Here is a 72089-nt window from a genome sequence, read left to right on the forward strand (position 1 = left end):
CTTATCGTCTAGGCTTACTACAACCAATTAAACACTCAGTTCTAAAGTAGGCTTTCACCTCTTTGGGTCAGCAGTGGCCTCCACTGGTTTCCATTGAATGAGTTGTTGGCCATGGGGACCCACTCAATTGTGTGTGAAGTCGGCTTCTTATTGATTCATGTATTTCAGCTTCTGGTTGTTGGTAATTCTTTGGTTTTATAGAACACACAGACAAAATTCCAAATGACCTATGCCAATGGGGAACCCCCATGTTTCTGCAAGTGGTGACTCTGATGTAGGATTTAGGACCTGCAGCCAGGAAGGTTCCTTTTCTGGGGTAGAGTAGGCTGGGCGGTAAGAGACAGGGCTTTCTCACTTGTTAGCATTATAGCTGCTGCAGGTGTACACATGCCGTCGTGGAACATAAAAAGCCAAGGCCCCAGCCCTGAAGAGTTTACAACCTAAGTCAGACATAAAGCAAATGGCAGCAGGCCGTAAAAATCCCATTTGTGTAGATATGACTGGCGCAGAGGCCTAGAGGCTGCATTGTCAAGGGAAAGTTTCAGGAGAGATTTACAGGCCAGGGGACAATATTTGGTGGGTAAGAAAGTGGGATGCTGCTCAGAGAGGTCTAGAGAGTAGCTGAGAAGGCGTAAGTCAGGGCAGGAATGAGCTCAGGCGATAGACCCAGAATTCAAAAGAAGGTGCTGGATGTGACTTGATGTGACAACCAAATAAATTATTCATCAGCACCTCCACTATAAGATGTTCATCTTTCAAAATGTGATTTCCCCAAAATGACTCTGCCAAAATGCCTGACCGTGGGGACTCCAGCCTGTTTGCCCTAGTTTCATTTGTCCTGCTGAAACATTATATGATACTGGAAAAGAAATTAGCACTCTGACTTTCTTTCTTCCTTGTTACCAGGACCACCAAAACTTCTATTGATGATCTAGCATCCAAAACAATGAAACAAACATGCTTGGTCCCTCGAGGAGCTAACGGCTGAAGACCCCATGTCTGTTGGAACAATCAACACATCACTTGATTAATATTATAAAACATTCTTCACATGTGCATTGATGCAGTATTTATTTATTTATGTATTTATTTTGATACAGGGTCTCAATCTGTCACCCAGGCTGGAGTGTGGTGGCACGAACATGGCTCAGTGCAACCTCAACCTCCCAGGCTCAAGTGAACCTCCCACGTAAGCCTCTCGAGTAGCTGGGACTACAGGCACATGTCACCACACCCGGCTAATTAATTTTTTTTCTTTTTTTTTGTAGAGAGGGGGTTTTGCCAGGTTGTCCTGGGCTCGAGTGATCCTCCTGCCTTGGCCTCCCAAAGTGTGAGAATTACAGGTGTAAGCCATATGGCCCAGCCCGGTCATTATTTTTGAGTCATTGGAGTTACTGGCCGAGAAGAATGTTGAGCGGTCTGTAATGAGGAAGTAAGACAGAGATGCAACATAAGGAAAATTCCATCTCTACATGCGCCTCCTGTGCAAGGTGCTCAGGACAGGAGGAGTGTTGGACGTTTTGTGGAGCTGGCAGACTTCCTCTGAGAACACCCTACACCCAAGATGGAGAAAACAGCTCCCTGTGTTTGGAGAGCCTCTGAGGTTAACGCCGCCTCACTCACACCAGACCCCCTGGCCCCACCAATCAGGGGACTGTATTGAGCATTGACAATATCTGTTACATTTTCTTCTCATAATGAAAGCAGCAGAAACCCATCTTAGAAGAGGTGAAAATTAAGGGGGAAAACCAACTAAATCCCAGCACTCAGGAATAAGGACCGTTAACATTTAAGCACATCACCATTCTATGGATGCTTCTGTATTTTTTTTGAGCTGATATACTATCAGTGTTGAAATTCCTTTCACCATCTGGTTTTTAATGACTGCAATTAAAAAAAAAAAAAAAAAATTACCAAAAAAAAAAAAAAAAAGCAAACCTCTCCCATGGTCTTCAGATACCTTTGACTCCCTTTGACTCCCTCCGTGTTCATGAAGGGCAGTTTTCTTCGGGTGTCTGGAGTGCCCTGGCTGGGAAGTCTCAGCACCGTCCCCTGCTGGAGGCTGACCCTGTATCTCTTAGCATCTGTGCCTTCCAAGCTGGCTGCTGTGGGGACTCACAGGTCCCTATGTGTAAGGCCAGCCCCACCTTTGTATCCTGGGCTGAATGACAATAAGATGTGAAGGCTGTGGGATGGAAATTCTGTGCGGGCCAGTGGAAGACACGCCTCTTTGCCCTTCCCTTCCTTCTCTGCTTCTTCCTCTCCTCTCCAGACTTGGGACCACCCTCTCTTGACAAGTCTGGGGCTAAATTGAGAAGTGAGGCTTGAGGGCAGTGGGGGCTGCAGAAACCCTGACCTTGGGGTCTAAGAGTGGAGATAAGGCAGGTTTCTTCCAGGACTGCAGGTTAGCATGGTAGGAGGCCTAGAGAGGCACTTTTGAAAAATCTTTCCATAAGAAAAAAATTCTTGAAACGTCTCCACTTTTTCTTAAGAGTTTATTACTGCCTGTCCCTTTTTGGGGTGATATATTTTCACTTCTGTTGAATTCTGTGGCTATGGATTTTTTTTTTCTGAGTTAAAAGAATTTCTTTGTTTCTGTTCTCTACAATTTTGTTCTGTCTTTGGATATCTTTAGTCTTGGCTGAGCTTCATGTTTGGTGAAATCTTTATAGACGCTTCAGGCCTCCATTTTCTTCAAAATTTCAATATTTGGAGAACACCTGACTCCGTGTTTACACCTAATGCTTAAGTTTGCTTTCCTATCTGTGCAAGAATGGGCTAAACAATCAACACCCCATTGTCTCACATCTCAGAGATTTTATTCCAATTAAATGCATCTTAGCCATACCTTCAACTTGTTGAAATTTATTTCTCTGAAATGTATTTTCCTTTTCTTTACTAATGTCTTTCAAATTGTGAATTTAATTTTCTCTTGATTACCTCTAACATGATTTGCATACTGGCAACTAATTTTTTTGAAAAACAAATAGACAAAGGATCAAATCTAAAGAGTTCTCTCTCTTTTCTCATAAGAAACTGTTCACCAAACTACTTCAAGAAACTGTTTGACAATCTGTGGTTCCGCATTTGGTGTTTCATTTCTGTTAGTCGACCTTATTTTTACCAACAATCTTCTTCTATAAAGGGCAAGGTAGTAAACATTTCAGTCTTTTTGGGTTGTATGATTTCTGTCACAATGATTCACTTCTGCCACCTTAATATGAAGTAGCCATGAACAGTATGTAAATGAATGAGGGTATCTGTGTTCCAATAAAACTTTATTTATAAAACCAGGCAGTAGGCCAGATTTGGCCCATATGCCTAGCATGCTGACCCATCTTCAAACCAATAGATGTTCATATGAATAACCAGAGAAAGTATTTTACTTTATTCTGGTCTTATTGAGGTGTACAGAGTCCTAAAACATTAGAAACAACCAAACTCCATCATTGTAGAAGTGCTTTACCTGAGCATGAATTACCCACGCTGGCGTGGGTTGTAAGTGATGCAGCTGGACTCCAGCCTGCGTCTCATCTCAAGTAACTTAGTGAACTCAGTCTGCCATGTGTCTCTATTTGTAATAATTTTAGGAGTAGCTAAGAATCATGAACTTATTATAGATTCTATTATAACTCCTACTTTTTCTCTTATCTTTTCCAGTTTTTTCTGTTCCAGTAACTTCTTTCCATTTTTCAGGTGTTGAAGGAAGTGATACTTTGCTTTGCTTTATAATATTAATAGTAATTATTTAATAATAACAATATCTACTAGGTTTGCTGTGAGCTCTCATTTTGTTTCAGGCATTAACCTGTACAACTTGGCTCTAATTCTTATAATGATTCTAAAAGTAGGCAAAATTAGTTTTTCTTTTTTCCCCAAATAGGAATACTGACATTCAGAGAACTTGGTTTCTATCCTGAAATCACACAGCTTTGTACGTGGCAACTTCCACACGTGCTTTTTTCCATACCTATTGTTTTAAAATTCTTGAAGGAATAGGCTACTTTTTCAGTCCTATCGGTCATATCGCCATCTCTCACTTTCCAGTTGAAGTTAGAGCCTGAGTTCAGCCCCTCAGTTCCTATTCCCTGTTTTTCAGGTCTATAAAACCAAGCCACGGAATACAGCCTATCTACAAATACTGAAGTGATGCTGTTGCCGTGGATATTTATGGAAAATAGACATTAGATGACAAAAGGACACGTAAGCAGCTGCTGAGTGGCGAGCCTTAATGGAACAGCTGCAAACAGGGTGGAGTGAAAGAATCCCTCCCGGGACTGTTGAAGAACAGCTTCCCATGGAATGCAGCATGATTGGGCACTGCTGGGACCAGCCAGGCACAGAGCAATCAGAACTGGGTGGTTCTTTCAGTGCAGAAGAAGCCAGCAGACATGAATCTAAGAGATAGAAATGTCAAAAGTTACAAGCAGTACAAATAGTGGCTGTAGTTGTAGACCAAGGGAAGGTCTTGACTTGCGTTAATGTGGAAAGAATTCCGAGCACCAAATTCGCAGACATGGATTCATCCAAACTAAGCTAACACAGAACAATAGCAGCCACAGAAAAACACCTTCAGGTGCATCCTTATTGATCAGGAAGGACTGTGGTATTAACACTCTGGAATTACTGAGTGGCGTTAGACTTCCTTGTTCCCCAAAGATTTACCTTTCAGCTGAGGAGGCAGGGCATATATCCAAGCTCCTTAGAATTCTATAGCTGTATTTCCAGAAAGATGGCTCTCCTCTTATGCCTTTGCCTATGTGTCTGTTTCTAATCTCAATAAAGGGTTTTCTTTCTTTCTTTTTTTTTTTTAAATTTCTATTTATTTATTTATTTATTTTGAGATGGAGTTTTGCTCTTGTTGCCCAGGCTGGAGTGTCATGGTGCAATCTCTGCTCACTGCAACCTCCGCCTCCCAGGTTCAAGCAATTCTCCTGCCTCAGCCTCCCTAGCAGCTGGGATTACAGACGCCCGCCATGACGCCTAGCTAATTTTTGCATTTTTGGTAGACACCATGTTGGTCAGGCTGGTCTTGAACTCCTGACCTTAGGTGATCCACCTGCCTCGGGCTTACCAAAGTGCTGGGATTACAGGCGTGAGCCACTACACCCGGCTTTTCTTTTTTTTTTTTTTTTTGCCAGAATTAAAGTTTGGGAATTTCTCTGGATGTTGGATTTCTTTGTCAGTTGGACCCTTTTGCTCCATGCCAGACAAAGACGGTCCTTGACTTTATCCAGTCTGTCTTTGAAGAGCATTTCCATCTCTTTGTGATAGATCTCACAGTGGGTAAGAAAACCGTGAGTGAAGGAGAGTTGGAACTGTGAATTTTGTCAATGCTGAGTCACTCTGTTTGCATCATAGAACACAGTGGGTGGCTAATAATTGCAACGTGAAAGAAGAAAACCTAACATATTAGACAGGCAATGTGCATACCTGACCCAAAGCTCCCACGACGGCCTCCTTTGGGGGAGGCATTGACGTGGCGCCTCGGCCCAGCTGGGTTTCACTGGCGTTAGTTTGAGCCTCTCAGGAAAGACTTTCAACCCCTCAAATCAGTTATCGCTTCAGTCCATGTGCTGTTAAAATCCCTTTTATGTTGGCAAAAAAATCTCTGCTTGAGTAAACAGTTACATCACTAATTGCTAAATATGACATTATCAGATTGTTTTGACTTCCTGGGGGTAAGGGTAAAGGAAAAAAGTTAATTATAATTACTTTTGTCTCTAACTAATGGAAAGCAGTGTTAACATCTGTGTGCTGCCTGCTAGAAGGTTGGCAGTAATCCCCCCGTATTAACCAGAGTAGAATAGAATGACCTGATGTGTGGATGGCATTGCTGTACCTGAATTTTCCCAGCAGCTAACAAAATAGGTCTCTTTCACTAAAGACTAATTTTCACATTAAAAAAAAAAAACTTTATTATGGGCCTAGTGCAGTTGAATTGCCTGACACAGTAGGGAAGCTATACTTAGACTGGTAATATCAAGCCCTGAGCAAATGCCTCAGGTGATGATCAAGCTCAGTGGTAACTCAGACCCCGGATAATTCTCTTCCAAGAAAATTCCACCAGGTGGCACAAAACGTCTCAGAGTGCCACTGAGCATGCTCTCTCTCTGGACCACAGGGAAGTGGGAAAAAGATAAAGAACTGCCAAGGTGATCTCATCATAGGTCACCACGGTGCTTTCCAAATGCACATGTCCCTCCTCACCCTCAAGTGCTTCTTAAAGACAAAACATGTCTATGTGACAGTGTAAGCTTTCTCTATACATAGAGTGAAATTTATCCTTTGAATAATGGAAAGGACTAGTTGGAAAAGGTAAATAAAGCAGTGTGGGAAGACGGGAAAGAAGAGGAAGGGAGACTTACAGATGCCAATTCACCAAACTCAAAGGCAGGTTTATTCACCCGGCGGCGGCCAATTCTCGTGCCGTGGCCTGAGGCTTTAGAAATCTTAATACAAAATGTTTCTGTGAGTTTAAATGCAGGATTATTCACACAAGTTGTAAATGTTCTGACGTGTTGAGAAGCAGTAGTGATTATAAAGATTTGTAAATTTTAACTGAAGCCAAAATGGCCGATAATCAAAAACTAGGGTAAGATTTTATTTATAGTGGAATGAAATAAATTGAGATGGTTTTATTTGCTTTTTATTCTGCTACCACTTCTTAAAATCTAGTCTAATGTTTGCCCAGCATTGGGAGTAAATATGTAGTAGAATGGGGTGTCAATTACATAATTGGATATACATTGCTATAACATGCAATCCCATGAGATTCCTAGCCTGGAGGGCCATGGAAGAGTGGTTTGTCTCTAGAACTACAGAGATGGGCCTCGGAGTGACCTATGGGGCTTTTTCAGTTTGCTCCTGCCAGTCCCCAACCCCAGAAGCACTGACTGGATATGTCTATGGAAGGACCAGGCTTATGTATCTTCAAAAACTTCCCAGATGATTTTCGTGTGTCTTTTAATTAAGAGACTTAGACTGCAGCATTTAGTTTCCTTTTGTGATAAACAAGCATGGGTGCCCAAGAGCTCCATTCTAATAGGCCTTTACCAAGAGCCAGAGAAAATTAATACCCGCGCATTGGTCTTGGAAGTAACTGAGTGAGTGTCTCTTTCTGTACAACTCTTTGCTCCTGTTCTGAAGAAGGAAGACAGCAGAATCATAGGAAGTTCCAGGCATCCTTTAGTCTCACCTGTCTCTAAAGATAATCAGGGAATAAGATACATGTGCACATGTAAATCTAACATAAAAATTGCTCTTAAACTGGACCCTGAAAATGCGAATTTGAATATTTTGGGTGACAAGGAAACGAGAGCAAAGATGCAGGTACAGAAAATTAAATTATGCTGAGAAATCAATACTTTGTTCATTTTAACTGAAATGTGGGTGATATGAAGAACTTAAAATGAATCAGGTCTTAAATTTTAGACTAAGATTTTTGAATTGTATTGGGTGTGAAGCCAACAATGTTTCCAATAAAAAATATAACATAATTAGTTGTATGTATTAGAAGTTTAGATATGGCAGCTGTCTATAAAATGATTTTGAATGAGAAGAGCCTGAATTAAAACTTACCTTTTATTGAGTCCTTTCTGGTGCTAGGCTTAGCAATAGGTACCAATTTATGTTCAGTATTTTACTTAAAACGTATAATAACCTTGTAAAGTAGGTATTATCCTTCCTATTTTTAACCACAAAATTGAGGCTTAGAGAGTTTCTCTATCCTAATTTGCAATTTAATGGGGGTGGAACAGGGATTAGAAGCCAGTTCTTTCTGACTTCAAGATCCGTAAGCATGATGATTATATTGCGTCATCTTGAAATGCATGTAAGGAGACAGTACAAAGGCGATGAACTATAATAGAAAATAATTTCATGAGAAAACGTGATTCCTAGGAAAGTTTAACAGACATATTTTCTGTATGAATTAAGTGACAGAAATTATATTGGGAGCAAAAATCAAAGAGTTTTTTTTTTGAGACGGAGTCTCACTCTGTCGCCCTGTCTGGAGTATAGTGGCATGATATCAGCTCACTGCAGCCTCCACCTGCTGGGTTCAAGTGATTCTTTTCCCTCAGTCTCCCAAGTAGCTGGACTATAGGCACATATCACCACACAAGGCTAATTTTTGTATTTTAATAGAGACAGGGTTTCACCATGTTGGCCAGGCTGGTCTCAAACTCCTGACCTCAAGTGATCTGCCTGCCTCAGCCTCCCAACGTGCTGGGATTACAGGTGTGAGCCATCACACCCAGGCAAAAATCAAAGAAATTTTTAAAAATCCAGACTTACATAGGACCAACATTACAAGTAATTTGTCTAGCGCATCTCCTGGCATTGGGTAAAAGCTGTTATACAAACACACTCAAGGACCTTCCATGTTCTTATGCATCGGTTTGGTCTGGTATTTTGGCTCCTGTTTCTCTTGAACTCCTGAGCTACACAAGTTATGTTTGGAGAAAGTCTCACTATAATCACCTCTCAATTAAATAATATCATTTAATCTAAGCTCTAATAATACTTGACAAAGGTACTAAAGAAGAAAAGCTATTGCATTTACATTTACCTAATACCTCATTTTGAAATTAATGGATATTCAAGTCATTAATTAGGGAGACACTATGTTGTTACAGAAAGAGATTCTGACCTCTGGTAGAACATACTGGCCTTGGTTTCCTCATCTGTAGGAAGGGGCTGATCAAATTTATTTCACTGGGTTTTTCATAGGGATAAATGAGAAAATATACAGTGGAGATATGCCTGGCATTTGTCAGTATTTGGTCAAGTGTTAGTTTCCTTCTACCTTCACATTTTCTTGTATTGAACACACATTTCACTCTTCTCTCCATATGTTCTTTCAGCGTCTAGAGGTAGGAGCATGGTAGATGTGTGGCATTTTTGTCTTGTTACCTTCACGATTGGTTCATCAGTTCATTCGTTCAGTGACATATACTGGCTAGCTCCTTCATGCAAGGCACTGGGGCTCAGAGATGAAAGGCAGGTCCAGAGGCCGAGCTAGGCACGTGCTTTCTGTGTCATGGTAAGAGAGCAGTGAGCCATGGCAAGTGCTGAAGGATGACCTGGCACTATGCACAGGCTCCTGGAAGACACTGTGTGAAAGGGGACATCTGATTTGGGTTTCAAAGAATGTATATGACTTCTTCAGAAGAGAAGAAAGAGGCAGAAAATGATATTCCAAATAAAGAAACATTAATTCTTGAAAAAGAACACACATCTTTCCATGAGAAGGGGAACTCTGATACACGTTTTGACGCTGACATCCCATGACTCCTCTTTTTCCTGAGTTCCTTCTCAGACTAGCATTGGGCCAACTAAGAAACTCTTGCCATTTAATTAAAGCTCCAGAAACTAACTTCAGTTTACCAGTCTGGCCAACTGCTATAGATAGCAGCACTTTCTACTCTGCTTTTTTAAAGCAGAGTAATAAAACGCTTTTAGATAGCCAAGAAAACTTCTCTACTTTAACTTTGCTGTTTTTCTTTCGATTTTTCCACCACTGCTCCTGACCCCCACCCAACTCCTACTCAGAAGGAACCTGTTGCAAGATGACCCAAATACCGGAATAGTAATTGAGGTTATATGACCAGTTTCGGTTTTACCATTGCTTTATTTTGTTTCACTTGATTATGTCATGTTGAACGCATTACTGGAAAACCCTTAACTTAAAGCAGGAACAAGAGTTCTCGTGCTCCCACCTCTGAATGATGGAGTGATGAATTGTTTTAAACTCTAAGAGGAGTGTGATGAGTTATGCTAATCTCATACCATTGTTACTGACCACTTCAGTTAAGTGAAATAGCTATTGGATACTTGATGGAGGTAAGAGTGGGAGTTGTACAGAAAGCTCTAGAGTCAATGCCCTTTTTCTTTGCTTTTCAGATATCATTAGATTATTTTATAGTTCTTTTATGTGTTACAGATAGTCTGTTTCTTTATTTCAATGTTTGGGTAAGTATTTTTGCACTTTAGAATCTACAAATAAATTCCAGGGGTGTTCCCTTGGGTGTCTTGTAAAATTGCTGTCGCCGTGTTTCTGATACTACTGAGATAGTATTCAATGTTACCTTCAGGAACAGTGCTGTACAACGTGCCCTATTTTTATTCACTACTAGGTAGCGAGCTTTTCTAGAGTAGAGTTTGTGTCTTAATCATTCTCACAAGCTCCAAAACAGTTCCGTGCACATGGCGTACATTTATAAAATTCTCAAGGTTCTAAAAATGGAATTCTCTAAAAGTGTGTAGCCTTCATGACTAGGAAAATGCTGCTGCCTCTATTGCCAATTCGGCTCTAGCAAGAAAGAGTTGGGCAGGCTTCTGTCAGTATTTGTATAGGGTTGGTCTATACAGTCAAAGCTGAGCAGATGATTGTATAAATTATCTGGGGAGTTTGGATCCAGCTAAAGAACATTCAAGCAAACAGAAGGTCCATGTAACTTGTCTTGGTACAGTTGGATTCTTAGTGCTTCTAGATTAGAAACATGATGTTTTCTTCCCCAGTGTGCACACGGACACACGCACATAGACTCACATAGTTAGAAAGTGGACAATGAATTCACCTTCTCTTCCTGGTATCTATTACCTCCATGATCCTGCTCATTCCCGGGATAATTCCTTCAGTATAGTTTTTAAAGGGTCTTAAATCTTGTTAAAAGTACAACATGCAGGTCTAAAAGAATATATAACACAGCACCTATCAGCTCATGTATGGTGATAATTTTAAGACTGTCTGGCAGGAAACAGAACATCCAAGGTTGTCCTATTTCCAAAGGATAAGGTGTTACAGCCCTGGTGTGGGTCTTCAGGCCTGGAAAGTCTGTCAATGTATTTAGAACTCTTCAAATGGTTAATTACGAAGGTAATTTCATCCAGAGAGAGAACATAAATGAATTGACATCTCTGAAAAACCATCCAAGACATGGATACATTCATTACTGATTCCTCTCTACTGACATGGTTTATTCCGTTTTTAAGTATAAATAGTAATAAAACACATACTGTGTGGGCTGGATTTTTGGGATTCCTTTTCTCTGTCCAATGCCTGAATCCTATTTCATAAGTTGTGATGTTGTACAAAGACAATCTCCTCTTTAGAAGGAGAAAATTATAGCTGGTGACTTTCCCAGCCTCCCCTGTCCCTGAGGGTCCAATGTGTAACCTACTCACTGCCAATCAAACTCTCTGATGCCAGACATTGACTCAAGCACTAGAGACGCTAGACAAAGGGCACCAGGAGAGGGGGTGCAAGGTCACGCCACCTGCACAAAGACCTGTCCAGGCTCATGACTGTGGCTTGCTGGTGCAGTACTGCCAACTGGAGCAATAGAGACTATTAATTAATACAGCCAGGCAGCTTACCTGGGGAAGTGCTTCTTAAAACTTAGCCTTGAGCCTCCTTCTCTAGTCTCCCCAATGTTTCTCTATGTCGCCTAATATCCTTTCAATGTATTTCCTTCTGTTTATGTTAATCTCTTGCTTGCCACTAAGAATCCTAGCTCATCTTCTGTGCCTAGACACTGCAAGAAACCCAGACATTTGGAAAACCCCTCTTGGCCCTTTAGGACTTGACACTCTGGTCATGAAGATAAGACAAGTTTACTGTTAGTGTGATGGTGAATCTGATTATTCCACCAGTAACACTTCTCCGTGCCTGGAGAGAAAACTGCTTGCAGTGGGTCCTCAATGAGGTAGGAAATTCTCCAATTTATCCTTTTAGGTTGGCAAGTTTGGCTCATTACCCAGAAAAGAGACACCCTGCATAAGCTGCACCTTGCAGGAGCGAATGGCCAGGAAGAAAGGTAGAAGGAAATCTCACCTTTTGTCTGAATGTATTTGCAGGAGAATGAAATCTGCAGCTGAGTTAGCGTGAAGAGCTTGCCTCCGCGTGGGCCTGCGTGGAGTTTATACAGATGGTGCTCCCAGTAGGATTGAACATCCCAGGGAACTTGTGAACCATATGGAGGAGAAAGTTCTCAGTTGAGAGTTCCGCTCCATTATTTCCCATTGGAAGTAGTGCATTGTGATCAAGCTTGAATTATCAGATGCAAGGCAACGGGTATCACAATGTCATATTTGCTAGAGTTTGGAAGCACTTATTCTTAGCTTAATGACCATAAAGAACACTTGGTTGTTGCATATTCTGAGTTGTGTCACCAGGCACTTCCAAAGGCTCGGGCGTGCAATTGTGCAGAGAGCCCTGCTCGCAGCAGCACTCTAGAAATAAGGTTGCCTTGTAGTCTCATATGTGTCTGGGCTTCTGAACGCTGTTTCCTCCTGAACCTGGCTTTGTGATGGAACATTAAACTTCAGGGAGGGGGGGCACAGTGTCCTTGTCTTGCCAGCGCTGGGTTGTGGCAGGCACATGCCACCCTGCGTGACCTCCACTGGCATCTGTGTGAGGCCCTCTGCATGCCTTTGGGTGACTTTATAAACCAATAACAGACAGGACAAAAGACAGAAAATGGGGTGCAGGGAAAGATAGTGAGGGCAGCAATGCTGCTGTTGCATACACTGGGGCACCTGGCGTCTATGTCACCACCCACAAGATACAGGCTCAGGACCCATCTCCATGGAGAGCGGCAGCCTCCAAATTCCCCCCAAATATCCTGTGTGTGTCTTAGAAAGGCAGACCACTGGCCAGGCATGGTGGCTCACGCCTGTAATCCCGGCACTTTGAGAGGCCAATCACTAGGTCAGGAGTTCGAGACCAGCCTGACCAACGTGGTGAAATCCCGTCCCTACTAAAAATACAAAAATTAGCTGAGTGTGGTGGCACATGCCCATAATCCCAGCTACTTGGGAGGCTCAGGCAGGAGAATCGCTTGAACCCAGGAAGCGGAGGTTGCATTGAGCTGAGATTGCACCATTGCACTCCAGTCTGGGAGACAGAGCGAGACTCCATCTCAAAAACAACAGCAACAACAACAATAACAAAAGAAAGGTGGACTACTAGGGTCTGAGAGGGTGGCTTCTCCTGGTGATGTGTTTTGTTTGTGTCGACCCTTGAGCTGAGAGTTCAGAGCTGAGAAGGACAGGATGCTCTGCAGCACAGCACAGCACACCAGCTGGCCTGGGCTGAGCAACCAACAAAAGCTGACAAACTCACCTGCCATGTGGATGAGTGACTTCCAAAGCCTTTCATGCCAAAGAGTGGAGGCTCTGCCAGCAGAGCACCTGGGGCTGATTCTTCTCCCCTGAGTACCCATCCTGGAGAAAGTAACATGGGTCTGCAAAGGTTGAGAGAAAGGGCAGAGGCTGACCATGCTCCTGCCTCTTCTGGGACTGAGATGTGGTTTCCTCTCCTAGCTGGACCCACTGGTTCTGAGAGTCTGCCCTCTCTAGGGTGCATCTCACTGTGGTTGAAAAGCTCAAGAACTGGTAAGAAACAGAACTGATTGAGGGCAAGGCCAGTCTGCCAAAGAAGGAGAGAGGGTCAGGCCTTCCCTGAAGAGAGCATGCGTGATTTCTGGTGTCTGGGTAACAAGTAGGCTAGCAGATTGCTAATACAAACAGGAAAATTAAAGGGTGTTTGGGTTTGAGAAAAAAGCGTAACAGAAATGACCGAGGTGCAACCTCTTTACACTTTAGGAAGCCTTGTGAAATGAAACAAACCCTGTTGGCTCAGGAAGTCAGCTGAGTGTGGAAGGCTTGCCAATTGTTCAGTGTGTATACATGGTGAGCCATTCTCTGTGCTCCTTTACTTTTTTTTTTTTTTTTTTTTTTGAGACAGAGTCTCACCCTGTCACCCAGGCTGGAGTGCAGTGGCACAATCTCGGCTCACTGCAACCTCCGCCTCCTGGGTTCAAGCAATTCCCATGCATTGGCCTTTGGAGTAGCTGGGATTACAGGCACATGCCACCACATCCAGCTAACTTTTTTGTATTTTTTGGTAGAGATGGAGTTTCACTGTGTTGGCCAGGCTGGTCTCTAACTTCTGACCTCAAGTGACCCGCCTGCCTTGGCCTCCCACAGTGCTAGGATTACAGGCCTGAGCCACGGTGCCCGGCCTCTTTTACTTTTTAATAAAGCCTTTGTGGAGGGCCCAGCCTGTCTCATCTGCACTGAGGCAAACAAGGGTTTTCAGCCCTTGGCTTCTGAATGCTAGGGTAGAATATTCCAGAACACATCTGAGGCCAGCACAGCGCTCACAGCAAGAAGAAGGATGAAGATGAAAGGCAGAAGGTAGGGTCAAGAGGGCTTCTTTCCGTTTGGGGTTAGGGTCTTACTCTAACCAGAAAAGCAAATATTTCCACAGCATTTGACTTTTGGAATTTCTTGAAGGTTGACAGCAGCAGATGCCTTGGCTCTTAGCTAGATTCCCCCACAAAACCACACAAAACCAGATTATAGAACTAGAAAAGAGAAGTATGTGTATAAGGGATAAAAATATTTTAAACCCTTTGTGAAGGCATTAGACAAAATAAGCATTATTAGTAGGATGTCTTCATGCAGATCCAACCCAATCCAGATATGAGACTTTAGATCCCGCTTGCAAATACTCTTGCTGAGTCTAGACCAGACATAGATGACATATTCTTACCCAGTTATAAAGAAATTACCCCCACAGCTTTAGGCCAAAGTATTGGATATTTGAGATTCTGAAATGATCACCCTGTAAATGATCATAACATGGGTCATTAAAAACAGATTATTGGATTAAGATTTGAATTACTTTAGAATACCTTACTTTTTCTTGGCGTATGTAGTTTTTTTTTCTTCGCCTTATTTTTTGCCTTCTCTGAGTGATAATTGAATGCATGTTGTGACTACAAATTGTAATTTTGCTGTCAGAGATAGTATTTTAATCTCAGGTGTTTATTAGAAAATTTCTCTGCACTAACTGAATTTATCTAAGAAGATGGACTGGAATCAAACAAATTGACTTGGAACAAAATTAAGATTATGTCTTCATGTGGCATGGAGCCTGCTCTATGGGCTACTACAATGAGCTTTGTTTGCCACAAATGTTATATTTTTATATGTAGGAATTTAATAATAATTAAGGTAAACACACATGTATTAATGTTCATATTAGCTGCTCTCCATAAGGAGAGATGGTCTGACATCCAGTAGGTTAGAGATGTATGTAACTGGGACAAAGGAAATTGGGGCTGAGTCATTCCTCAATGAATTTGATTAATGTAAATAATTTACCTGGATGCTTCCACTGCTACACCCTACTTATTCCTTAAAATATAGGATGTGTTTTCCTTAAATAGATTTTCCTCCAAGCTCTCTTAATCACAGGAGACTCTACACAGAGCAGGCAGCCGGTGGAAGGCAGACAGGAGCTGAGCCTGGGGGAGGAGCCCCAATCCAAATCCATCACTTGCTCCTGCATGAACTTGGATGTGCTCCATTTCTCTGGGCTTCAGTTTCCTCATTCTAAAAAATTCAGAGATTGGACCAAGCCCATTTTACAATTCTTCTGATCTAATTTTCCATGCATTGTCTCCATTTGTTGTTTCTATGAAGAGGAATTTCCTAAGAGAAAGAATGTTTATCTATTCCTCTTGAAGGGAAGGTGATATATCTTTAGTCCACATTGGCTGGAAAGTAATCTGCATCATTTCTCAAAAAGTTAAACATGTCTTTACCACATGATCCAGCAATCCCTTCCCTGGTATTTACCCAAGAGACATGAAAATGTATGTTCTCACAAAACGGCTCTACTCAAATGTTTACAGCTGCTGTATTCATAATTTCACCAAGCAAGAAACCACCCAAATGCCTTTCAGCTGGTGCATGGACAAACAAACTGTGGTATAACCATACGAAGGAATAGCACTCAGCTATGAAAAGGAAGACATCACAGCACATGCGGCATGGATGGATCGCTAGTGAATCACGGGCTAAGTGAAAAAAGCCAGTTTCAAAAGCCTGTGTGCTGGAGGATTGTATTTATACAACATTCTGGAAAACGCAAAGCGATAGGGACAGAAAACAGATCCCTGGCTGTTGGGGCTGGGAGCGGGAGGAGCTATGACTCTCCAGGTGAGGGTACAGAAATGTTCTAGAATGTCCTGATTGTGGTAGTGGATATAGGTCTATGCATTTGTTAACACTCATACATTTATACACTAAAGAAGTGAGTTTTACTCTGCAAATTATGCTTCTGCTTTTGTTTTGTTTTGTTTTGAAAAAAGAGCAGCATCAGTCTAGGATCTATTATTGAACTATCCTTTTCCTTAGAGAACTCAAACCCCCAAATTTTTAAATATTGTTTTAAAACTAACACCGATGTACAAGCAGCTGGGTTTTTTTTTCTATTTTCTTCTCATGGTGGTGCACAGATTGCAAATGGAAGTCCAAGTTTCTAGGCAATGGATTAAAGTGTTTTGGAATGATGTTGGCCTGACCCAGTGCAAATGTTGTCCACAAATGCATCCCTGCCTTTGAGGATCCTGAATGTTTCTTTCTGCTCCCAGGAAGCAGTTCTCATTTGCACTGACTTCCAGCAACTTCCTCCAGGCGAGCCCCCAGCAGCAGTCACCTGAAGTCGTGTGCCTGCAGGCGCAGGTATGGTTCAGGGCAGGTCTCTCTTGAGTTCTTTTGTGCTTCAAGACATAAGGACAGACAGAATCTGACTTTTAATGCACCTGGCTTTTAAGCCAGATATTGTGCAGCTGGAGGGCTTCTGGTGTTTTAAACCCAGGGATAGTAGGTACTTGTGCTAAAATAATATTTTACACAAATAAGGAATTCCCATTGGATGTTCTGAATTCTATCCCATGCCATGAGCACTGTTGAAAACAGTGGCAAATTCCTATGCTTCTACAAGGTAGATCTCAGAGTAGCATTTATCTAGTTATTAGACCATGGTGTGGTAACACTTGAAACTCTGTCAAGTTGATAAAATATATTTTACAGCTGGTAACTTCATGCTATGAGCAAGGTCCTTATATGTTGTCAAATGCACATAATGGCTACACACGTGCATATGTAATATTCATTAGAGAGATTTCGAAGTCATCTAGAGACTATGAGCGTGCTGCATTGTCCTTTCTAGTAGTAGAGATAACTTTGTACCTATTCTCTTGTCTCCTATGTAAGTACATACAAACATGCATGGCTTAGCAACAGCAGTATGTTCTGAGAAATGTACTGTCAGATGATTCTGTTGTTGTGTAAGCGTCCTAGAGTGCCTTTATATAGGCCTAGATGATATAGCCTACTGTATACCCAGGCTATATAGCGTAGCCTATTTCTCCTAGGCTACAAACCTGTGTAGCATATTACTCTACTGAATACTGTGAGGAACTGTAACACAATGGTAAGTATTTCTGTATCTAAATATATCAAAACAGAATAGGTAGAATAAAAATATGGTATACAAGATAAAAAAAAAATAGTGGCCCTGTATAGAATACTTACCGTGAATGGAGCCTGCAAGAGTAGCAGCTCTCGGGGTGAGTCAGTGAGTGAGTGGTGAGTGAATGTGAAGGCCTAGGACATTACTCTACACTACTGTCAACTTTATAAACACTGGATGCTTAGGCAATACTAACATACACAAACATTTTCTCCAATGATACATTAATATTAGATTGCTGTAACATTTTTATTTTATAGCCTTTTTTTTTTAACTTTTTGAGTCTTTTATAATAATACTTAAAACACAAAATCCACATTAGCCTAGGCCAGCACAGGATCAGGATGATCAATATCGCTGCCTTCCACTTCCACATCTTGTCCCATGGGAAGGTCTTCAGGGCCAGTAACATGCCTGGAGCTTTCATTTCCTGTGATAACAGTGCTTTCTTCTAGAAAACCTCATGAAAGACTTCCTGAAATTGTTTTAAGTCAGCTTAAAAAAAAAAAAGTAGAAGGAGTACACCCCAAAATAAAGATTAAAAATATAATATGCTAAACACATAAACCAATAACATAGTAGTTTATGATTGTTGTCAAGTACAGGCATACCTCATTTTATTGTGCTTCATGGATATTGGGTTTTTTACAAATTGGAGGTTTGTGTCAACCCTGTGTGGAGCAAGTCTATTGGTTTCATTTTTTCAACAGCACATGTTTACTTCATGCCTCTGTGTCGTATTTGGTAATTCTCAAAATATTTCAGACATTTCCATCATTATTATATCTGTTGTGGTTAACTGTGATCAGTGATCTTTGATGTCACTACTACAATTGTCTTAGAGTACCACAAACCGGGCCCGTAAAAGATGGTGAACTTAATGGATAAGTGTTGCGTGTGTTCTGACTGCTCCATTCACTGGCCCACCCTCTCCTTGGACCTTCCTATTCCCCAAGATGCAACAAGATTGAATTTAGGCCGATTAATGCCTCTATCATGACCTCCAAGGGTTCAAATAAGAGGAAAGGTTGCACAACTCTCACTTTAAAATAAAAGCTAGGAATGATGACGCTTGGTGAGGAAAGCATGTGGAAAGCTGAGAGAGGCTGAAACCCAGGCCTCAGGTGCATACAAATAAAAAGTTCTTGTAATGCTAGCTACCCTGGAGGCTGAGGCGGGACAATTGCTTGAATCTGGGAGGTGGTGGTTGCAATGGGCAGAGGTCACGCCTCTGCACTCCAGCCTGGGCAACAGAGCAAGACTCTCTCTGAAAAAAAGAAAAAAGTTCTTGAAGGAAAGCAAAAGTGCTATTCCAGTGAACACATGAATGCTAAGAAAGCAAAACAGCCTTACTACGGATATGGAGGAAGTCTGAGTGATCTGGATAGAAGATCAAACCAGTCACAACATTCCCTTAAGCCAAAGCCTAATCCAGAGCAAGGCCCTAACTCTCTTCGATTCTGTGAAGCCTGAGAGAGGTGAGGAAGCTGCAGAAGAAACGTTGGAAACCAGCAGAGGTTGGTTCATGAGGTCGATGGAGAAAAGCCACCTCCATAACATAAAAATGCAAGATGAAGCAGCAAGTGCTGATGGAGAAGCTGCAGCAAGTTCTCCAGAAGATCTCACTAAGAACATTGACAAAGGTCATTCCACTAAACAATAGCTTTTTCAATGTAGACAAAACAGCTTTGTATTGAAAGAAGATGTCATGTAGGACTTTCATAGCCAGAGAGGAGAAGTCAGTGTCGGCTTCAAAGTTTCAAAGGATAGGATGACTCTTTTATTAGGAGATAATGCAGCTGGTGACCTTAAGTTGAAGCCAATGGTCGTTTATCATTTTGAAAATCCTAGAACCCTTCAGAATGATGCTAAATCTATCCTTCCTGTGCTCTAGAAATGGGTTAACAAAGCCTGGATGACAGCACATCTGTTTACACTAGAGTTTAGTTTATACTGTACAGTATAGTGAATATTTTAAGCCCATTGTTGAGATTTACTGCTCATTGGCAGTGCACCTGGTCACCCAAGAGCTCCGATGGAGATGTACAAGATGAATGTTGTTTTCATGCCTGCTAGCACAACATTCGGTCTTCAGCCCATAGATCAAGGAGTAATTTTGGCTTTTAGGTCTTACTATTTAAGAAATGCACTTTGTAAGGCTATAGCTGCCACAGAGAGTGATTCCTCTGATGGATCTGGGCAAAGTAAACAGAAAACCTTCTGGAAAGGATTCACCATCCTAGACATCATTAGGAACATTCATGATTTGTAGGAGGAGGTTAAAATATCAACATTAACAGGAGTTTGGAAGAGGTTGATTCCACCTCTCATGAATGACTTTGAGACATTCAAGACTTCAGTAGAGGAAGTCACTGCAGATGTGGTGGAGAACAAGAATTAGAAGTGGAGCCTGAAGATGTGGCTGAATTGCTGCAATCTCTTGATAAAACCTGAATGGATGAAGAGTTGCTTCTTATAGATGAGCAAGGAAAGTGGTTTCTTGAGATGGAATCCACTCCTTATGAGAATGCTGTGAGCATTTTTGAAATGACAATGAAGGGTTTATGACAGGACATAAACTTAGATGACAAAGTAGCCGCAGGGTTTGAGAGGATTGACTCCAATTTTGAAAGAAGTTCTACTGTGGGTAAAATGCTATCAAACAACATTGCACGCCACAGAGAAGTCTTTCATGAAAGGAAGGGTTGATTGACGTGGCAAACTTAACTGTTGTCTTATTTAAGACATTTCCACAGCCACCCTGACCTTCAACAACCACTATCCTGATCAGTCAGCAGCCATCAATATTGAGGTAAGACCCTTTACCAGCAAAAGGATTATGATTTGCTAAAAGCTCAGATGATTGCTAGCAATTTTTAGCAAGAAAACATTTTAAATTAAGGCATGTATATTTTTTAGACATAATGCTATTGCACACTTAATAGACTACAGTATAGTTTAAACTTAACTTTTATATGCACTGAGAAATTAAAAAATTTGTGGTATTTGCTTTATTGTAGTGGTACGGAACCAAGCCCACAATATCTCCAAGGTGTGCCTGCGTTATGCACTGTGCATAATTATATGTGCTATACTTTTATACGACTGACAGTACAGTGGGTTTGTTCACAGAAGCATCTGCACAGACACAGGATAACTGTATTTTTAACTAGCTGGGTCAGAAGGGAGTTGCAATCTGTTGTCATGTAATACCCAAATTCATGCGATTTTGCCTCAGACTCATTGACTCACAGGACTGAAATGTTTGAAGATCAGAGTCCAAATACTCACTTCTAGCAAAATGCACACCAATTGGTTGTCTAGGCTGGCTACACTATGTCTGGATATGTTTAGTGAGAATAAGTTGGTAATTTCCAGAGACAAATTATTTCTTCTTTTCATAGGTTAGCCTAATATAAATTTTGTCCTGATTGAATGTTCAAAGCACCAGTTTCAAAACAGTCAGATTAACCTGGAGCAGAGGTTCGCTAAAATTGCAATACAGTCTACATGTATTTAACTATCAAGTAATTTAAATGAGTTTCGAGCAGACTGAAATATCAGTCTAAAATATTCAGATTTTTAGCAATCCATTCTAATGAAGAGTGACTTTCTAAAATTGTTTGTTTTTAAGACAACCTTCCCAAGGCTTTCTACCAATAAAGGGCTAACAAACAGAAAAAGCTCAAAGTAAACCTGGCAAGGCTATCAAAGAACAAGAGAGAGCACTGGGTGCCGGCCTGGAGAGTGGGGACCCCACCTGAGCCCCGCCTCTCTCAAGCTGGCTGGTCGGCCCTTCACTCAGTGGGATGAGCAGTGGGCACAGTCCACCCTGGAGTGAGGATAAGTGTCTCATGAGAAAGGGCCTCTTCCTTCCAAGAGCCTCATGGCTAGAGAACTTTCATTAAAGGAAACTCCACACACCCAAGCGAAGCAATGCATAGACTGAGTGTATAAAGAAAAGAGTGTATAGGAAATGAAGGTTGTCATTTCCGATGGCAGCCATTGGCCTCCAGACAGCACGTCTTTCTTCCCAAGATCCAGCTCTACTCGCAAGCCCACTGGACCCCACACTTGTGGCCCCCATCTGGCATAGGAGGAAGCCTATTTGCCACCAAGGTATAGACAGAGCTGTTTCCTAAACTGGGCAAAGTAAAACTCGAGGAGAAATCCAGCCCCCTCACTTTTTCAGCTAAGAATGATTTTACAGATGAACATTTGCAATTGATTTGATGATTAAAAACATTAACTTTGAACCTCGACTAAATGAATGTTATGCTGCAAAAGAAAGACAGTTTTTTCATGAGCAGTAGAGCTAAAACATTGTACTCAATCCTTGTTTTGTATTTTTAATTTCATCAAAAATCTGTGGAAATGTGTTTTTTCTTTTGTTATATAAATACCAGGATAATGTCTACAACGTTGCCATTTGGCCTGCAAAATCTGAAATATTTACTCTGCCCTTTACAGAACAAAGCTTATGGACCCCCGGTCTAAGCGGCATCTGGTCACTCAGCAATATAAGGATCAGTTGACCAGACGCAGAGGAGATTAGTTAGAAGGGAATGAGATGGAGCAAAACAGTGGATGCCTTAATTGCTTATAACAAAAGCATAAGTGAATGCCATTACTGCGATTGGAATTTATCCAGGATGTTAGGATCAACTCAAAATGCCACGAGCTCTTTCATGTCCCTGAGTGCTCCGTTCTTTACTTTTATATCCTTTCCAAAAGACAGAGCTCCTCCATGCCAGGTTATTGGCTGGATATGACAATAGTAAATCTCCCGTGACACTTCCAGCAGTATAAGAAGACAGTTCTCAGAAATGACCGATAATTGACCCTGTGCGACCTGCCTGAGCGTGTGAGGTCTCACTGGCTCTAACATTAAGTATAGAATTATTTCCCAATAGATACTTTGCATGCAGTGCTGTTCAACTATTCAGAAAATGAACAAAATAGAGTCAAGGAAGAGAATAGACTCCTTTTTATCTCCCAGTGATAAATGAAATTTAGTTTTGACCAGTTGATGGGAAAATTACCTCTTATTTCTAAAATCAATGATGACATAATTAGATTTAGCAAATGGATTTTTTTTAAAAGTGGGGAGAAAAAGCCCTTTAAAGTCCCCAGGTCTATTTTCTATAGTTAGCCTAGGAGAATTCCCTGATCTGAATTTTCCAGGGTTTTGTTCGGTTTTATAAAAGAGTTTAACTTTGTTTTATCAGTATTGCTGCATAACAAATCACCATAAAATAAATGACCATTTAAAGCAATGGTGATTCGGTATTTCTCATGCATCCTTGGGTTGACTGGTTCTCGTGGCTTCAGTCAGCTGGTGGCTGGGCTGGGGCTGGGTGGTTGAGCAGGGTTGCTGTCACACTAGTGGAGCCTTAGCAGTGTAGGCCTGGGAGGCTGAGCCTCTCTCCTTATACATGGGATGTTATTGTAGCTTCCACCCAGTGTGCGAGAGGCTTTTCAAGAGCAGAGGCTGCAGGATCTCTTGGAAGCAGAGGTTGGGAGTCACTCGGTGTCATTTCTGCTACATTGTGTTGGTCAAAGCTGGTCACAAGGGCAGCAAAGAATCAAGGGGTAGATGAATAGATTCTACATTCTACTGAGAGGAGCTTCAAATAACTTGTGGCCATTTATAACCTTTCACACTTTTATTCTAATTCACTATCATCACGGATCCTGAGATAGTAGGTAATACTCTATAAAAAAGCCTGACAGTTCCTTGAAGGTCTTGCACGATGCTAATGCAAGCAACTAAGTGGCTTTAGCAGGAAAAGCATCAGAAATAAGACAGAAAACACCATCTTCTATTTAACAAAATTATGGAACAGATTCATTTAGAATTCTATATGCAATTTGCTCCATTTGCTCAACTTGCTGTGGAAAGAGTTTTATATTGGAAGGCCAAAGTCTCCCCTTCCCAGATCTGCTATTTGCTAGCTGTGCAATACTGGGTTAATTAACTAAACCCTCTTGCCTTTGTTTTTCTCTTCTCTGAAACAGGAATGAGACTAGTGCCTAAGTCATAGAGCTCCTGGAGGACAAAGGGAGGCAATAGATATATTGTGTCCAGCATAGTGCTTGTCACAGAATAGATCCACACTAAATATTAATCATAATTATTCTCATGTTTCTGTTATCGCCATTGATTAGCTGGTACAATTAGCTAAATCAGAAAATCAAGGCTCTTAAATGCCATGATCTTAGAATTTACTTATTCCAGTCTGCTTGATTTTTAAATCTGATTTTAAAATGGTTCTATTGAGTAGCTGGATAGGCTGGGTTACAGGTGGTAGAGAGAAAGACAAACAGCCACAAAATACAGCAAAGTTTGTTTTTTACTCATTAAACATCCAATGGGGGTGCAGGCAGCTTTCCAAGGCAGCTGCAGTCCACGTAGTGACTCAGAGATCCAGGGTGCACTGGCGGCCTAGACCTACTCACTTAACACAAGCCCTCCTTGGTCGATAGGCCATGGGCAGAGAGAACAGAGAATCACCAGGTTTTACACTGCTTCATCCTGGAAGTAATGCCATCATCTCAGCTCACATTTCATTGCCTGCAGATAATCTTATGACCCATGTAAGTGTGGGATGGTGGAAAGTATGACTGGGAGAGTGTTCCCAGGTAGGAAAAGTGAGCCAGATTTAGTGAACACAGAGCACGCTCTCCTTCATACTAGTGATTCAGCCTGTGCTTTGTCCCACAGTTTCCTGAATTTGCTCTTCTCATTGTTGATAGTTCTGAATGGCAGCCAGTTCTGCTTCATACGGCACGTTGGTCTGCAGCATTTCCCTTTGGGGTTATACAGGATGACACTATTCTCTCTCCCATATGAGGTATTCCAGAATGTAAGGAAGACAGAAGGATGTGACAGCCCAGTCGGTCGGCGTATTAGTCCATTTTCATGCCGCTAATAAAGGCATACCTGAGACTGGGAAGAAATAGAGGTTTTAATAGACTTACAGGCCCATGTGGCTGGGGAGGCCTCGTAATCGTGGTGGAAGGTGAAAGGCACATCTTACATGGCGTCAGACAACAGAAGAGAGCTTGCGCAGGGAAACTTCCATTTTTAAAACCACCAGCTCTCCTGAGATTTATTTATTATCATGAGAACAGCAAGGGAAATACCTGCCCCTGTGATTTAATTACCTCCCACCAGGTGCCTCCCACACATATGGGAATTCAAGGTGAGTTTTGGATGGGGACACAGCTAAACCACATCATTGCACCCCTGGTCCCTCCAAAATCTCATATTTTCACATTTCAAAACCAATCATGCCTTCCCAACAGTCCCCCAAAGTCTTAACTCATTTCAGCATTAACTTGAAAGTCCACAGTCCAAAGTCTCATCCAAGACAAGGAAAATCCCTTCCTCCTATAACCTGTAAAATCAAAAGCAAGATAGTTACATCCTAGATACAATGGGGGTACAGGCATTGGGTAAATACACCCATTCCAAATGGGAGAAATTGGCCAGTACAAAGGGGCTACAGGCCCCATGTAAGTCTGAAACCCATAGAGGCAGTTAAATCTTAGAGCTCTGAAATGATCTCCTTTGACTCTATACCTCACATCCAGGTCACACTGATGTAAGAGGTGGGTTCCCACGGTCTTGCATAGCTCTGAGCCTGTGGCTTTCCATGGGCTGGGGTTGAGTGTCTGCAACTTTTCCAGGCTCACGGAGCAAACTGTTGGTGGATCTACCATTCTGGGCTCTGGAGGACAGTGGCCCTCTTCTCATAGCTCCACTAGGCATACCCCAGTAGGGAGTCTGTATGGGGGCTCCAACCCCACATTTCCCTTCCACACTACCCTAGCAGAGGTACTCTATGAGGGCCCTTCCCCCACAGCAAACTTCTGTCTGGACATCCAGGTGTTTTCATACATCTTCTGAAATCTAGATGGAGGTTCCCAAACCTCAATTCTTGACTTCTGTGCATTTGCTGGCTCAACACCATGTGGAAGCTGCCAAGGCTTGAGGCTTGCATCTTCTGAAGCCATGGCCTGAGCTCTACATTGGCTCCCTTTCAGCCATGGCTGGAGCAGATAGGACAGAGGGCACCAAGTCTCTAGGCTACTCACAGCACAGGGACCCTAGGTCTGGCCTACAAAACCACATTTTCCTCCTAGGCCTCCTGGTCCGTGATGGGAGGGGATGCCATGAAGATCTCTGATATGCCTTGGAGACATTTTCCCCATTGTCTTGGGGAATAACATTTCGCTCCAAGTTATTTATGCAAATTTTTGCAGCAGGCTTGGTTTTCTCCTCAGAAAATGGGATTTTCTTTTCTATTGCATTGTCATGCTGAAAATTTTCCAAACTTTTATACTCTACTTTCCTTATAAAACTGAATGCCTTTAACAGCACCCAAGTCACCTCTTGAATATTTTGCTGCTTAGAAATTTATTTTGCCAGATTCCTTAAGTCATCTCTCTTAAGTTTAAAGTTCCACAAATCTCTAGAGCAGGGTAAAAATGCCACCAGTCTTTTTGCTAAAACATAACAAGAGTCACCTTTGCTCCAGTTCCCAACAAGTTCCTCATCTCCATCTAAGACCACCTCAGCCTGGATTTCATTGTCCATATCATTATCAGCATTTTGGTCAAAGCCATTCAACAAGTCTCTAGAAAGTTCCAAACTTTCCCACATTTTCCTGTCTTCTTCTGAGCCCTCCAAAATGTTCCAACCTCTGCCAGTTACTCAGTTCCAAAGTCACTTCCACATTTTCAGGTATCTTTCCAGCAGTGCCCCACTCTACTGGTACCTATTTACTGTATTAATCAGTTTTTATGTTGCTGATAAGGACATACCCGAGACTGGGAAGAAAAAGAGGCTTTAATGGACGTACAGTTCCGCATGGCTGGGGAGGCCTCACAGTCATGGAAGAAGGTGAAAGGCACATTTTATATAGGAGCTGACAAGAGAAGAGAGCTTGTGCAGGGAAACTCCCGTTTTTAAAACCACCAGATCTCATGAGACTTATTCACAGCACAGGAACAACCTACTCCCATGATTCAATTATCTCCCACCAGGTCCCTCGAACAACACATGGGAATTCAAGATGAGATTTGAGTGGGGATGCAGCCAAACCATATCAGTCAGTGATGTGTAACATGGCTTACAGGAGTCACCATCTGGTCTACAGCAGCCATGGTGCCCTCCTCGCTCCAAGTCTTCTTCTTCATAATTTAACCCTCATTTATGACTTCAACTATTGTGAGAGCTCAAGCCAAATATCATAAAAGAAGTGTGGATCTCATTACTTTCCTCAAAGGGAGTGTTAAGTTCTAAGTTCTACTCACTATCTGTTGCTACATAACAAAGAACCTCAAATTTAGCTGCTTACAAGGACATCCATTTATTAGCTCACTGTTCTGTAGGCTGAAAATCCAGGTAGACTCATCTGCATTCTCTGCTTAGGGTCTCACAAGCTCCAAGTTAAAGTGCCAGGCGGGCTGGCCTCTTATCTGGAGGCTCTGAGGGAGATGCTGCTTCCAAGCTCTTCCAGGTGGTTGGAAGGATCCAGGTCCTTGCTGCTGTGGGACTGAGGTCTCATTTCTTTGGTGGCTGTTGGCCAAGGCCACCTCTGCTGCTACAGACCACCACATTTCTTTACTCAAGGGCACCTTTGTGTGTTGCCTCCTTCTCATGCTTTCAATACCGTCAGCCTCTACTTCCATGTCCAGCTGAATAAACTCTGCTGTGAAAGGGCTCACCTGATGGCATGGATCAGGCCCACCCAGATCTTCTGCACATCCACCCTTCACAGCAGTGCCCACAGCAGTGCGTCCTTGAATAACCAGGGGTCAGGGCCTTTGGGACCATCTTTAAAATTCTCACTGCCACTTATGCTAACTATCCTATATCTTAACTTCACAACAACAATAGCTAGTACTTACATAGTGCTTACAATGAGCCAGGCACCATTCACAGGAACCCCATGAAGTGAGCCCTTTGTTTCTCATTTGATTAATGAGGAAACTGATGCACAGTGGAGTCCGGTTTTTGGCTCAGATCAGACAGCGTCATGTTGTGGAGCAGTCTGGCTCCACCTCTGTCTTCCTGCCCACAACACACTGGTCTCCTCTCCACTGAATTCTGGGCACAGCTTGTGTGCTGACACGGGGGAATCGATCTTAGCTTTTTTCTACACGATACTCTCTCTAAACCCACCTTCTATCTGGATGGGGCCATGGGACAATCGAGATGCAGAAAGGCGTTAGCAGGTGATTGGATGGTTTCATTCTAATTGTCAGAAAGTGGTGGAAATAGAACAGACTCAATAGATAAAGGATAGGTTTGTCTTCTTGCTTTTTAAATTTTAATTTAATGTAATTAGTTTATTTATTTATTTTGAGATGGAGTCTTACTCACTCTATCACCCAGGCTGGAGTGCAGTGACATAATCTTGGCTTACTGCAACCTCCACCTCCCGGGTTCAAGCAATTTTCCTCCCTCAGCCTCCTGAGCAGCTGAGATTACAGGGGTGCACCACCATGCCTGTCTAATTTTTGTATTTTTAGTAGGGTTTCACCATGTTGGCCAGGCTTATCTCAAACTCCTGACCTCAAGTGATCCTCCCACTTCACCCAGCCAAGAACTTTTTGCTCTTTTTAAATATGAGAACAATTAAAATAGTACAATCAATGGAAAGATAATGGATAGATGACAGACAGACAAAGATAGATGAGAGTTACTGAACAATTCTTCTCTTGTATTTTTCTGAGTCACTCTGAAAATGGAGAAGAGTCAGTGCCAGGGAAGCACTGGGACAAGAGCCTATAAGAGCATGTTCCCTTTGGCCTTGTGTTTGCTGGAGTCTGTGAGACCCATAGCAAATCCCACTGGGAATTAACTCGTACTAATGCCGTGATGCTTTCCAGAAAGCAATGCTTCAGCCCACGAAGCTGATGAAACAAGAAAGGATCACCTTTTCTCTCAGGCTCCTTTACTGGTTAAAAATAGAAGTGATGTCAGGAGGCCAGGAAGGAACGCTGAGGAGAGAGCCCAGCGTTTTTTGGTTTTGGTTTTGTTTTTTTCTTGGACACTCAAATCTGTGATACCAGGCTGAGCAAACCAATAATCAAAACAAATGTGGACATGAGGCATCTTGAAGGGAAACATATGCTCTCAGGCCCTGCTTTGGTTGGATTCCGCTATTCCATTAACTGTGCTGCTGTTAATGTTAAGCTGATATAGCTATAATCCTCCTTAAATAGCGTCCAGAATCCACAGGCATGCTGAAGGTACAGTGCTGTCACACATCCGTGCATTTAGGACGTTCACGCAATGAGTCATTTATGAAAAGCCAGTGGATTTGTGAACAAAGAAAGTTCTAATTAAATCTTCACTTTGCTGCTCTGTAGCTGATGGTCAATGCACACTCCTATTTTTCATCTCATCTATTTTTACTAGGCTTTTGTTGCTTTTATTTGCATTTAACTGAACCCAGAAACTCGACAGCTTGTGACTTAATAAAATAGATTTGGAAACAAGACTTAAATCCATTTTTCTCTCACTCCTTAAGTTCTAGGACACTTGAAAATGTGCTTATAAAAATGATCATTTGGCTTGGTATTTTGGTCCGCTCCTAGTAAAAAAGTGAATTAATCTTAATAATTGCAAAGAAATCATATATGGAGCAGTCCTCGGAAGAGCAATTACTCAAGGACAGTGGTTTTCATTAAAAAGTTAACATTTATCTTATTACAGTAATTACCTTATTGCAGTAAATTGGTGATATTTTCCTACTCCTTCAGTGAGATAGCATAGTAAGATAGGTTCACTGCAGTAAGATGCTTTGGAACTTATTAACGAGAATCATGTGAATTTTTTTAGACTTGATTTTAAAAGGCAAAAACACGCTTTATTTTTACTGTATGTAACAATGTTAAGTTATAAAACTGTCATCAGACATTACCTATCTGTCTTCTAAATGACTATCCTTTGAGATATGACCATATCAGTTGTATTTGTTATCAGGTGAAATATTTTCTGGTTTTGACTTCTTACTTTAGGAAAGAAATATCACGTTAAGTGAAAGATTTTGTGCCCATCTGCAAAGGGTCATTGAGTTCTAAGATATCTCAGAAATTGCCAAACTCAATGTTACTTATTTTCATGACAAGCCATCTGAAACACAAAGATGTTAATGCACTTATTTAAAATTCCATGGTGAGATCATGATGAAGTGAAGAGTGGAATCTGTGTCTCCTGGCTCTAAGTGTTCTTTCACTGTGTTCCATTAATAACGTGTGTGTGTGTGTGTGTGTGTGTGTGTAAAATACCTCTATGTTGGTGGCTAAAATAACCACATGGGGGCTGGAAGGGCTCTGATTTCCAGTCTCAAATCATCCCTAAGAAATCACAGTGCATTTTAACTGGCTCTCCTTGTCTCATTCGCTATGTGACAAATTTGTACAAAGGTTGTTTGCCCCGATTGGTCCAGCCCATCTGCATCCCTGGTCCCGAGGCTGCATACACTGGGTTGCCTGTGACTCTGTCTCGCCATGAAAGGCCTTCCCGTGTGTGCTCACCTCCATGCCAGTGACTCAACTGCAGTCTTTTTGCCTCATCATTGGAGGTGCAGATTTGCCACTTAATAACAAGTCTACCTCCTAGTTGATGCTGGTAAGATGTTCGAGAAACCCTCAGTGAAGACTGGAGGATGTCACCAAATTCCAAGGCATGCACCTATGCAATGCTAGGTAAATAAAGCAGAATGTCTTTGAGCAACTCCATTCTAGCATCTGTGCTGAGTCTTCCTTATATGATTCATCTCCAGAGGAGCAATAAATCTTAGCTCCTTCATGACGCTATTCCAGCAAGATGAAACTCCGTGTATTTCCTCAGGTGGATAATATCAGTATTGATGACACAAGTGTCTTCTCTCCATTAGGCCAAGGTGGTCCACTGGTCTACTTGCTCAGAAGCTCCTCATGGGGATGTAGAAAGTCATCTTTCAGGATTGCCAGGCACATGTTCTCATCAGGCTCCTTAACTGCTTTAACAGTATCCTAATTCTCCTCCCAGTGAGGCTGACTAATAAAGCATGTGGCTGTGCCCTTATCAGCCACACAGAGTAATCACATATTAGGTATTGCCCAAGAAGCATAACTTCAAACTCATTGCCGCCATGGGCTCACCAAGAGCCTGGTCTGAAAGACATGCCATCCAAACTTTTTGGTACTTTAAAATCTACTTCTGGATTAATTGGATTAGCAGGGACCCACATACCCAGACCTCATTTTTTTCTGCCCCTGTAGAATTGCTTTAACTGAATAACATCTTGATGTTTTGTCTTCAGATAGCCCTCATCACAGGATGAGACTCGGTGCATTTCCTTAGGCAGGTAATAGCAGCATCTATGACACATGTGTCTGTCTTCTTGCCGTTAGGCCAAGGTGGTCTGTCTGCCCTACCTGCTCAGATGCTCCTCATGGGGATGTAGAAAGCCATCTTCCCAGAAAGAACGTTCTAAGAAATGTGCCGGGTAAACACATGGTAAGGTGTAATGTTAGGAAGCAACTGAGGCACATACTGTACAGTGCCTTTTGTCTGTACATGCATGAAAAACAGTTCTCACTCATTGTAGTAGCAGAGATGATTATGCTTCTTACAAGCAAATATTTCTTTTTTAAAAAACACAATGAGTCAAGTACGTGGTGACATTCCTTTCTTTGGATTGGCGGCCACCGCACTCACGGCCGTATTTGTAGCCAACCCTGAAAGGCGCAGACATCAGGCAGGCTGCGGCACCTCATGTTACTAATTTTACTTCCCCTTATTTTTCTTTCCTAGAATTTCCTCACCCGCTTATTTTCTGTCACTTTGTTACGTTATTTATGTTTTTGTAGGTTGGCTTAGATTCCATTTGGAAGAAGGCAAATAAAAGAAGAAATAAAGGCACCACAGATAAATTCCTGCCAATGTGTTGCATATATAGGACATTTAATGTTGGGGGAGAAAACTGCTTAATAAGCCATCTAGACATCTAGAAATATAGAATTTGAAGTGTAGCTAATTGCCACTCCTAGTGACAGTTTACATCTGGATGAGGCTAGGTGGTGATGACATGCAGGACTAATATACTGTGTTTCATATCACTGGAAATCTGCCATCCTGGAAGGCCCTTCAGGTTGACTTACACGTAGCATATCTAGTTTGTGTTTTCAATGAGCCAACAAACATCAACTAACTCTTTAGGCTCTGAAAAATTTTAGCGTATGATGGTCGTGGGGGAGGGTGTCTGAAAGTACTGATCCCCTTGTTCTTTCACCTTACAATGAGGGTGGGCTGGGAGAAACCATCCCCTTGCTTTTAATCCAAAGCAGAACTTCAGCGCTCTGTCTGCAAGCAATAACTGGGCAAACACAGAAACCAAAGTAATGCTCTCTCCTTCACCTTCAGTCGAGCCAGGAAGTCCGGCGGATGCAGGCAACTGAATTCAGCTGTCCTATAGAGCCCTGTGCATCCTTGTGCCAGTAGCCAAAGCACCCACCTCATATCAGCAAGAATCAAGAAAGGGTAAAGAACTGAGTTTCTTTTGCAGAATTCCTCTCAGCATTAGCCTTGGCAGTGTGTCTTCACGACCTCCTCATGTGTGTGCCATTCTTTTCTTTTCTTTTCTTTCTTTCTTTTCTCTCTCTTTCTTTCCTTTTCCTTTTTTCTCTTTCTTTCTTTCTTTCTCTCTCTCTTTCTTTTCTTTCTTTCTTTCTTTCTCTCTCTCTCTTTCTTTCTTCTTCTTCTTCTTTTTTTTTTTTGACGGAGTCTTGCACTGTCGCTCAGGGTGGAGTGCAATGGAGTGATCTCGGCTCACTGCTGGCCGGGCTGGTCTCCAATTCCTGATCTTGTGATCTACCCGCCTCGGCCTCCCAAAGTGCTGGGATTACAGGCTTGAGCCACCATGTCCGGTCATGCCATTATTATTTTCATACGTGTGGTATGATCTGTCTTTTAAGCACCATACAGAAATAAGAATGAGGCACAGGCTTTGCCTAGCTTTTTCACAGACTAAATTTGATAGGTAGATAAAATCGAAAGGTGAGTAAATGATGAAAATATACTTCACCGTGTTTGCCAACTGAGAAGTTGCATTGGGGAGTAATGTTCTCCTAAATTTTCAGTAAAGTAGAGAGGGAGAGGCAGATACTGTTTTCACACCAAGATTCACTTTACTGAGGGGCAGCGTTCAAAGAGAAATGTAAAACTTACAGACAACGGAGAGGAGCACGCACGGCAGCATGCCTTCTGGAAAGCCAGGGTTCAACCAGCGAGGAGACGATGCTTCAAACGGGGGGCTAGCCATGCTTCTTACCTCACCTCTTCCGTTTGCATATTCCTCTCTTTCGTTTACCAGCTCATAGACATTTCAGTATGCCTCTGTACCCCAGAAAGGGGAATACTAAAAAAGGAGAAGGCAAGGAAAACCTAACTCAAATTCAAGGCTGACCTGTCTTTGAGAGCCTCTTTGCTCCTCGGACTCAGTGAGGAAACACAAATCCAGTGGCTTGGTGAACATAACTCCCCAACTCACTCACAGCTGGAAAAACCACTATTCTCTTCCTTCCCTGATGGGGCGGTGGGAAGTTTCAGGAAGGTCGCGGCTAAGATGAGGGGCTGACAGGCAAGTGGGTCAGCACTGGAGGGTTGATTGCAAGAAGACTTGGTCAATACTTCTCACCAGGGCACCCTCTCTTTGGTTGCTCAGCTCTTCCTCCTCCATATATATTAGGGAAGACAGAACAATACAGGGTCCAGGAAAGTTCTTACCACTCCAAGTTTAATTATTAAAAAAAACTCAATCTATTTTAACTACTACCATTATTATTAACTTAGTTTTACCTTTGGCATTCTGGCCCTTGGAGCAATTAAGAAGCTATAATAAAGGTAGAATAAAGTATTTGAATTTGTTGAGACTTCATTGACTCACACTTTTCCTGTCTGTCAAAGCAGCAGCGAATCTGAATGGCAACCTGACAGCTATTTTTCAAGCCCTAGATTCTCACACTTCCACCAGCCTTGGGCCTAGGATATGCTGGAAACTTGGAAGGAGGAACACACTGTTGCGTGGTGCTTCTCATACTGTAAATAAGTGAGAGAAAGATCTACGTCAATCGTAGTAAAATTGCACATATCCAAGACACACAAATTGATATAAGCTTCAGAACAAGAGATGCAATAAAATGAGCCCTATTTTAAAGAATTGAGACAGGGCAAGTAAAGCTTTGAAAAGCATTTCCAAATAAAACTCATGACTAAAGCTCAGTGCCATCAGATACGTCATTGTCTTACTTCTGGTAAGTATGGGGGAAATTTTCCAGGCTGGTAGAAGTTTAAAACCACTCTAAAAGATTGATGGATTACTCTCTAACTCACATTCCCTTCCAAGCAAGGAAAGAACTATTTTTAAAAAACCACCTGACCTAGAATCTGTTTCTATTAAATGCCAATGCTCCCATATTACCACTGAGATCTTAATAGACATGATGGGACATTATATCTTGTCATGCAGGCCACTGAAAACTGTTTTTCTTATTTCTTTTGTGTTAGGAAAGAAACATTTCTAAAGAAAAGCAGTGTTCTCTCTGTAGCATCCATTACAAACAGTCCCTCAGACCTTTCAAGATCTTTCTATCTCTTCTGTTTCTCTAACCGCTTTGTTCTTTCTGATACAATCTATTTGACTCTCAACATTTCAGTTTACAAAGAAACATGAATCACCAGGGAGACAGGAGAATCAAAATAACTTTTTTTCATTCCTTACATGCCTATCAAGATTGCTTTAGAGAAAGTGTAGCTATGGGATATGGCTGCAACATGGAAAACAAGTTAAGAGTGATGATTTATTTTTCAAAAACTGGGTGATTTATTTGAGCATTTTCTGTTTTCATATCTTTTATCATCGCTAAATAATATTATCCTCAAAATATAGTGTGTATGTGAAAAATACACCACATTATTATCCTAATATATCTCATCAATAAAGGAAAAGTATATTCCACAAATTGTAATGTTTGGAATAGATGATAGAATTAATGCTGATCCTTTGGAAATTCATAATGTTTAGAAATAGTCAATGCCAGCATTGAGAATCAGTGTTCAAAATCTGAATTTGGTGTCCTTCCTTCTCCTCTTTGTATGGCAAAGCCCGCTGTGTCTCCGGACTTGTGTCTCTCATCTTCTTGCAAAGACATCACTCGTATTGGAGTTGAGCCCACTGGAACCCAGTGTGATCTCATTTTAATTTGATTACATCTGCAAAGACCCTATTTCCAAATAAAGGCATATTCACGGGTTCCAGGTGAGCGTGAATGTGGGGGGCATTATTCAACCCTATGTAGTTTGCCTCCAACCCTGTCCTTCAAAAGCTGACCCCCTCTCCTGCACAAACTCTCCTGCTTTCTGGAATTTCCCCCTGCTGTGTCCTTTTGGGGCCTGTGCTGCTCAGGAGACCAACTTTTCAGATTGCTCCTTCCTCTGCTATTCCTGAAAATGCTTGCACTCTCAGGGACCTAAGAGTAGAAGGATCCACGGGAAGGCTGAGACCACCACTGCGACATCTGCATGTTTGGAGAGACTGCCTCACACTCGGATGCACTAACCCAGTGTGTGACATTCTCAGTGGTGGAATTTTCCACAGCTGGGGCTGTAGAAGGACTTGCTTTGTGGTTTAAGAGCTTCCTACGGCCCTTGTAAACCTATGGTGGATCTTTCCAAACATAAAGGTTTTTTTGTTGTTGTTGTTCTGGAGAGCTATGCAGAACCTAGGAAATGTTTGAAAAAGAGAATGAGCTAAATGAGGAAGATGGGAAGACAAAGAAAGAAAATGCCATCGCTTCATTTAAGGAAGGTTATACAGTTTACTCTACAATTTTACTATACAATTAGGATTTTACCTAATATGTTGGAATATTTAGCCAACTAAAGATCAGATAAGAAATGGAAAAATACTTGCCAATTATAATCAAATCATTTTTCTCCTGTGACTAAGCTATAGACTAGTAGTTAGGCATCTTCGTAAACTACAGGGTGTCCCAAAACTGTTATCTTAATTTTTCTTCCTTTTCGCTATCTACAGGTAGCATAAACTCAGTCTTCTTAAGAGTGAGTGGTACCACTAAAGTTAATCTTTCCTTAGATGGGAAGCAAAAATAATAACATCAGTAAGCATTTATTAGTTAGCATTTACTAGCACAACAGCCCTATGAAGTGTGTACGACTATCATGCTCATTCTTTTTGATGGAAAGCTGAGGTCTACAGAGAATAAGTAACTTGCTCAGGGGTTCCCTAATAAGACACAGACCTGGGCGATGGCTCCTGTGTCCCTGCTCACAGGTTGCATGGGCTGAAGCCTGGATATGCCTTCTCTTTCCTTGACATTGTACACATTGAGAATTGACGCAGTTGCACAATACACAGATGCAAAGAATCTCAGGAAAAATCTATGCAAATTCCAGGAGAGTTAAGGGACTTGCCTAGTGTACCACCCTGGTGGGACTAGAAGCCAGGTGTTCGGATTGGCAGCACAACCCCTTATTTACTACATTTGAAAAAAATACTCATATTCACTTTCAGTGTTTTCGTACTGGCCTGCCCAAAATGTCTAGGTCCATGACATACAAAATAATTTAGTGGGCAGAAAACATTATGACTTTCAAAATGCCCAGACATTTAACAAACTAAGGAAAAGATAGACTATGGCAAATTTCACATAAATAGGTTCTAATAATACTTCCATATTTTTAGCAATTTATACTTCCAAAATTAGATTTTTTTGCTTTCTGGAAACCTTGGTGAATTGTCATCATATGACCTACTTAGGGAACTGATATTCACTCAATATGATGTTTAATAGAAGGTTGCCCTATAGATCATTAATAGATAATGAATGTGAACAAATTAAAATACAATAAATTAAAATCAATGTATTTGATAATACAGAAGGCTTCCTAGGATCCTTCAGTATCTCACAGATGACAGGCGATGGTGGAATATTTTGAAACAGTAGCAGATCTCTCTCCCCAATACTTAAAGTTCTCACTTTGTCTTTCCCTTCTCCACAAGCGAGGCTGTTCTTTGAGTATTGATTTAGTTGGGGTGAAAGACCCGAGAGTCTCAAATGCCTAGGCTTTTAGCGAGAGGAAGAAAGGAGGATTGCAACTAAGACAAAAGGTTTGGAGCTTGATGTCTGTTCAAACAAAAGTGGGTAGCATTTGTCTAATGCTGCTTGCCAAGACGCTTTGCAGGGATCATCTCCTTTAATGCTCACAGTAACCTTCAGGTGTAAATATTATCGTTTTCCCCATTTTTAACCACAAGGTGACGGAGGCGGAGGGAGCGTCAGTAACTTGCCCAAGGCCGCTTGTCTGCAAGGAGGACCCGGCAGCTCGGCCAGTCCATCTCCGCTGTCGGAGCCACATTCAGCCCTTTGAACTTCTCACCTTGACCATCACGTTAAGCATCTAGTTCTCTCCCTACACCAGCCCCTGTCTCTCCATTCCTTCCTCCATATTGCTAAACACTTACGTTTCTAAAACTTATAAAATCACCATGCTCGGTGATGTCTTAAAACTCTTCTAGGAGCCTGCGAACAGCTCCCAGCTGCCCTCCAGATCCTCTGCCAAGCACACAGGCCCTTCCTGATCTGTTTAACCCAACTCTCCCTGCAACACAGTGGCCAGTTCTCACCCACTAGCCACCTTCTGTTCACCCACAGTGGTGGCTGTGAAATGTGTCAACCTGCCCAGGCTCAACTGTGCAGCCGCGTTCCCTTTCTTCTGTGTTGTCCCATAGGTTAGGCATGGGGGCGGGGAGGGAGGCAGCTGCAGGCTGCTGCTCAGCTGTGGATCCTCCTGCCTTCTCCGGAGGCTCTGACTCCTGGACCAGGTGGGACACAGGCACACACATATGTATGCCCATGTACACGTGTGTGTGTGTGTGCGTCTAGCTCTGCGGTAGAGAACTCTGGCTTCTGCAGCACCCACATAAACAGCAGAGGCAACACGGACCCCACCACAGCCAGTCTTGTGGTCTCCTGGCTCATGCCTCTGGGTTCCACGTGCTCTTGCTGTCCCCATGAAAGCCCTATCCCCACTGCCTGCTTCATGGACTACAGCTCAGCATCAGCTACGCCAACAGGCTACAGACACTGCTCCACCAGCCTCCAGAATGACATACGGCCAAATCCCTGCAACAGCTCCTTAAAAATGTGTGTGTATGTGTATGATGCATCTAATAAGAATTACATATACACATGCATGTTCATTCGTGTATGTATACGTGTTTCTACGCATTGGTGTGTGCATGTTTATGTGTGTGTGTGTGTGTGTGTGTATGCTTCTGTGTGTGTATGTCCGTGTGTGCATGTCTATGTGTCTGTGTGTATGCATCTGTGTGCTTGTGCATCTGTGTGTATATGCATATGTGTATGTGTGTCTATGCATCTGTGTCTGTGTGTATGAGCATGGCTATGTGTCTTTGTGTGGCTGTGCATCTGTGTTTCTGTGCATATGTGTATGTGTATATGCATATGTGTGTCTGTCTGTGTGTGCACGTCTATGTGTCTGTGCATATGCATCTCTGTGTGCATGCATCTGTGTGTGTATGTGTATGTGTGTATGTGTGTATGCATCTCTGTGTGTGTCTGCATGTATGGACATGACTATGTGTGTCTATGCCTCTGTGCATATGTGTACGTGTGTAGGCATTTGTGTGTGCCTGTCCGTGTATCTGTGCATTTGTTTGTATACACATATTTGTACACGCGTGTGTGCATCCATGTGCATATCTGTGTGTGCACATCTATGTGTCTCTGTGTGTCTGTGTGCATGTCTGTGCATGCTTGTCTATGTGTCTGTGTGTATGCGTCTGTGTGCCCGTGCCTCTGTGTGTATATGCATGTGTGTACGTTTGTGTATGTATCTGCATCTATCTATGCCTAGGTGTAGGCATCTCCTACAGTTTCTGCTTCTCTGGATAAATGCTGCCAGGCAGACCCTCTGCTCTTTGATGCATGTGCTGTTCTCTCCCTTTGTGAGATCCAGCCCACACATTCTATCCCAGGAAAATCTGAAACTTTTCCCTGACACATTACAAAGACAATCACTCCCTTGTTTATGATGCCTCAGACCCTTTAAAGAACCCCATAGTATAACTTCTCCCAGCTTTCCTAAATCATTTATGGTTCAGTGTTCAATGGGTCTGAGGCCCTCAGAGATTGTGGCTTATCTATCTTGCACCAGATCTTCTGGTACCATGCTTAACAAGCAGAAGGCAAAGTGTTCTTTGGATGAGAACAAATGCATGATGGAGGGAGAAATCAATGGGCAGATGGGTCGGTAGCTGCAGAGATGCTGAAAGCAATAGTTGGGAGTGTTGGATGGATAGATATCATGTTTTATAGTATGAAGTTTATTTTTGACATCAGAAGGCTAAGTCAACTCTCAAAGTTCAAACAGTTTACTCAGATTATGGAAAAGTGAGAAGTTGGTTTCCAGTTTCAAATTAATATGCTTAATTTTTTTCCAGATAACTTGTAAAAAGTTCATGACAAGCTTGGGGATGCTCAAGATTATCTCCACATCCCCCAACCCACCCTTGCTTTTTGAGGTCTTTGTTGCTTGTTTATTTGGACTCAAAAATGACTTCATGTCCACCTTTGTAAGACAATTTTCTTTCCCATCAGAAGTCTACCACCCTCCCTCCATGTCCATACAGTAATCAATGATCCACGGTCATCCCAACCCACAGATCATCAGCTTTTCATCTTAGATTCACTCCACTTCTTATGTATGAACACATTTGTGCTACAGACAAGGCTGGCTGGTTTCTGTGAGGATTTCAAAATAAATTGGATATAGTGTATCAACCACAGGCTTGCCATCTGCTGGAGAGACCACAAAACATGATATTCAAGGCAATACTACAGACACGTGCACCATTTTAGTTCTCTCTTCCTAGAAGGTAAACATTTATGTCAGAGGTTTAAAAATATTTTATTTCATTTTGCATGTCAGCGTCTGGGAAGGGTTTGATGGTGGCACGGATGGCTATGGTGACAGGGGTGACCATGGCGGGGGGTGACCATGGCGAGGCTGAGCCTGCACTGTGCCCTGTGACACAGAGCACCTGGCAGTGTTGCCCGTCTGAGCCCTCTCTGAGCGGCTGTTTTGGTGGAAGACTGAAGGCAGGGCCTTGGTCTTTGCGAAGGGCAAACACCCGAGCAGCCTGGAAGTGACTTCCCTTCTTTCCACTCCTTTCTCTGGGGGCCTGACCTTTTCCTTAGCCCTTCCTCTTATGATGGATCAATTCTTGGCCTACATTCCTGTCCTTTATTCCTGCCATTGAGACTCGCTCTTCCTGTCATAGAATGACATCAGACCAGAATTATCTGGAAATCCAAACTATCACAAGAAATACACACTAATGACAATATATTTCCCCTAAATCATTTTCACTAAATGAGTTTACTAGTCTCTACCTTGATTGGCTAAAGCCATAACGCTCTATTTTATATATTTTGTTCAGTACATCTTTTATCACTATCCATGAAATTGAGACACATGAATTTAAAAACTTGAAGGAATATTTCCACTTCATGTGTCTTTCTCTTTCTACACAGGGTTTTAAATGACAGGAATTGTCTTTTATTCTTCTTTGCTTTTATTCCTAGTGCCTAATTGGATACTTGAAACATATTTTGTACCCAATTGGTCTTCATTGAGTGAGAGAGTGAAAGAGAATAAAAGAACAAATAAATGGATTAACTCAACCTCTATTTTTATTTATTTGGTACATAGACCATCTTTTTATTAAACTATGAGTGTGGGAGAACTAAAAAATATATCCGCTTTTTAAACATGTAAAATTGCTATTTTTTTAAAGTTTCAAGATAGATTATGAACTATGTCCTTATTCTTGGTAAGTTTTCCCACTGGAATAAGGTGGTGATTCTCCTGCTGCCTACTGGATTCTGTGTTCTCCCTGCCCATTGTGCTGACAAGTGCCTGGCAACGCTGCCATTCATCTTCCCACTGTCCACAAACTTTCTTTCTGAAGAACAGAGGCAATGGCTGTGCCCTGCTGTGACACCCCATGCAGGGGGCTTGCGAAACAAGCATTAGAAAGGGTGTTGTTCCAGGGATCAGAGGCATGGTAGCTATGGTGTGAGCCTTTATTTGCTAAGACCTTTGCAAGACCAGACACATCAATGCAGTTTGAAATGAAAGTACTGGCAGAGCCATGCTTCCCCAAAGGCTCTGTGGGAGGATCCTGCCTTACCTCTTACCTTTGGGGGCTCCAGGCGTTCCTGGGCTTGTGGCCATATTGCTCCAGCCTCTGGTTCTGTGATTCAGTGGTGTTCTTCTCTGTTTCTCCTTTCTTCTTTTTTTTTTTTTCTTCTTTTCTATTTCTTCTAAGGACACTTATCATTGGATTTAGGGCCCACCTGGATCATCCAGGGTGATCTTATCGCAAAATGCTCAATCACATCTGTAAAAACCACTTTTCCACACCAGGTCATGTTCCGAGGTTCTGGAGGTCGGGATGTGGGTCTGTCTTTGGGGGTCCCATCTGATGTTTCATGCATGCTTGTGCTTCTTCCTCTCTCCATGTTTCAGTTTTCTCTTCAGTAAACTGGGATGAATGCATGCCTTATCTACCACAGGGGTGTTCACGAAGCCAACTTGGGTGCTGTATGAGAAAGCCCTGCAATGTTCAATGCAATTCAAATGTACCAAAACCCGTAAGTCACTAAAATCAGACAAAAGCTTCTAGATGTCATATTTTCCCTCGGCTACAGTCCTATTTCTGCACTCCCCTCCTGAACTCACCTCCTCAAGAGATTTCTACACACGAGAGCTGCACCACTGCCCTCCCCATTACCCCTCAGCCTTCTGCAGTTTGGGGTGTCCCTCCCCAGCTCTCACCACCAGCCGAAGACTTGCGAAGGCCGTAGATGAATCCTGCGCTCTGCTCTGAGAAGCCCCACCTCTGACTCATTACCCTGGGCCTTTCCTCTGCATTTCATGCCGTTGATCTTTTTATTTGAAAAACTCCTTGAGATTTTCTTACTTTACGTTATTTGGATTTTTTGAGATGGAGTCTCGCTCTGTTGCCCAGGCTGGAGTGCAGTGGCAAGACCTTGGCTCACTGCAGCCTCTGTCTCCCGGGTTCAAGCAATTCTCTTGCCTTGAGTTCCTGAGTAGCTGGGACTACAGGTGCCCACGACCACACCTGGCCAATTTTTGTATTTTTAGTAGAGACAGGGTTTCAACATGTTGGTCAGGCTGGCCTCAAACTCCTGACCTCAAATGATCCTCCCGCCTTGGCCTCCCAAAATTCTGGGATTGCAGGCATGAGCCACTGCGCCCAGCCGAGATTTTCTGTTTCTCTTCTTCCTTGCTACTCTGTTTTTGGACTCTTCCTCTTCAGCCTGATAACCACATTTTAGAGTTTCTGAGATTCAGGTTCTGGGACCTGTGTTCTTACTCTATGTGCTTGCCTGTTTGTGTGTGCGCTCTCTCTCTTAGGATTTATTTTTTTAAGTGGGTTTTAAGCATCGTCCATATGCTGATGGCTCTGCCATGATGATCTTTCACAAACCTTCCCTCTAAGCTTCAGACTTATTCATCCCATTGTCTATTTGACATCTGTACTTGGAGTTTGCAGAAACATCTCAAATATAGCACTTCCCAAAAGGAGAGCATGATCCCTGCCCTTCTCTCGCACAGGCACACACGCACAAACATGTGCATACACGTGCTGTGCCTCCCTAACCTCTGTGTGTGCTGTGCCTCCCTAACCTCTGTGTGTGCTGTGCCTCCCTAACCTCAGCCAGGCTCAGGCTCTCTCATCTCCGTGGTGTGTTATCCGACCCAGACTCAGATAGGAATCTCGGTGTCATCTTCGACTCCTCCTTCTTTTTCACAAGTCTTATCTAGGGCTTCCTCTCTCTCTCCCTGATGGCTGCATTGCCACCTTCATTGTTCCTGCAAATTCCATTCTTGGCCCCTTACAAGCTGCTCTTCATTCAGCGGCCAGACCCCATCAGAACAGGGGATGTGCACTGTTTATTTATTTATTTACTTATTTATTTATCTGAGACAGCATTTCACTCTGTCGCCCAGGCTGGAGTGCAGTGGCATGCTCACTGCAACCTCTGCCTCCCGGATTCAAGCAATTCTCCTGCCTCAGCCTTCTGAGTAGCTGGAATCACAGGTGCACGCTACCAGACCTGGCTAATTTTTGTATTTTTAGTAGAGGTGGGGTTTTGCCGTGTTGGCTAGGCTGGTCTGGAACTCCTGGCCTCAAGGGATCCACCCACTTAGACGTCTCAAAGTGCTGGGGATTCCAGGTGTGAGCCACCACCCCCAGATGGGATTTGCTACTTAAATCCTTTGGTGACTTCCACACTCCGGAACGTGACCGATAGGCCTTGTCAGGCTCTCCCCAAGGTCCTGCCTGGCCATCCCTGCCATAACCAAACTGGATTCCCACTTCCTCAGGCATCCCCACCTGACGTCTTCTTCAGTCTCCTGGTGTCTCTTTGACCTGAGAGGAACTTTCCCTGATGAGTAAAGAAAGTGTCTTTCTTTCTGAGTTAACCCTGTTTCTCCATTCTGTCCTTTTCATGGTGTTATTAGCATTGGAGATCATTGACTCGCAGGTTGGTTACTTGCTCATGGTTGGACTCTTTGATCGCAGGGGGTGGGTCCTTCTTATCTGCTGATGAATTGGGCATTAGAGTCAGACTCGGAGCTGGTGCTCAACACGTATCTTGTGAATGGATGTGGAATCAACAAATGAGAGAAAAATTCGCCTTCTCTGCAGGGAGCTGACCTGTTGACATGAAAATGTCCTGAAGGCCTAGATGACCCTGCTTGTGTCATTTGAGAGGAGACGGCCAAACGAAGCCTGGTGACCTATTTGTGATAGGTGAGATGGGAGAAGAGATGGGGTCTAGACTGAGAGGTAGATTCAGGAAAGGGACAGACATTAGGAGGTCAGACCCACTTTCTGGTGTTGGAAAAACGTCTGGTCCTGCAGCCAAATGGGGCACCAGGGAAGTCAAGGAGTAGCCAGCAGGGGCCAGACCAGGGGCTAGTGGCAGAGATCAGCAGGTAGGGAGTGTGGCTGACCGGGCAGGGGGCCTCAGCTGGGAGGGGAGGGTTGCTGACAGCATTCTAAGACAGGCACCAGGGGAGGAGCCTGGTATCCATCTAGGCTGGCAAGAGAGTGAAGACAGATCCAGAATTTCAACCTGGAAATGTGGTTCCCTAGCTTATTTGGTCAGGGATTGGTTAGTAATTTGGTTAGTAATTATAATCATGAGATGCAGTGGCTCACTTTAAATTAATCAATTATCTGCCTCATCTGGGCACTTTTCACCTATATCTGATTTCACCATTTCATACCTTCTGACCAGACAGATTTACCGCAGCTTCAAAGGAAGCAGTACCATTTTTTTTTTCTGCCCTAAGGAGCTATGCCAAAGGAAAAAAAATTCTGCAAAATCAATTTTCAATTTCTTTTTCACAAAACAATTTTAAGTGATTGAGAATTTGGTAATGCATTCTTTCTGGAGAGTCGAACAATGCATTTTTGAGGCTTAAAAATAAGAAGCTCTTAAAAACGACCACCATATTTCAGCTGTGGAGAGTATCTAATAAGCATGAACCGAAGATGTTTTTCATAATATTTTTATCTTTATCTTGAATGACAGTGATAGCATGTCCAAAGAAAGTGCGAAAGTGGTGGAATGTCAGGGGAAGTCTTTTTTTGCCCGTGGAAGTGTCTCATGTGCTTGCATTAGAACTGTTATGATGTCAATGCAAATGTGAATGCCATTACAATGTCAATGTGAGATTTCTCCCCTTGCTTTTGTCAGTTTCAATTAGATGCTTGATGTTACCATAATGCAGTTTCTTCCCCTCCCCCACACTTAATGTACTTAAATTCTGAAAGTTACCACTTTTAAGAACCGTGCTCTATTTCCTAATGGCACTGCACAATGAACCCATATTAAAAAGTAATACATTTTCCATATAGAAAGGAATATAAAGTAAGTTCCATAAAAGTACAACACACTTAGATTTTAAAGTATATAACATTAAATATATTAAAAGCACATTGTGTCATACTATATATATAAAATACCATGAAAAAAGCCAGCTTTGCAATTTATTTTAAGTACATGAGAACTGCATTTAATAAAATGTTTAAAATATAATTTATTACTGTAACAATTTATTAATAATGATAACTAAATGCTATTGAAGAGGTTATTCATGAAAAAATGGTTTGTCAAAAGAAAAGACTTTCCCATTCTAAAGATAAGGGCAACAGTCAGGAAGGCATACATTTTGCCCTTCTTGGTAATTTAACAATTCTAGAAGAAGAAAGCACATTAAAAACCTTTCCCATAACTGTTACTCTTTAAAACACTGACATTGGTGGAATCTTATTCTGTACATAAACGGATCATTTGCTGTGCTGAGTTCCCCTTTGCCTACAAAGAGTGGTGCAAATAATGTCACTTGCCTTTATTGTGAGTGGCACCTCCTGATTTAAATGATAGTCAGTTTGTGTTGAAGTCAAGGTATAAATATTTTACATATTGCATAACATAAACATCATTATATTTCCTCCTCTGGGAGAGTGGGTACGTGTGGAATATTTGTCAGTGCCTGAAGCTCAAAGCCATGGTAAGATGTCAGATCTGGAATATATCACTTTGAGCTTTGCATCTCGTGTATTTATTTCACTGGTCTATATAAGGTGCCATAAAATGCGCATGCCTTACCCAGAAGCTGACTTGTGCCAAACAACAGATCTGAGCTCCAAAGGCAGACAAATGTGAAATGCATTAGAAGGGATCAAAAAACCTAAGAAGTATTTATTGATAAATAGTTAATATGCCTACACTATTTTGAGAAACTTACGTTTAAAACTGAGAGGAAGCTCACGAGGGGTGTTTTCCCTCAATAAATTGTAACCTACCAGAGCATTCTGGAAGAGAAAAAGGGTTATCATGTGAACTTCTTCTCCGATTGCCGCCTTTGTCTGTTGAGCAGGGCTCTTTGGGGCAGTTCACCTTACCTACCTCTCCCCTAACGTGTTTTGCAGCATTTGGTGGTCAAGCTTGAATGATTGCTCACACCTCAGCAGAGGTGTGAATGAGATGTGAATGTGAAACGTTAGTATTCTTGCATTATTATTTTCCCATACAACTGTCAACGATCCCAGGTGTTGAGGGTAGAGTGGGAATGGAAAAAAAATATAAGAATTGATAAATGAATTAAAATATTTAGGACTGCCTGATTAGTAATCTGTTTGTGTTTAGGTTTGGATGGGTGGTGTCTTCCAAATGGACACATGGCCATTACTAGTTAAGCAGAGTCTGCTTTTTAGAAAGAGCACCAACAGCATGGTCCTCAAAACTGATCATTAATATTTTAGAATTGTGAACTCTGGGGTCTAAATCTTCAAAAGGTGGAGCTTTGCTTCCACAGAAGCTGATAAGATCGTCTCTGACACCTCCTCTGTTCTTGGCAGTCAAAGAGGGACCCAGGTAAGAACTTTGCATCCAAATGATGGATGTTCACTATAAACCTGGTTAGTTTGAGCACCAGAGGTGCAGCTTAGCATAAAAAGAAAATATAAGAAGTAGAGCACTAGCAAAGTTCTCATTTGTGGGTCTTTTCGCTCTTCTTCAAATGTCTATCAACTGATGAATGCATAAATGAAATGTGATACATTCATACAATAGAATATTAATTGGCAATAAAAAAGGAATGAAGTACTAATACACGCTACAAGAAACCACATACTGTATGGCTCCAAATCTATAGAAACAGAAAGTTGGTTAGTGCTTTCCTAGGGATGAGAATAGGAGTGGTTCAGGGCTGGAGACTGGGAGGACCATAGCTTAGGAATACAGTACAGTGAAGATATTCTACAATTGCGATGATGGATGCACAAGAATGTGACTACACTAAAAGCCACTGAATTGCACACTTTACATGAGTGGTCTGCAGATTATATCTCAATAAAGCTATTTTTTTCAAAATAAGTTCAGAAAATAAAACTATAGCAGTTAGAACTAAGGTAACTCAAACTGCCTTAAGTAAAAACATAAATACATATTTTTTTTCAAAAAAACTTGTATTTTTCAATCCAATTAGAAGGCTAAGGTACAGTGTTGGCTCCAGGCACACCCAGACTCAGAGTCTAAACATCAAGATCCTTTCATTCTCCAACTCACAACTCTGCTCTCCTTCAAGATGGCTCTACATGGTGGTCCCTGGGAGCTGTACGCTCCCCAGAGCAGCTCCACAGCTAACCTCCTTTCCATTTGAGATCTACCAGGGAAAAGCAAAAGCTACCCTCTATAGAGACTCAGAAAATATCATAGGAGTGAGAGTTGGGGGAGAAAGGGATTCCCAGAAGGAAATAAGGTAGCAGTATGGTATTTAGATGCTACATAAAACATTTAAGAGATAGGTTATAGATGGATGGACAGACAGATGGATGGCGGGATTGATGGGTACACACAGCAAATACTGCAAAGAAATTTTTCAACTAATCAGCTCTTTATTCTTATGCCTGCAAAATATAATTTTAATTATCATACATTTTAAATATGTGTTCACATCATACGTTTCCTCTCACTAAACTCGTTTTCCAAGCTGTTTTTGTTCTTCTAGATTGTAAAAGAGGTGCACAATCTATTATACATCATTTAAGTAAAAACTAGTCTGGAAACTAATAATTCAAGATCAGAAGAAATTTCCACAAACTACAATAAATTCTTATCTTTCTATAGGATATTTTTATGAGAATATAAACTCAGTAAAGCAAGAGATCACGCTTCTAAGATAAAACAACAAAATCGAATTTAAAATGAATATTACGAAACTAAGGAAATAAAACAAGGAACAGAAATAATCTCAAAGCAGAATTAATAAATAGAAACCAATATCCACTGATCTCATGCTCTGTGTTTTAAAACTATCGCAAGAAGTATCAGCTATTTGAATGATAAAAAGGAAAAAAATATTAGATAATTTGTTTTTGTGTCTTTGTTGAAAGTGGTGCTTTGACAATATTTTTGATACCTTCTAGTTTGTCTATTCAGGAGTTCTATTTTTTTCTTGGGTCAAAACTGATGATCAGAAAACAGTTATTTCTTCAAGATTTTCAAATTTATTTGTTCAGAGGTTTACATAATATTTTCTTAGGTTGATTTTTCTTTACTTCTGTAATGATATTACCTTTTTCGTTTGTAATGTTTATTATTTGTATTTCTCTGCTTTGTCTCCTCCCATTTTCTTACCTTAATCTCTCCTTTTCCTTTCATTTTACCACCAGTTCCATTCTTCTCATTTGAAATGTCTATTATTCATTATTTTATTCGATCCTCATGAGAGGCCTACATTGTATGCAGGATAATTTGCATTTTACAGATGAGAAAACTGAGGTCCGCTTTCCATCCTCCCAGCAGTGGCGAGCTGCGGGGCCAGGCCAGGACAGAACCGGCCAAGGTGACACCTGGATCTGTGCTGCTTGTGGCTGCACCATGTTGCATGATTATGTCCATTCTGCTCTTTGTATATTTACGTTTCTTCTGATCTCCACTTTCTTTGTGGAATCTTGACCAAGTCATGATGTTAAAATTTCATACAACATTTGTATTTCTGCCATTTAAAAAATATTTTCTTAAGACCATACATTAAGTGATTTAACAGCAACAATGTCTTCTTCTCACTGTTGTGTAGATTCCCTGGGCTCTTCAGGAATAGCTTGGAAAGACCTAAGCAGGAAGGAAGGGCAGAGGCTTCGTGGGCTCCAGAGGGACACCCCCATGCTTCCAGCAGAGCTTCTCATAACGCAGGGGTCAACATGAATATTTTATGTTTTATGGTGGCTGGCTTCTAAGAGCCTGAGAGTGAAACGGAAGCTTCCGGCCCCTAGGGATCTAAAATCAGCACATCCCTGCTGCATTGTTTGGTCAAAGCAACTCACAAGGCTGCCTAGATTGAAGAGGAGGGAAGATAGACACTACCTCTTGGTAAGAGCAACAGCGAGCACATATGGGGTCTTTTCAATAGCTTGGCCTAAAAGAGCATGCTGCTCTCCAGGGGGCGCTGCTGAGTCAACTGCCCTGTTACCTTGGTTTCGATCATCTTTGTTTCATGAAGCAAAGCCTAGGTTGATTTAAAAAAATAATAATTCTAGATACAATACAGCCTGAAATATGTATGGATATTCTCTGGAATTCACGACGAGGTGATAGAAAGGGGAGACGAGTTGGCTGGAGACACAGTTGAAACGATATTGACAATGATTGGATAATTGTTAAAACTGGGAGAGGCATCCATGGGGCTTATGATGCTATTATTTTTCTACTTTTATGTTTGACAAATTTCCACAATAAAAAATGATTTTAATTCTAAATGATTTGTTGAAAGTGGAGATTACTCTTAGCCTCATCAAACTGAGTTTCTTTGTTTCTGTTTTTGTAAGGATGGTCCTTGCAGTGTGGGTGTGGGAGGAGCGCGTTTCCATAGGAAGGTAGTAAAGCCCTTAGCAAAGCTTGCTGTAACCCAGACTTCATTCATTTTGATTTGGTTAGTTTTTGATTGTTTACTGCTTCTTAATAAAGCCTATGTTATTATCACACAAATAATACATTTCCATAGGAAAAAGAAGAGGAGAAGGAGGAAAAGGAAGAAGATCCAGGTGTGCTAGAAGAAAAAAAACAAACATGGAACCCAACAAGGCTGCTTTTACTCTGTTTTAAATATTTAGCACCCCCATGCTCAGCCCCTACACCACACTTGTTAAGAATGCACTTTTGAAACTAATGAAATGGTTTTGCTCTCTGTGCAAGATATTTGGAGGAAATGTCTCAGAAAAAGACAGATAACAGAGCTCTGTGGGCCATTGTCCTGCTGGGCCTCTTGTGTTGTTCAAAGATTAAGACACTTTAATCTTAACTGGCACCTGCCCCTGCTCGTTCTTGATGGCAGTCAATCAGTGTGTTGACAGCAGCCAATGCAGACCTCCCTTGTACAGCAGCAGCCACCTCCACCACCTCCTTTTTGGTCACCACTGAAGTAGCAAGTGTGTAGAATGCTTGGTTTGCCCAGTGAATATGTGGCCAGGATCTGTTTTATCAGGCATCTTGTTATTTCAAAACTGCAGAATACTCAGACCAGCTGATACAAGCTGTGGACATTGTTGACGTGGGGCAGCCTTTCTTCCAGATGCCCTCATTCTTAGGTTCCCCAGCAGCTATGGGTGTCTGCTGGGGCAGCCCGTGGGGATGGATGGATGAAGTCCAGGGTGGGGCTGCCTGGAGGTCAGGGATATGGAGGTGGAGGCAGAGAGAATCCGGGCTCCTGCACTCCTGGCAGGCAGGGAGCATGTGGCTCATGGGCCAGAGTGTGTCACATTGAGTCCCTTGGAGATTTTCCGTGAGGAAGCTCCTGAGGACAGACTAGACTTCCTGCTCACCTAGATGGAACATATTTTATTTTAGAAATTAAATAAAATTTGAACCTTATGGGAACACTGTCAGGTTACCCTGGCAATCTAGAAAATGACAGTCTAAACTGAGTATGGTACCCCAGTGAGTGGAGTTTCTCCAGCAGCAAAGTTGGGCAATTTAAAGACAGAAGGACTAGATTCACCTTTTTTTCCTTCACCTGTGGATGGGCTGGGATGTGCTGTCAGGCAGAGGTGAGGATATCAGACATGCTGGCTTCTTTTGTTGCACCTGCCCTACCCAGAGGAGCAAGTCTTCTGCTCTGTGGAGGAGCTGCTTTCTGAGTAGTGAGTAATGTCCTCCCAAATCATTTTTGTCAATGCATGTATACCATTCTTGGTGTCAAAATGTTCTTAACAATCCCTATGTTCTTAGGATTTGTTTCACATGACAGAAACCCAATATATTAGTCACAGAACTACTTACTGCTATTAAAAAATGGCCAAACTTTGAGATAGCTGAGACAGTGTCAGCTGAACAGTCAGTGGGACCTTCCTCTTGGCTGTAGTCATTCAGAGACCCTGCTCTCTCTTGGACACCTGCCTTCCAAGGCCTTCCTGAAGGTGTTTCATTCCAGCTGCTCAGAAAGAGAAAAGGGCCAGAGGGTACCGTAGGGGAGATGGGACCACAGGGGAGATGGGAGAGGACACAGCCAGGCCCCACTTGTGTCAACATCGTAATCACCAGATCCAGTCACAGGCCACTCTGAACTGCAAAGAGACTGGTGAATGAATCTAGTTAGATGCCCCTGGACATGGAGAAGACACAAAGCACAAAAAGCAGCTTAAGCTAAAGGGGAATCTATTGACCTGGATCCTTCAAAGTTAGCAGTGGAAGTGGCCTCAGGAGCTCCGAGGATTGGACCAATGTTAGTTTCCTCCGGTTATCCACTTTCCTTCCCTTTGTTTCTGCTTTCTCCCCGCCTCAATCCTTCCCCCGCCCTGTCTTTTCTGTCTCCCTCCTTCTTCTTTCCATCCATCATCCTCTTCTTTCTTCCATTGGAGCAGTCAGTATTTCCTCCAATCGTCAATGGCTTGCTCGATAGAGAGGAAGTAAGTGAGGAGAGTTTATACCACTCTGGACTTGTGTAATCCCAGAGTAAACACAGCACTTCTGTCTCTTGTTTTCCCAGATGAGGACTCTGATAGACCTAACAGATGCTGTATCCATCCTGAGATAATGATGATGTTCATGGGGATGAACCCCACATCACCCCACATGACAGTCTTATGTAACAGACTCACTCTCCCACCTGTGGCCAGGGCATCTGGGTACTTGGATTGGCAACCTCATCAGGACCTCATGAAGAGAAGAAGGGAATTATCCCCCCAAAAAGGGGTTCTCTTATGAGAAGATGGGAGGAAGGTGCCTGGGCACTCAGAAACAACAGATGGCTACAAAAACAACCAAAGAACGATTTTCAGTTGAATTCTACAGGCAATGGAAAAACTGTGAATGGACAAGATGCAGTTGACTAAACCACTGACCTAAGCATAAAGTCACATAAAAGCACCTAAAAGCAACATGCAGACTTGGTTGTAATGCAGCTGGTGGAGCCTCTTTTCACCCCATAACTAGAGGGAATGAAGGTGTCTTCAACGGTCTTATTGGGAGGTAGCACCTGTTTCTGCACATTTCGTTGATCCTCATATCTGCCGTTTTCTGCTCCTAGTGACCTGCTAGTCACAGAGAATTATCCATTTCTGTCCAAAATTTCTCTTTTATAATTGTCAATTGTAACATCTTCAGCAGTTTAAATGGTAATCACGCCTGTTTCTCTTCGCTTCTGTACAGCTCTCCAGGTCTGAATAAAATCTGGGCACGAATGTTCCCCAACCCTGAAAATTCGACAGTTAGGACCCAGTGGACACCTCGTGATGTCTCCCTCCTGCCTGACTTTGAAGGCAGGTCACTCAGCTGCTCTGGAGTCTGAGCTAGAATACATTTCTCACGAGGCAGAAATTTTTTATTACTTCCTGGTTGTTTCATAATTATCCATAGGGGTAAAAACTCACTGGGGCCACTTGACTGTGTGTTGCTCATGCTTAGACAACCTAGATATTTTATCTTGTGAATGGGCAGGAAAATGTGCTCACCTTCTTGGGGATATTCATTTAACTGCAAGTCTTTGGGGATGGCTCAGTTCCCATGGATCAGATCCTAATTTGGAAGTCAGAAAGTAGGAAACCTCATCCTAGGTTTTATCATGGGATCAGCACCATAAAAGCATTAATTTCCAGACAGTGGGAATGCTAAGGAAGCATTCCTTGTACACATTCTTTGACTTGAATGGACGGGTTTCACCTAAGGCTTTGCAAAATAGTTTCATCAGCCCCCTTAATAAGAAGGCACAAAACTATAATTAAATGTGTCTTACCCCCTCTACATATTATGTGTTTTTTTAATATGGAACACTCTTCAGATGAAAATAAAATTCATAATTTCATAGAAAATATTCTCAGAAATTACCTATTCTTGTGATTTAGGAGAATTCAAAGTTTCTCATGTTTTAAATCCTGTATTTCTAAATTACTTTTGCATTTTTATGATTTTTCAAAAATTTCAGTATGTTTTATTCATAATGTCTACACGGCATTGTAACATTTAAAGTGATAACTAGATGCCCAAGTTCCCCTAGAGCAGCAAGATTTCCTCATCTAGGTTCATGGATCTACCTGGGGTCCCCTTGGAGAAGTTTGTTCCATGGAATGAATTCAGAGGAGAGCATGGTTGGCTGCGGAAAAAATTGCATCTTAATTCTGCACTAACTTCCAACTAAAAAAAGAATATTTTTTCAATGACGAATACAGGCTGCAAACCATAGCAGCATAGCAATACTGCGACTTTTTCAGTGATAGAAATCACAGATATTTTCATACCATTTCACAGGTGTTGCAGATAACTTGAAATACAATTTAAGCTCATCACTACTTTGATATTTTGGTATGAGTATTTGATCTGCAACTCGTTATATTTATTTAAAATGCTAATAAAGAAAAACATTATGATGCCACACATCCTTTTAATATTGTGAAACTTTGATTTCAACATAACTGGTTTCCTTGATACCCTATGCAACCCCTTGTGTTCACTGACAAACATCATTAGGAGAAGGGTCACAGGCATCCAAATGCACTGGAGTCTTTGGCCCTAACCCAGAGGAAGGGTCACTCTAAGTAAGATTTTACGAAGAATGCATGCTGGCTTTTGTCTTTTTTTTGGTACCTTTCTTTTGTCTCTCCTGTTTTTTCCTACTCAGAGATCCACTGGCTTCAGGTTGATTTGGAGTTCCCTGAGGGTCTGTATTACCTCCACGAGCCTTTGCTTTTCCCAAAGCACCTCATGTTTTCATTTAACTTTCCTCTAAGTCTTTGTATTAGTCAGGGTTCTTTAGAGGGACAGAACTAATAGGATGGATGCAGTTTATTAGGAGAATTGACTCACATGATCACGAGGTGAAGTTCCAGAATAGGCAAGCTGAGGAACAAGGAACACAAAACCTCAAAAGTAGGGAAGCCGACAGTGCAGCCTTCAGTCTGTGGATGAAGGCTCTAGAGCCCCTGGCAAAGCACTGGTATAAGTCTAAGTGTCCAAAAGCTGAAGAACTTGGAGTCTGATGTGCAACGGCAGGAAGCATGCAGCACGGGAGAAAGAAGAAGCCCGGAGGACTCAGCAGGTCTGCCTATCCCAACTTCTTCCGCCTGCTTTTTTCTATCCATGCTGGCAGCTCATCAGATGGGGCCCGCCCAGATTGAGGGTGAGTCTGTCTCTCCCAGTCTACCAACTCAAATGTTAATCTCCTTTGGCAATACCCTCACAGACACAACCAGGAACAAAGCTTTGCATCCTTCAATCCAATCAAGTTGACACTTAATATTAACCATCACAAGTCCACCCCTTTTCAAATTTGAGCTCGTATACATCTCCCGAAATCATACATAATCTTCAAGTAAAGACAGTAATAATGTCATAATTATACCTAACATGATACAGCTATCCTTCCCACAACCAGAAGTGCACTATTCCTTAACCTAAATGCTATTACATCAAGTTAACAACACTGAAATGCTGATATGAAGGCAATAAATCTTATGTCACATGATAAAGTAAAAAGAGGGGACATAAAAAGAAGATATTTTCTTAGTACAAGTGTATACATGTACAAACATATTTTTAAGAAAGTAAGGAGGAAATACTCATGAAAATTACAGTCCTCATTTCTGGAACTGATCACATGGTTGTAGCTGGTATTGATGACAAGCTTCTTCTATTACCCATTCTGTATTCCCTTTGCCCTCAGCAAGCACCTCAGCAGGTCGTGGTTTATTTCCTGGTGGAGTGACCCAAACCTTCATTCCTGAAGGGTCTGGGCCATTTGTAGTCCTGCCTGGATTGGGCTGTTGTAGTTTCTCATTGACCTTAATCACAGGGCATGGTGATACTAAGAGATGCCCTAAAGGATCTCCTGTATTCCACACATTCTCTTCCTTATCTCCATGATGGAGTAGTAGACTGATTTCATCTTGAGAGTCCAGGTCAATCACCCTGGCCAACACTGTAACTCCCTTCTTAGCCTTCTTAGCTAAGCTGTCCACTTAAAGGCAGGAGGAGCCCAAAGTGTCCATGTGGCAATCTTAACTTCCAGTTTAATGGAATCGTTGTTGTATCTCCTGGTGGCAGCATTCTTCCCCTGAAACTAAAACCTCTAGGCCTGTTGAACATAATGTCACAGGAACAGGAAGCAAACAAATTTTGCTAGCGGGTCACTAGGGGTGATGGTGAGTGGTGCTACTTCCCCTTCCACCCCTTGATTCCTGGACCCATGAATCCTGGCAATGGGAAAACAGTACCATATATTGGATGCTGATTCAGAGCATACACAGTCTTCTGGAGGACTTTGCCCCAGACCTGCAAAGTATTGTCACCTAGCTGGCATTGCAATTGTGACTTCAAAAGGCCATTCCATTATTCTATCAATCCAGCTGCTTCATAATGATAGGAAACATGGTAAGATCAGTAAATTTCATAAGCATGAGCGCACTGCCACACTTTTTCAGCCATGACGTGTCTTGGTCAGAGGCAATGCTGTGTGGATGGTGGATAAGGCATTTCGTGAGTTCATTTATGGTAGTCTCAGCAGAAGCATTGCGTGCAGGATAGGCAAACCCAAATCCATAGTATTTTTTCAGGTGAGGACAAACCACTGCCCTTTCCATGATGGAAGAGGTCCAGTGTAATCAACCTGCCAGCAAGTAGCTGGCTGATCACCCAGAGGAGTGGCGCCATATGAAGGGCTTAGTGTTAGTCTCTGCTGCTGGCAAATTGGGTACTCAGCAGTGGCACAGCCAGGTCAGCCTTGGTGAGTGGAAGTCCACGTTGCTGAGCTAATGTGTAACATCCATCCCTGCCACCATGGCCACTTTGTTCATGGGTCCATTGGGTGATGACAAGGGTGACTGGAAAAAGATGCTGAGTGGCATTCACAGAACGAGTCATCCTATCCATTTGATTATTAAAATCCTCCTCTTCTGAGGCCACACTTTGGTGAGCATTCATGTGAGATACAAATATCTTCACAGTTTTTGACCACTCGGAGAGGTCTCTCCACATACCTCTTCCCCAAGTTTCTTTGTCATTAATTTTCCAATCATGTGTCTTCCAAGTCCCTGACCACACAGCCAAACCATTGGCTACAGCGCATGCATGAATCAGTATATATTTGCACATCTGGCCACTTCTTCTTCCAAGCAAAGTGCACAACCAGGTGCAGTGCTTGAAGTTCTGCCTACAGGCAAGATTTCCCTTTGCCACTGTCCTTCAGGGATATCCTAGAAAGGGGCTGTAGTGCTGCAGTTGTCCATTTTTGGGTGGTGTCTGCATATCGTGCAGAACCATCTATGAACCAGGCCTTAGTCTTCTCTTTCTCTGTCAACTGATCATAGGGAACTCTCCATGAAACCACTGGTGCAGGCTGGAAGAGAGAAGGCAGGGTAGCAGGGGTGGGGACCATGGGCCTTTGAGCCACTTCCTCATATAACTTACTTGTGCCTTCAGGACTTGCTCGAGCCGGATCACATACATACCACTTCCATTTGATGATGGAATGCTGCTGTGCATGACCCACTTTATGGCTAGATGAGTCAGAAAGCACTCAGTTCATGATAGTTCAGGTCACGTGGTGACTTGATTATCTATAGTCAGACATTCAGTTTTCACCAGAGCCTAGTAACAGGCCAAGAGCTGCCTTTCAAAAGGAGAGTAGTTATCTGCAGAATGTGGCAGAGCCTTGCTCCAAAATCCTAGAGGCCTCCACTGTGATTCACCTATGGGGGCCTGCCAAAGGCTACAAACAGCATCCCTAGCTGCCACTGAAACCTCAAGCACCATTGGATCTGCTGGGTCCTTTGGCCCACGTGGCAGAGCAGCTTGCACAGCATCCTGGTCCTGTTGCAGAGCCTTCTTCTGTTCTGGACCCCACCCCAAACTGGCAGTCTTTCAGGTCACTTGATAAATGGGCCAGAGTAACACCCTCAAATGAGAAATGTGTTGCCTCCAAAATCCAAATAGGCCCACTAAGCATTGTGCCTCTTTTTTGGTTGTAGGAGGGGCCAAATGCAAAAACGTATCCTTCACATTAGAAGGAATATCTCGACAGGCTTCACACCACTGGACACCTAGAAATTTCACTGAGGTAGAGGTCTCTGAATTTTAGTCGGATTTACTTCTTATCCCGTGGCATGCAAATGTATCACCAATCAGGTCAATGTGTTTGCTACATCTCATTCACTGGGTCCAATCAGCATAACGTCATCAATGTAATTGACCAGCGTGATATCTTGTGGAAGGGAAAATCGATCGAGTTCTCTCCAAACAAGATTATGGTACAAAGCTGGAGGGTTGATACACCCCTGAGGTAGGACAGTAAAGGTACATTGCTGGCTTTTCCAGTTGAAGGCAAATTGCTTCCGGTGGGCCTAATGGCCAGGAACGGAGGAAAAGGCATTTGCCAAATCAATGGCTGCATACCATACCAGGTACCAGAAGATATGTTAATTTGCTAAAGCAATGAAACCACATCTGGTACAGCAACTGCAGTTGGAGTCACCACTTGGTTAAGCTTACGAAAATCCACTGTCATTCTCCAAGACACATTTGTCTTCTGCACAGGCCAAATCGGAGAGTTGAATGGGGATGTGGTGGGAATCACCACTTCTGCGTCTTTCAAGTCCTTGATGGTGGCACTAATCTCCACAACCCCTACAGGGATGCGACATTGTTTTTGATTTATTATTTTTCTAGGTACAGGCAGTTGTAATGGCTTCCATAATAGCCCTTACCCTACTGATCAAAGAGCCAGTGTGGGGATTCTACCAGCTGCTAAGTATATCTATGCCAATCATGCATTCTGGCAGTGGGGAAATGTCCACAGGAGAGACCAGGAACCCACTGGACCCACTGTAAGTGAAACCTGAGCTAAAACTCCATTAAGTACTTGACCTCCCTAAGCCCCTACTTTAACTGGAGGACCACAATGACGTTTTGGGCCCCCTGGAATCAATGTCAGCAAGAAGCCATGTCCAGTAGTCCGTGAAAGATCTGATCATCCTCCTTTCCCTATTACATAGTTACCCTGGTAAAAGGATGGAGATCTCCTTGGGGAAGGACGGGAGAAAGATTAACAGTATAAATTGCTGGTAGTGTAGGGAAGCCAACAGTGCAGCCTTCAGTCTGTGGCAGAACGCCCGAGAGCCCCTGGCAAACCACTTGTGTAAGTTCAAGAGTCCAAAAGCTGAAGAACTTGGAGTCTGTTGTGCAAAGGCAGGAAGCATCCAGCACAGAAGAAAGACGAAGGTTGGAAGACTCAGCAAGTCTGCTCACTCCACCTTCTTCTGCCTGCTTTTTTTCTAGCAGACTGGCAGCTGATTAGATGGTGCCTACCCAGACTGAGGGTGGGTCTGCCTCTCCCAGTCCACTGACTCAGATGTTAATCTCCTTTGGCAACACCCTCACAGACACATCCAAGAACAAAACTTTGCATCCTTCAATCCAATCAAGCTGACACTCAATATTAACCATCACAATGTTTTTCCAGGCTCAAAGAACCCCCTTACTTCCTTGAAGATAACTATCCTAGATATTTGGAGGGAAGAAGCTGATTAAGTGTATGAAAATGTAACAGAAAATCCCTGCTTTCCTACCAGAAAATTTGCATTAAGCAAGCAAAAAACTCTCTGATCAGTGGAACTATCCCATAAATACCCTAAAGGAATGCCAGAAAGAGTAATGGGGGATACTTTTGAGGGGGTGTGATACATCTTTCCAATATCCTTTAAATATTACCATTGAGGTGCCTCCTGTGTTGTGAATCTTCACTGTTGTCTTCCTCATGACTGCTGGGACACCCACAGGACACGATGCCTAGCTACAACTGGCAGAAACACATTGGGAACCCAGGGAATGTTTCTGTCCCTAAAACCTGGGATCTGGATCATTTGCAGAGTCAGATTCACTTGCCTTCCCCGATAGTGAGCTGAAATCCTAATGCACATAGGAAGAATATATTTATAAGACAATGTCAAAATACGATCAAAACTACTTCTATTAGTTTTCAATTGCTGCTGTAAAAATGTACTACAAACGTAATTGCTAAAAACAACACCTATTGATTGCCTCACTGTTCTGTAGCTCAGAGGTCCAGGGGGCTTGACTGGTTTCTCTGCTCGGGGTCTCACTAGATATTGCCCAGCCTGGGCTCTTAGCTAGAGGCTTGGGGTAGCGCCCACTTCCAAGCTCACTGGGGTTGCTGACTGAATTTAGCTGCTTGGAGCTGCAGAGCAGAGATCCCACTTTTCTTGCTGGCTGGCCAGTAGGCTGCTGTCTGTCCCTAGAGGCCAGCCCCATTATCACCTGGCCTCCCCTTCAAACTGGCAACAACCTGGCAAGGTCCCTCCTAACCTTCCAATCTGACTTTTCCTTCTGCCCTAACTTGTCTGTCTCCAGCCAGAGAAAGTTCTCTGCTTTTAAAAGTTCATGTGGTTAGATTGAGTTACCTTGAAGGATCCAACATAATCTTCCTATATGAAGGTCCATACCCTGAATCACATTTGCTAAGTCCCTTTTGCTGTGTAATGTAACACATTCACAGGTGCAAGGGATGAGGGTGTGGGTGACCTTGGGCAGTCATTCTGCCTACTCCAGAAACAATGCTATCTCCCAATTGACATCTTTGTTTCTTGTTTTAGGGATGAATTTTCATGTTAATGAAAAGGCTTCATAAATGCCTGTGTTATTGGCACAGAATAAGCTATTCTGTGAACTAGCTTATTCACAGAAATTTCTGAGAATAGGTGAATAAATCACCCATGTTGGTAACAGAGGTGAATAGATCTATTGGGGAGATTAGATAGACTTCTTTGAGTTCCCAAGAGCATGATTACACTTACAAACATTCTTAGTAGATTCGAGTTGCTTCTTTCTGATTTTCTCCTGCATCTAAATGCACATGACATGGGGAATTGTAGGGTTTGCTCCTGATTGTGGGGTTGCCATGCTCTGCGGTTTCCCTGGTAGTTTCAGTTCTGCTACAGCCTCTCCAAGAGAGTTAAGAGAAGCTCTGATTTTCCTAGCTACCATGTTCCTTTAACGATTGCCAGGCAGCTGGCATTGCTGTGGGCAGGCACGGCTGGACGTGGATATTCTGGTGCCAGGAGTTAAGCTTTCTGCTGATGTTTCCAGCTGTTTTTTGTGTCCTTTTGCTATTTAATGGGCATATTACCCAGGAAATTGATAACTGGCCATTTCAGATGTGTTGCTGGGAACTAGAGGTTTTGATGATCGTGCCAGTTGTTTATTTGTGCTAACACTATGCACAATAGGGTGTTTGCCTCGGTCTTCCTTCTTGCTCAGAGTGATGAGTTTGGTTGCTCTTTAGTTGAGTTTAAGAAGGTTATCTCCAGAACCCAGTACTCCAAATGTATCACTATGTTCTTCTGAGATGTGTATTCCAAAGTTGCTAATTAGGGCTCCTTAGCTATCATAAATAGCAGGTGTTGGTAACACACCTGCAAAGAATATTTGATATGTTTTTAAATACATATATTTATCTGAGCACCAACTAAAAAAGAATGTGGAAAACGTTAATCCTTTTAAATGCAAAAATGTTAAACCGGATCTGCATATGAAAAAGTTTTTATTATAATACTGTACTAAAATTTATATACTTTTCCTGAAGAACATTTTTCGCCTGAAAAGTAAAACAAGGAGGATTTTTAGAAAACATTTAAACATCTGAGAATATGGCTAAAATTGAACCACGGAGTCTAATATGTCCACGATGACTTTTAATTGTTTTGATAGAATTGACGTGTCATGCCAACACCATTAAAAAAAGAAAAATATGAAATCTTTTTAAGCTAATATGTTTTATCCATTAATTTAAAATAGTGGAATTAGCTATGCATATATGCACAGACCTAGAAAGATACATATTTGCTTATGGAACATTGTGTTTGAGAGTTTGGAACATATCAATTTTATATTAATTGTGATTTACTCTTTGGACAGGCAACCCACCAACAGATATCCACCAGCCCCTCACTTTGAAAAGTTAGAAAAAAACGAGGAAACATTATCTAAAGGAAGAATTAGGCCGATCAAAGCCTTCACAGGAATTCATAGCGGAATTAAGAATTAAGATGGGTTCTTCAAGCTTAGCTTTAGCCAAGGAAGGAAAAGAAAGAATTCAAAGAATTCTGTCCAGAGCACAAGAAGAGATTAGAAAATTAGAGACCTATGCTGATTGAGCTGAACTTTCCTAGTGGTCTTTGACATTGGCCTTCAGCCCACACTACTCTCAAAAGAATGATCTAGCAAATACGAAAATTACAGCCAAACATGAGGAAAACCCTCTGGACACACACAAAAATAACCATGTAAAAGAATACTGCAAAATTACATGAAAATAAATGTAAGGTAAACTCCATACGGTTGAAAGAAAAATGTATTCTTATCTCAACCCTATTTGTCATAATAACACTTATAGCGTAGTTAGAGGTCTTGTGAATTTACATTGTAACTCTCTGCTTCTAGAGTTAACCACTCCACCATAAACTTGCTGAGCACTAAAATGTGGCAAATAGATTTCACAGCAGGTGTCAATGTGTGTGTGCAGAGATTTATGGGATTCAAAGAGGGGACAGTGTCCGCAATTTGCATTGAGCAAGTCAAATAACAAAATAAAAAACTCTCCTTTCTGCCCACATCCAAGGCTCCATCCCACAAATGACTGTGCTTCCAGCAGTGATACCTGTGCTATAGGTGAGTGGATCACACTTACAGCCGTAGAGAGCTTGGCTGGCCTTGTTTGCCAGCTGCTCTAGGAACCTTTCCTGCCCCCCTTTCCTTTAAGCTTTTTGGCACTACTTCTCATCACCTCCTTCTTCTGCCATGGCCTAATCAGATACCTTTCCAGGTGCAATCAATTGTCAAGAAGATCTGAGCCTCTTGGTAGGAGGAATGACTTCCCAAAGATGTGCACACCCTAACCCCAGGACCTGGGATATGCTTCTTTCATGGCAAAGGGACTTTGAAGGTGTAATTGATATTTCATCAATATTATTAGAAACATTAATAGGTAGGCCAGGCACAGTGGCTCATGCTTGTAATCCCAATATTTTAGGAGGCTGAGGTGGGAGCATCACTTGAGCCCGGGAGTTTAAGACCAGCCTGGGCAATATAGTGTGACATCCCATCTCTTCAAAAAAACTGAAAACAAAACTACCTGGGCATGATGGCACATGCTTGTACTCCCAGCTACTCGGGATGCTGAGGTAGGAGGATCTCTTGAGCCACAGAGGCAGAGGCTGCAGTGATCCAAGATTGCACCACTGCACTCCAGCCTGAGTGACAAAGTGAGACTCCATCTCAAAAAAAAAAAAAAAAAAATATATATATATATATATATATATATATATATACACATACATACACATAAATAAGCAGACTATACTGGATTACCCAATAATAATATATTGGGCCCAATATAATCACAGAAGCACTTAAAAGCAGAGAACTTTCCCTGGCTAGAAGTAACACAGAAGTAGGAGAGATTTGAAGCAGCAAAAAGACTCAATGCACTTTTGCTTGTTCTGAGTATTAGGGACATATGTGTGATGGCCAGAGACAGGAACTCATGGAAAGGAGGAAAAGAAACAAGGATCACCTCCGGGAGCAGAGACCAGGGACAGGAAGGAAGTGGGGACTTCAGCCCTACAATCATAAGGAGCTGAATTTGACCAAAACTCCTCAATGAAACAGAAGCAGAAGCTGCCCCAGGGCCTCCAGTGAGGAACGCAGCTCTACTGATCTCTTGATTTTGAGCCTAGTCTCCTGTCCAAACTCGACTACAGAACTTGAGATAACAAATGGGTATTGTTTCAGCAGCTATGTTTATGGTAATTTGTGGACAACTAAGACATTAACATTTGAAGAATGATAGAAAATTTTCCAACATTTCTGGGGTTGTCCACTTTGGATGGTGCACCTGGTTTCAGGTTCTAATGTATGCTTAATTAATCATAACCAGCTTTATTGATCTTTTCTCTCTTCTTCTAGTTCGTCATACTTCTTTAATGTAGATGGTGGCATAGAGTCTCTTTTTAAAAATTTTCCACCCCCAACTCAGAAACAAATAAGGCATCTGTAGGAAAGAGCTGTGGCTGAAGCATGGGGACATGAAAGGCTGATGTCATGTCCCAGACTAAGGCAGTCTCCAGGGTTTCCTGCCCTTGGGAATTTAAACTCTTATTTAGGCTTCTCCAATAATGAGTTAGTATTAGGCTGCGTGACCAGGAGAATCCAGCCGAAGTAATGGCCTGGGACTCCCAAATCTAGGTCAAAGGCTGGGCCTTGCTCCATCTCTCAGGTTGCTTGCTCTGTGAGATTCCAGCCATCATGTCTAGAGCATGCTCAAACTTTCTAGGGTGAGGTCCTCCGGAGGAAGTACCAAGGCCTCTCAACAACAGCTGTGTGTGCACTACCTTGGAAGTAGCTCCCCCAGCCCCAGTCACACTTTCAGATGAGTCCGCCCTCCCTGCAGATAGCTTGACTGCAATTTCAGGAGACAGCCCAAGCCAGAAGCACTCAGCCAAGCCACTCCTGGACTCCTAACCTGTGGATACTGCATGAGGTAATAAATGTTTGTCATTTTATGCTGCTGTATTTGAAACAATCTGTTACATAACAATAGATGAATAATGCAGCTTAGTATTTTGGAAATAACAACAACAAAATCTTAACATTTTATGATAGGCATTTCTGTTCCTCAAAGTGTCCCCACCATCCTGTTAACTGGGAATCCCACCTCATCCCATGTGGCTCCCTCCCTTTGGTTCCTCTTTGCTGCCAAAACAACTTACAGTTCTGGGGCCACACAATCTCATGTCAGTTGTCACCTTCAAGCCACTGGAGGGTTACATGGGCTCATCCCAAACCCATCCAGGGGCTCAGGAGACAACTAGGTGTTTCCAAAGACAGAAACGACTTTCCTCACGAGACAGCAATTTTTTATGGCTGTCATTTCTGTTCATACATGATGCTATTATTCTGTGCTCAGTAAGTGAAAATGGAGAATTATAGCCAATCTCTTCCTACACCTCCTGCATCCCCACCGAGGTCTGCATACCATGGGTCACTAATGAATATTTGGAGCATATTCTCATTTAAACTAAGCCCATCTTCTTAAACTTTTCTCATGAGTCCTATCTTCAAAAACATTGACAAGTTTGATTAGTTCCTCTCAAATGTCTCTCAAATTTTTCTATGGGAATCAAATAGGATAAATTGAAATTAGAAATTGTCCTTCTGAAAAATGTATGCTAAAATGGACTATAGCAGGAAGCTACCTCCCCACCAAATAAAATTCGACAGCGTTATCAAACTTAGTCACCTATACTATTCATAAATATTGGTTCAGAAAGACTTGGGTGTTTGTAGAACTGAATCGAACCTCTAAGGACAAGCATTTATTGCCACTAATCGCCAAAAGAATATGGCAGAGGTTTGATCTAAAACAGAAATATCAGAAGCACTTAAGCAATCACATATGACTTCCTGAGTGAATGTTCAAAGGGGCTGCTATTTACTTGGGCCACTATTTGCTTTGGGGGTGTTTGCTTTTGTTTCTCAAGCCCAGGCCTCAAAGTAACATCTGCCCTTGGCCAGGCGCGGTGGCTCACACCTATAATTCCAGCACTTTGGGAGGCCAAGGCAGGCGGATCACTTAAGGTGAGAGTTTGAGATCCACCTGGTCAACATGGTGAAACCCCAACTCTACTAAAAAATACAAAAATTAGCCAGGTGTGGTGGTGCATGCCTGTAATCCTGACTACTTGGGAGGCTGAGGCAGGAGACTCGATTGGACCCAGGAGGCAGAGGCTGCAGTGAGCTGAGATGGCGTCATTGTGCTGGAACCTGGGCAACAGGGCAAGACTCCATCTCAAAATAGCAGCAGCAGCAACAACAACAACAACAACAAAACAAACAAACAAAAAACACCTGCCCTTGAAACACTTTTTATCCAGGCCCATAATTTAAGTTTCTACTCTCTCACATTTTTACTTACTCCTGCTTGATTTTTAATCTATCACAAAAAGTATATTATTTCAGTTCCCTGTGCTATTTCAAGAAAAAGGGAAGTAAAATTTCGATTCTCCTCTATTACTTGCTTGTCGTATGCAAATAAATGATAAACCCTTTAGATATTAGAATTTAAAAATGTTTTTCCATTGCCTGCAATGCCCCTGATGGTTGAATTTCCTTTTTTGCCTATTTTTACAAACTTATGCTATTTTCCAGCCTGTTTTCTTAATGATCTGGTCTGATTTCCACTTCTTATGGCCTTCTAATTTGCATTTCAGATGTCTGGATGGTTCTTACCTAATTAAGAATCATCTAGTGGAACTCAGCAACTTCTACTATAAAAAGGTCCTGGGGTGCACTGGGGTCATCATCAGGAGCCTAGGAGATGCCAATTATTATATGAAAAGAAGCTTTATTAGGCCCTGAAAGTAGCATTTGAGGCATCATGAAAACATAAGCTCATGTACTTAACTAAGAACACACGCTTTAGAGCCTCCTTAGATGTTTCAGGCTCTTTGTCCATTGGTCTCTAACCAAGGCTGGGGGCTCCTTCCTCCCTCAAATGGGAGGAAACTCTGGTAAGATGGGAGAACCACTTGTTGTCAGGGCCTCATAACAATCTATGGCAGGTTCACATCGAGTTACTGTGTCAGGAATAATGAGTCCCTTGGTGCCCAGGAACAAAGTGACAGTGGCTAATGAGGCAGAACAGTGTATGTGATGAAGCAATGACATTTTTTTGAAGTCAGCAATCTGAGGTAGAGATCAATAAGTGTTTTCCAGGGTTAATTCACTGGTCACCATTACTGACATGCTATTAGAGATAGAGATGAACTCAGGGGTTCAGGAGTGAAGCTTAATCCAGATAAGTGTTAAGGACATCAGATGTTTATTTCAATAATCCAAAACATCGCAGCCTTGGTCCTAACCCACCCTCTTTAGGGATCCCACACCCTTCAATCAATTAGTGTTGCCTGGCCTATGTCCGTCTGAATCCTCTCCTAGCCTGGATCCAAGATTCCATCCTCCTTGACTGTGTCTAAGAGGAAAGGCTTTCATCTACCTGCACTTACGTGGGTTTCAGGGTTGAGTGATTTCTATTTCTATTTCTTCGGGAAAATGGTGACTGGGCAACTCACTGCTGTCTGTAATGGATATTGTATTATAGTGTGGGTTGTATTGTGGATATATCAGATAAAGTTTAGAATGTCTGGGCTTTTGTCTTGCCTTTTTCATAGACTCAGGGTTTGCATCAAATTGAGTCTTTTCATCTCTCTGTGCCTTAGTTTATTTATCTGTCAAATAGGAATAACAACAATCACCTCGTAGTCACTGTTAGAACTCATGCAATGATAATATTTATTGAACCCTTATTACTCTCCAATCAATGAGAACATGTTGCATGTGCACCATCAGTTAAATCATGTGACAGTCCAGACAGGTAGGTACTGTTGTTACTATCACCCCCAGACAATGTGGGAATACAGTTAGAGTACTCTGGGCCTTCTGTTTTCCATGTAATTCCTTTACAAATCCTGTATTCTTTAAGTATTTTCTCCTGTAGTCTTTGAGTCTATTTGTAGCATATTGAAAAAAAAATCTTTAAGTTCCTTGATTACAAATGACTCTTAACCCCAATTATAGCATATGGATGACAAGGCAATGCTGCAAAAGAGTACGCAGCTTAAAATTGTCTAAATTCAGGCCTAAAACTTGCCTCGTGACCCTGTAGCCTGCGAAATAGCAGGAACAGGGCCCGGTTACTTGTGTAAAAAGAAAAATGGGGCTACCGCCTGACTTTAAGGATAAAGGAAACTATCTGAGTGTATAAGCAATTGCTGAACTGTTTGAGAGTGAGATATGTAGATAAAGATATTGAGAACTGAGCTAAACAACTGATCAATATCCTTGTTTTTTAGAAGAGTTATTTTATTAATTATACCTGGTGAAAATTCAACAATGGTCTGAACTTTAAGGCTCATGGTAAAAAAGAGGAAAGAAAAACTTAATCTATATCAAGGTGTATAAGCAAAAATGTTTCCAATTCAAGAGGGTGCTAATAAGTTATCAACAAGGGGAATTTAAAGTGAGAAATGTCAACAGTCATAACAAATTGTCCTAAAAGGTAAATTTAACCTAAAGAGTTTTTTTACAGTGTTTACTTTTTCATTCAAATTTCTTGAGCTTAGAAAAATGGGGGAAGGAAGAGAGAAAGAATGCATTTAAGAGGATTAAAAGGCAAGGCGTTTTAAGAATTAACCACAGATGTGCATAAGGTCATTTAAAAATGAAAACGCTCAGTATTAGAAATTTTGATTTCATGACTCTGGTTTTGCTCCAACTCCTGAAAGAATTGGCCCTATGCCAATTCTTCTGGGACTGATCACTCTATTGGTTCCAAGCTAGGATGTTTCTCATTCAGAAGCTCTTCCCCCAAAGTCAACAATTCAATAGTTTTTATCCTGTTAGAACTCGTATTTATTAGAGAAAATCAAAGTCCTCTAAGGTTGAATGGGAGACATTTGAGGCACCCATTTAAAGATGAAATAAGGACTAAAACCCAACCAGCAAGATGCAGAACCAGATATTCTTGACAGAAAAAGATAGATTGCACAAATAAATATAGATTTCAAATAGCAATTACAAATCAGTGGTGCTGTTGATCCAGTGTATCAACCACAACTAAAAACTTCAGACATTCATTTTAGAGTTGTTAGAAAAATAACAAAATTTATAAAAACAAATAGCAGTATTATTTTAAGAAACCCAATAAAATTTGTTTTATCACCTAGTTTTCAGTAAAATGACATGCTTGGAATATAAAAGCAACGACCAGGTTGTAGAAGTTGAAGGAATTATTGATTATAGTATTTCAACAGAAATGGAATCATGAGTCAAAAAGAGAATCGAATATATGCAGCTATGGGCTGCACTCCGGGTGGAGGGGGACATTACGATGATGATTTGGCCTTTCCCGGGCATAAAAGTGCAGGACAGGATAGACCATATGGTTTCCTCCTGACCTTTAATGTTTCTATGTAACTCTGTATTAACAAGGCAACAGCCAGTCTAAGGAGATAATGCCATCTGGTGCCACGGAGATATGAAGCAGGATAATCTATTAGATAGATAATAAAGGAAAGGCTGTTGGAATTACACCCAACTGCCTGGGAACTATAAAAAACCATGTGCAGGAACTGGGTTTGACACTGAACTAATTGTGGCTGGGAAAAACACATCCCTGCGAGTTGCTAAAACTCTGTTTCTGTTAAAGCAGAAAGATCAAAATTTTCTATTGAATCATTTTTATAACAGTGAAAAATAAAAATAAGTTATTTGCTTTCAGGCATGATGGTCACTGTCTTATGGCTATACATGAAATATGTTAAGCAATCCAAATGTAATTAGAGAAGTGAGCTTAGCTTCCATGCCACTGTCCCGAGTTAACACAGAATATGCAAATCACACTGAAAGGAATCCCAACAGGGTTTTTCCACTGACGCTCAAACTTGAGATCATTACATTGAGAGCTTGAAAATTCTCAGGAAGCATTTTGGGGCAAGGGAAGAAGGCAGGTTTGCTAAGAGGGAGGCGTTGTTTTCCATCTGCAATGAGCTGTCATATTTTGAAGGTGTTCTATAAACAAGAGTGAAGTATTTGGGAAAACAGATTTACTGGAATATTCCCAAGGATTTGGGAGTTTATCTAAGCTAGTAAACAAAAAAAAAAGGTCCCTGGTTCTGAGGCTGATAAAGGCTGTGCACAAAACCTGGTATTCTCCCTCACACCCTGGGCCTCCTGCCATTTGTGCCTGGGAACGAACTGGCTGGGCAGGTTTTCCAGATCCCTCTAAACATTCCTAAATGACTGCACTCCCCAAATTACAGTCCTCAGGGGTCTCGTTTCATTTTCTGAGAATTGGTAACAGGCCACCGTGGCTGATGAGATGAGCAGGGTATCCAAGCAACTATTGTGCAGTTGATGAATGAAGGGAGCCCGGTGCCGGATGCATTGGTGCTCCAGGTAACTGTCTTAAACCAGAGTTTAAGGTGCCCAGGTGCTCCAGGTGACTGTCTTAAACCAGAGCCTGGAGAAGTTGGCCTCAGAGCTGCCTAGATTCCATCTGAAAATCATCTCATCATCTCTAATTACCACCAGGTAATCGGAGGTTTATCTTAACCCTACGTGTTCAGCCGAGGGCCGTGAGATCTCGGCTAAGGGTCCCTGATTAAATGCCCCTATGACTAAGGCACAGAGCTTGTCTGCCAAATGGTAATAAATGTCATTCGTTCTTTCAGTTAACAAATGTTTATTGGCATCTGCTATGTCCTAATCACTATTTTAATGCTTAGTTTATACCAGTAAGATAAAAACAAAAAGCACATATAGGTATCTGCCTCACAGAACTCACTTTCCAGCAATGAAAAACAGACGATGAAAAAAACCTACATTAAATGAATATATTATATACGTTATGGGTTGGATATTGTTCCCTAAAGAGAGAAATATTGATGTCCGAAAATATACATATAACATACCTCCTTTTTTGAAAAGGGGTCTTTACAGAGGTAATCAAGTTAAAATGAAATCATTAGTGTGGATCCTCACGCAATGTATTTGGTGTCCTTATAAAAAGGGACATTTGGACACAGACACAGACGTGTATTGAGGGAGGACAATATGAAGACACAGGAAAAATGCCATGTGCAAGCCAAGGATTGCTGGTGACCCCCAGAAGCTGAGGAAAGGGGCCCAGAACAGATTCTTCCTTCCAGCCTCAGAAGAAACCGGCTTTCATTTTAGACTTCAAGCCTCCAAATCTGTGAGACAAAAATTTCTGTTGTTGAAGCTGCTCAGTTTGTTGGCACTTTATCAGGCAGCCCTAGGAAACTAGCACCACATGGTGTCTGTTACGGATTGAATGGTGTCTCCCAAAATTCATAGACTGAAGTCCTAATTCCCCAGGACCTCTGAATGCAACCTTATTTGGAAACAAGGTCATTGCAGATATAATCACTTGAGTAAAGATGAGGTCCTGTTGGAGTAGTATGGGCACCTGATCTAACATGACTGGTGTCCTTATAAAAGTGGGAAATTGAAACACAGACACACACAGCAGGAAAATGGTATGTGAAGATGAAGATGGAGGTCAGGGTGATGCATCTAAAAGCCAAGGAAGGCCAAAAATTTCCAGCAACTGCCAGAAGCTGGGACAGAGACCAGGAACAGCTTCTCCCCCACAGCCTTTGGAAGGAACCAGCCCTGGTGACACCTTGATCTCAGACTCCCAGCCTCCAAATCTATGAGACATGCATTTCCATCCTTTAAGCATCTTCAGTCTGTGGTGCTTTGTTACAACAGCCCTAGAGAACTAAGGCAGCATATTGGAAGGTGACAAATTGAAAGGAAAAGACACAGTTGAGGTGGTCAAGAGGAACTGCGGAGGCTGAAGACAGTGGGGAGGACCCAGTGTGGGGTGGAACAGACCTTTGTGGACAGCCCTGAAAAGGGGGTGTTGAACAAAGACTTGGGGACATGCAGGAAACCAGGTAAGTGAATATTTGGGGGAAGGTTATTCCTGCAGAGGAAATGGCAAGTGTGAAGGCACGAGGCAGGAGCATGCCTGGTTTAACTCAGAAACAGCAAGGGGTCAATCCAAAGAAGAGGAGCAGGAGATGAGGTCAGGGAGGTAACAGTGGAACCAGGTCATACATGGGCTTCTACCTTGAGTGAACAGGCACCCATATGAGGTTTTGAGAAAAGAAATGAAGCAGTCTTGGTTATGTTTTAAAAGAACACTTGTATGCTGTGTTGAGAATAGGTTATAGGGGAGCAAAGAGAGAGATAGGAAAACCAGTTAGGAGGTTCCCACAGTGGCCCATGTGCCAATGAGGATGATTCAGACTAGAGTATGATTCAGGCCTGCCTCAGAGGAGGTAGTGAGAGGAGAATTCTGGACAAACAGTGAATGTGTGGCCCAAAGTCTTTCCTGGAAGGTCAGATGCACCTAGGACAACAAGAAAAAGTCAAGGTGACTCATGTGTGTCTGCCCTGGGCCACTGGGAAGATGGAGTTGCTGCCACCTGAGATAAGAACGACTGTGCAGTGGCAGGTTTTGTGGGGGCAGCTCAGGAATTCAGAGCTTGGCATGTTGAATTGAGGTCTAGTCAACATCCTGCAGCTGCTGGCTAAGTAGTTGGGTACACAAGATTGGAGTCTGAGGGTGGGGGTCTGGGTTGGAGATATGAACTTGGGTCATCATCATATATCCTGTGTGTAAAGTCAGCATTCAGGATGGCATGGATGGAGAAGGGAAGTCTCTTCCATCATTTTTCAAGTACAAAGTCAAAGGGGGCCTGCATATGGTGTGTCAAGGAAAGGGCATAGTTCCAATCCCTTGCTTTTGCACAGTGGCGCTTTCTACACCTGAACTGTGCGGGCCACGTCCAACAGCCCCTTTCTATTCACTGTATGGACTGCCACCTCCTAGGGCCACCAGGCTCTTGGCTTCAGTCTTCGTTCTGGGGTGTTTGTCATCGCGGGAGCCATGTGAGCCTCCATCGGTGGACAGAGCAAGTCCAAATCCATCCTGGCAACACTAAGATTGTTTTCTAGACCAGATAGAATTGTGATGGGATTTCCAAGAACAAACTTACCTACCAGGTGATTCCTCCAATCTCCAGGGCCAGCCTCAGAAGGCAGAATGGCTGGGCAGTTCCAGCTGGATGCCCCCATCCCAGTCTCCACAAGCAAGGTGACTGCAGCATTCCCAGGCCAGCAAGGACACTTGGCAGCCGGCACTTCTCCCCTTGAAGCAGAGGCCATGGGCTTGCTGTGCCTTCCTGGCCCCAGGGGCACTCAGGGGCAGCCTATTCAAATGCACAGCAATATGTTTCACTGTCTCCAGAGGGTTGCTGAAATCCTACAGAACCTATAAGAAGGCACTTAGCATATTTTGTATTTATAGAAAGGCTTTCTACCAACAATCTGTGCAGCACAGGTCTCATTTCATTAATCCTCGCAGCAGGGGTGTAGATGGTTGGGAAGAATTGTCAATTTTACCTAACGTTGAGACAGAGCTGCAGAGAGGTTAAATGACTTGCCTAAGGCTATATGATGAGACAGTACCAGAGTTAAGATTAGGGCCCTGGAATCTTGACTTCTGGTCTACTATCTTACACCTTTCTTCAGAAATAGCATAATAAAAAGTGCACTAAATTTGAGAGTTTAATTTTCTTTGTGACATTCAGCATGTCACTTAACCTCTCACTGCCCCAGTGTCTGAATCCATAAAATGGGGATAATAATACTTGTCATATAGCTTGTCACAGAAATATTATGAATATTAATCTTTTTAGTGATTAGACCATTTGGAAATAGCTGCCATATAAATTCAAGGTTTAAGTTAAGATCACAGACAACTATGTGTATATTATCAAATGAAATAGAGAAATGCATTGATTTTATTTTAATGGAAGTAAAAATATATATAACAATGACAGCAAGGTTTTTGAAGATATTCATTTGATTTACCAACATGGTGTTGATT

This window comes from Nomascus leucogenys, chromosome 4 (assembly GCF_006542625.1).
Source record: "Nomascus leucogenys isolate Asia chromosome 4, Asia_NLE_v1, whole genome shotgun sequence".
NCBI classification, from domain to species: domain Eukaryota; kingdom Metazoa; phylum Chordata; class Mammalia; order Primates; family Hylobatidae; genus Nomascus; species Nomascus leucogenys.